At 43.0% G+C, this 72,089-nt stretch overlaps 1 protein-coding gene across 1 annotated transcript; it reads left to right on the top strand.

Moving 5' to 3' along the window:
• The first annotated feature begins 26,225 nt into the window (after nt 1–26,225).
• On the top strand, nt 26,226–57,806 carry IL2RG (interleukin 2 receptor subunit gamma). Its single transcript, XM_075834292.1, has 8 exons — nt 26,226–26,364; nt 28,311–28,410; nt 32,398–32,573; nt 32,698–32,846; nt 35,361–35,523; nt 45,096–45,189; nt 49,989–50,073; nt 57,669–57,806. The coding sequence occupies exons 1-8, from the start codon at nt 26,226–26,228 to the stop codon at nt 57,804–57,806; spliced, it is 1,044 nt and encodes a 347-aa protein (XP_075690407.1).
• Nucleotides 57,807–72,089: the final 14,283 nt, after the last annotated feature.

Consider the following 72,089-nt stretch of genomic DNA (forward strand, 5'->3'; position numbering starts at 1 on the left):
AGTGCTATATTACTTGCGGCTATTCTGGACCAATTAAAAAATTGGTGGTTGTATGATAAAAATAAGCGCTGGGTGGAGTTAGAAGTGCATATACTACACAGTTCAAACTTAAAGGATGTGTTGGGTTCTGTGAGGATGGGGGAACGCATTTTGGGTAAATTATCCCCTACAATTAAAACATCTATTCAGATTTGTAAGGGTGTGTCTGATAATGCCTCTATTCTTCCTCTTAGACGTAGTATGGTTTCCTTAGCTATGGTGCAACGCTGTATACCTAATTCAAACTTCTCAGAATGGACCATAAAGGTATTTGATCATTGGAATTATTATACGATAACAATTTATTGTTACCCTATTCTATAATCTCTTCTAAATATGATCTAAACCCTAAGGATCTTTATAAATATTTTCAGTTGAGACATTTTCTTTCTACTGTTAAGTTTACAGTCAATGCCCCCACTTCTAATTATGAAAAATATTTTTATAACCTAACTTGATAACTAAAGGAATATCTAAAGCCTATGAGGCAATTCATCAGGATGAATCATCTTTGCCTACCCTTAATTTGATACAAAAATGGGAATTGGAGTTGGGAGGTACATATTGTATTGAACAGTGGGAAGCGGCATTTAAAATCTGTTCTAAGTCTTCCCATTGTGTAAATCATCTGGAAGCCTCTCGAAAATTGCTTTATAGATGGTACATGACTCCATACCGCCTATCGAAAATGTTTCCTACTGTGTCCTATATCTGTTGGCGATGCAACACTTCTGTTGGCTCATTATTACATATCTGGTGGAGTTGTGATGTCATCGCTCCGTTTTGGGCAGAGATACAACAAATGTTAACCAGTATAATCGGCTTTCCGATTCCTTGGGGACCAGAAGTAGCACTGCTTTCCTTGAAATTAGAGGATATAGGCATTGAGAATAGTACGGTCATGGCTCATATACTAACTGTAGCAAGAACAAGTATTGCTCAGAGATGGAAAAGCGCTTCTATTCCGACTAAGGTAGAAATCTTGCACAAGGTTCAGTACAATTGTATTATGGAACATTTAATTTTCACAAGATTACATAAGACACAGGAATTTGCTTACAAATGGTCTAAATGGCTTGTTTTTAATGGCTCACAGTTTCCTTTATAGAAAGATCTTATAGAAGCGTATTAGGGTCCTTATGTATATTCTTAATTTAGAGCAGGGACTTTATGTTTGTCTGTATGTTTTATGTTTATTTATTCTTTTCTACATTGGATAGGTGTAAAATAGTAAAATTTAAATTTATGAAAGTTTAACTCTGGTTACATTATCAATTACTGTCATTATGATTATCTCATTATGTACCCAGTACGTTTCTAATGCATGTATGTGTATATTGACTATTAGATTAATTTTAAATCTTTATGCTTTTTGCGATCCCATAAATTTGAAAAAATTAATATTTCAAATGTTAATGTCTTGTTTATTTTTGTATAACTTTGAAAAACTTTAATAAAAATTATGTTGAGATAAAATATGAGAAATTGCTGCTAAAGTTCTAAGCCTTGTAACGTCCTAGAAAAATAAAAGGATATTCAAAAAATGATGCAAACATAAAGTAGACATATGGAAAATGTTAACTAGTTACTATTTTGTGTGGTATTACTATCTGTTTTACAAGCAGATACGTTTAAATTTAGATAAATGCAAATTTTTGCAGATTTTTTCTAAATTGTGGTGTTTTTCAGAAATAAATACCAAAATTATCGACAAAATTTTTTCCCTAACATAAAGTACAACATGTCACGAGAAAACAATCTCAGAATCGCTTGGATAGGTAAAAGCATTCCAACGTTATTACCACATAAAGTTACACGTCAGATTTGAAGTCCTGAAGGCCAAAACAGGCTGGGTCCTGAAGGGGTTAATAAAGAAATGGGACTATAATTGGAGGTAGAGTCCGTCGGTTTCCCTGTCTTGGGTAACGTGACAATAAGAGCTGTAAGCATCTCTTTAGGAAATGATCCAGTTGATATTGCCAGGTTAAACATTGGTAACATGCGGTCCAGCAAGATGGCCTCAAAGGCTTTATAATAGTCATTTGTTAAGCCATCAGGGCCAGGGCTTTGTGAAGGGGAAGGGTCTTGACCACTCTTCCTATTTCCTCCTTGGTTATTGGCAGATTTAAAGTGGCCAGTTGTTCTGGGGAAACAGAGGGTAAGTGTGTTTTAGCTAGAAACGATTCGATCCCCTTCTGAGTAGGTTGGGGAGTTGTACTATCATCTTTTAGGTTATACAGGGATTGGTAATAATCTTTAAATGCATTAGCAATACCCCTAGGCGTGAGTATGGGTTGGGAGGTAATAGGATGTTTAGTAAGTGGTATTCTAGATCTTTGAGCAAGAGATTTGAGTCTTCTGGCGAGTAATGCTCCAGATTTGTTGTCTTGGGAATAATAACGAGTTCACATTATTTTCAGGGCCTTATCATGATTTTGGAGAAGCAGATTTTTTAAATGAAGTCTTGTGTTTGCCAAGGAGGTCGTGATGTGAAATGAATGTTTCTTTTTATTTTGGGCTTCTAAAGTCTGTATCTTGTGAAGGGTATCACGTATATCACATATATCTTTAGCCCTTTGTCTTTTAAGCCGGCTTCCCAGACGGATAAAGCAGGGGCGTAGCTGGGGGGGGGGCAGGCGGGGCATGTGCCCCGGGTGCAACTTAGAGGGGGGCGCCAGCGCCACCTCCTCCTGCACTATAATTGTACCTGTGTCTATAGGACACAGGTACAATTAGAAGCAATGAATGACCGGGTACGTTCCGTGCCCGGCTATTCAGCGCTTTTGTACCATTGAAGCTTCCGTCGCTGAAAGGCGTCGAATGACAGGCAAAGTCATCCTGCCCAGCCAATCAGCGCCTTTCATAGACGCTTCGTTCAACCCCCAGGAGACCTGCGCAGAAGAGAGCAGGTCTCCATAGCTGCCGGACGGCGTGGGAGCGGGATTAAGGTGAGTTTGAATAGTTTTTGCTTTTTTAATTGTAATAAAAAGGTGTGTGGCTGTATCTACAGGGGGGGCTTTATCTACGGGGGGGACTTTATCTATGGGGGGGCTATATACTGGGGTGCGCTATCTATGGAGCACCATATACAGGGGTGGGCTATATCTACAGGAGGGCTATATACAGGGGTGGGCGATCTATGGAGCACTATATACAGGGGTGGGCTATATCTACAGGGGGGCTATATAGACGGATGTATATAGCCCCCCTGTAGATATAGCCCACCCCTGTATATAGTCCCCCTGTAAATATAGCCCACCCCTGTATAAAGTATCCCACAAATAGCTCCCCTATAGTGCTCCACAGAAAGCCCACCCATGTATATAGCCCCCCTGTACATATAGTCCACCCCTGTATATAGTGCTCCATAGTATATATAGTATATACAGGGGTGGGCTATCTGTGGAGCACTATATACAGGGGTGGACTATATGTACAGGGGGGCTATATACAGGGGTGGGCTATCTATGGAGCACCATATTCAGGGGTTGGCTATATCTACAGGGGGGCTAAATACAGGGGCGGGCGATCTATTGAGCACTATATACAGGGGTGGGCTATATCTAGAGGGGGGCTTTATACAGGGGTGGGCTATCTGTGAAACACTATATACAGGGGTGGACTATATGTGGAGCACTATATACAGGGGTGGGCTATATCTACAGGGGGCTATATACAGGGGTGGGCTTTCTGTGGAGCACTATAGGGGGAGCTATTTGTGGGATACTATATACAGGGGTGGGCTATATCTACAGAGGGACTATATACAGGGGTGGGCTATTTCTACAGTGGGGCTATATACAGGGGTGGGCGATCTATGGAGCACTATATACAGGGGTGGGCTATATCTACAGGGGGCTATATACAGGGGTGGACTATATGTGGAGCACTATATACAGGGGTGGGCTATATCTACAGGGGGGCTATATACAGGGGTGGGCTTGCTGTGGAGCACTATAGGGGGAGCTATTTGTGGGATACTATATACAGGGGTGGGTTATATCTACAGAGGGACTATATACAGGGGTGGGCTATTTCTACAGGGGGGCTATATACAGGATTGGGCGATCTATGGAGCACTATATACAGGGGTGGGCTATATACAGGGGTGGACTATATGTGGAGCACTATATACAGGGGTGGGTTATATCTACAGGGGGGCTATATACAGGGGTGGGCTTTCTGTGGAGCACTATAGGGGGAGCTATTTGTGGGATACTATATACAGGGGTGGGCTATATCTACAGAGGGACTATATACAGGGGTGTGCTATTTCTACAGGGGGGCTATATACAGGGGTGGACTATATGTGGAGCACTATATACAGGGCTATACCTAAATGGCGGACACCAAGCAGTTCCCTAGAACGTTCACGGTTACTGGCCCATCACAATGATGTGCGGACACTGTCGGGAACCGAGCCTCAGGCCCAAACTAAGCATGGCGGTAACGGTGAACCCGCTGGATATACAACAAAACCTATAACTAGGAGTCTGACACACGAGAATTGGATTAAGAAATATGAAAGTTTATTGAATCAAATTTAAAATACAAACAAACACATGTATATAAAATTTATAGAGATGTGAACCACAGAAAACAATGGACAGCCAGAACACATATCTCACAGAACAATGCTGTGCAAACAGACTGAGCACACCTGTGTTGAATAACAGGTCATAATGGTGTGCGAACAGCTAATCATGGGTCACTTAGTAGGTGCTGGGAGACAAAATGCAACAAAAGTATATAGATGTTGGTAATTAATCTGCACAGTATGTCTAAGGCAGTGATACATCCCAGTTACAAAAAGAACAAATGCAACAAGTGACCGAAGATAAAAATACATTATAATGAACTGTGCAAGATGTGCACATGTCTCTTACCCATGACAGGATGCAAATGAAACTGACTGGCGTCCACCCCGACGCGCGTTACGGCCCGGAAGCCTTCGTCTGGGAGATATGTGTCAGACTCCTAGTTATAGGTTTTGTTGCACTATATACAGGGGTTGACTATATATTTGGCACTATATACTGGGGTGGGCTATATCTACAGGGGGCTATATACACGGGTGGGTTATCTGTGGAGCACTATATACTGGGGTGGGCTATATCTACAGGGGGCTATATACAGGGGTGGGCTATCTGTTGAGCACTATATACAGGGGTGGGCTATATCTACAGGGGGGCTATATAAAGGGGTGGGCTATCTGTGGAGCACTATATACAGGGGTGGGCGATCTGTGGAGCACTATATACAGGGGTGGGCTATATCTACAGGGGGCTATATACAGGGGTGGACTATATGTGGAGCACTATATACAGGGGTTGACTATATATTGGGCACTATATACTGGGGTGGGCTATATCTACAGGGGGCTATATACACGGGTGGGTTATCTGTGGAGCACTATATACTGGGGTGGGCTATATCTACAGGGGGCTATATACAGGGGTGGGCTATCTGTTGAGCACTATATACAGGGGTGGGCTATATCTACAGGGGGGCTATATAAAGGGGTGGGCTATCTGTGGAGCACTATATACAGGGGTGGGCTATATCTACAGGGGGCTATATACAGGGTTGGGCTATACGTGGAGCACCATATACAGGTCTTTGCTATATCTACAGGGGGCTATATACATGGGTGGGCTATCTGTAGAGCACTATAAGGGGAGCTATTTGTGGGACACTATATACAGGGGTGGGCTATATGGGGGCACTATCTACAGGGGGCTCTATGTGGGGCACTTTCTACAGGGGGCTCAATGGCAGACACTGTCTACAGGGGGAACAGTGTGTATGTGTGGGACACAGTGTATGGTGCTATTATAATTAGAGGTGCAGTGTATGGCGCTATTATATTTAGGGGCATAGTGTGTGGTATAATGATAACTTTATCTTTATTTATAGGTGTAGAAATGTTGGAAAAGTGAGAAGCTGAAGACATCTGAGCGGCAAACTGCAGAAATGGTCTGTGACCGGGAGAAGTCATCATAGAGGTCTGGACCGGATGGAGAAAAAGAGCTAGAATCTGAGACGTCATCGGTGAGTCACTTAATGTAAATGTTCATTCTGCCTCTAATCAGCACTGTAGTCACTGTATGATCTGCAGCGAGATGATGGGTGGTATGATTATGATATGATTTATTTTGTGTGAAACAGCAACTCCCAGCATAGCCTTACCATTGTTCGGGCCATGCTGGGAGCCGTAGTTTTACGCCGTACAAACCTGTACAGCAGGGGTTGCACTAAATTGAGGTGTATTTGTGCTGGTGCTGTATATATGTATTGAGCTTGGTTCTGGGGCTGTATTTATGTACTGAGCTTGGTTCTGGTGCTGTATATATGTACTGAGCTTTGTTCTGGTGTTGTGTATAGAACTATATTGCTTGTAAAATGTACAAATGCTTTTATGCTTGAGTTACATAAAAAGAAATGTGGAAAAGAAATGACACGTCATTGATTGGTAGAGAAAACAAACACGGCGAGGGGGAAGGAGATGTCGGGAAAGAGGTTGGGGGGGGGCGCCAAACTGAATCCTTGCCACGGGTGCTGGAGAACCTAGCTATGCCTCTGGATAAAGGTTCCCCTTATACATGCTTTATGTGCATTCCAAAGTGTAAATGCATTAATATCTGGAGTAGCATTAAATTCAAAATATTCAGAAAGTGATGTTTATAACTCATTAGAGAGTATGGGAAATAATATAGGCATTTGCCCGCCATACATAGTCCGAAATTGTTCTTTTAATGTAACTGTTATAAGGGCATGGTCAGACCATTGTATCGTACCTATATCTGCTGATGACACTCGATCTATCAAACTTTGATCTATCCACAACATGTCTATTCTATCCGGGAGTATGATTTAGTAAAATATTTTTCACTATCATGGAATATGCGCCATATGTCATACAGATTCTCTCTCTGTCTTAACAGGTTAAGAATGCTCCTCCGTGGGGGTGAGGAGGAGATGTCCAGCAATGGGCCACAAATAGCGTTAAAGTCGCCACACATAAGCAGAAGACCTTTCTTAACCCCTTCAGGACTGAGCCTGTTTTGGTCTTGAGGATTAGAGATGAGCGAACCGGGACAACCGAACCCGGTTTCGGTCCGAACTTCCGGTAAAGTTCGGTTCGCAGCGAATCCGAACTTCACCGGGTTCGGCCGAACCCGTTTTGACCGAACCCGGTCAAAAACATTATACAAATCGGGAGCCACTTATCTCTATCAATCACTGATAGAGAAAAGAGGCTGCTGATTAAAAATAAAATAAAAAGCATTTCATACGTACCCGGTCGTTGTCTTGTTGACGAGTCCCTCTTCTTCCTCCAGTCCGACCTTTTCTGACGCGGCAGCCTGTGATTGGCTGCAGAGGCCTCTGCAGCCTGTGATTGGCTGCAGAGGCCGCGGCAGCCTGTGATTGGCTGCAGCGCTCACAAGGCTGCATCGTCATCAAGGAATGTCGGGCCGGATGTCGAGAGGGACGCGTCACCAAGGCAACGGCCAGGAGACCGGACTGGAGGAAGCAGAAAGTTCTCGGTAAGTATGAACGTCTTTTTTTTTACAGGTACTGTGATCGGTAGTCACTGTCCAGGGTACTGAAACAGTTACTGCCGATCAGTTAACTCTTTCAGCACCCTGAACAGTGACTATTTAGTGTATGTGCACACACACTAATTACGTCCGTAAATGACGGACGTATTTCGGCCGCAAGTACCGGACCGAACACAGTGCAGGGAGCCGGGCTCCTAGCATCATACTTATGTACGATGCTAGGAGTCCCTGCCTCTCTGCAGGACAACTGTCCCGTACTGTAATCATGTTTTCAGTACGGGACAGTAGTTCCACGGAGAGGCAGGGACTCCTAGCATCGTACATAAATATGATGCTAGGAGCCCGGCTCCCTGCAGGGTGTTCGGTCCGGTACTTGCGGCCGAAATACGTCCGTCAATTACGGACGTAATTAGTGTGTGTGCACATACCCTTACTGACGTCGCCTAGCAACGCTGCCGTAATGACGGGTGCACACCTGTAGCCACCCATCATTACGGGGCCTCATGCACACGACCATAAAAACACCCGTTATCACGGGTCGTAATTACGACCCGAAATAGCGGGCCCATAGACTTCTGTTAGCCACGGGTACCTTCCCGTTTTCTCACGGGAAGGTGCCCGTGCCGTTAAAAAGATAGAACATGTTCTATTTTTTTATTTTACGGGCCGTGCTCGTAATTACGACTCGTAAGTACGAGCACGGCCGGCCGGCCACGGGCAGCTGGCCGCTTTTGCGAACCGTGCTGTCATTATAATTATAGCAGCACGGCCCGTAAAATAGAACATGTTCTATTTTTTTAACGGCACGGGCACCTTCCCGTGAGAATACGGAAAGGTACCCGTGGGTAACAGAAGTCTATGAGCCCGTTATTGCGGGTCGTAATTACGACCCGCAATAACGGGTGTTTTTACGGTCGTGTGCATGATGGGAGCACGGCTCGGAAAAACGAACGGCTGCCCGTGCTCATCTCCTGAAATAATCTGTGCTGCCTTAAACTCTGTGGACAGGTCAGGATCCTGTTTCTTTTAAATGCTGCTAGGGAACCCGCTCGATCCACTATATAAGGCTACGCTACAGTGCAGCATTTAAAAGAAACAGGATCCTGACCTGTCCACAGAGTTTAAGGCAGCACAGAGTATTTCAGGAGATGAGCGTGCAGATTCAGTGCTGTTGTGAACTCTGCTCTTACCATTACGTAGCTCTCAGTCTGTTATCTCTCCTCCACTCCTGTCCTCAAGAACACCTTCACATGATTGGCAAGTCACCACGTAATGGTAAGAGCAGAGTTCACAGCAGCACAGAGTATTTCAGGAGATGAGCGTGCGGATCTTGTGCGTGGTGGTGACTTGCCAATCATGTGAACGTGTTATAGAGGACAGGAGTGGAGGAGATGTAACAGACTGAGCTACGTAATGGTAAGAACAGAGTTCACAGCAGCACAGAGTATTTCAGGAGAGGAGCGTGCAGATTCAGTGCTGCTGTGAACTCTGCTCTTACCATTACGTAGCTCAGTCTGTTACCTCTCCTCCACTCCTGTCCTCAATAACACCTTCACGTGATTGGCAAGTCACCACCCCGCACAAGATCCGCACGCTCATCTCCTGAAATACTCTGTGCTGCTGTGAACTCTGCTCTTACCATTACGTGGTGACTTGCCAATCATGTGAAGGTGTTCTGGAGGACAGGAGTGGAGGAGAGGTAACAGACTGAGAGCTACGTAATGGTAAGAGCAGAGTTCGCAGCAGCACTGAATCTGCACGCTCATCTCCTGAAATACTCTGTGCTGCCTTAAACTCTATGGACAGGTCAGGATCCTGTTTCTTTTAAATGCTGCACTGTAGCGCAGCCGTATATAGTGGATCGAGCGGGTTCCCCAGCAGCATTTAAAAGAAACCGTGTTTGTGTATGTGTGTGTTTGTGTATATATGTGTGTTTGGGTATGTGACTTTGTCTGTTTTTGTTTTTATATGTGTGTGTGTATATATGGGTATGTTTGTGTATATGTGTTTTGTGTATATGTTTGTGTATATATGGGTGTATTTGTGTATATGTTTGTGTGTAGATGTTTGTGTGTGTTTTTGTATATGTGTATATGTGTGTATATGGGTGTGTGTTTGTGTGTATATATGGGTGTGTTTGTGTATATGTGTTTGTGTATATGTGTGTTTGGGTATGTGTGTTTTTGTTTGTATATGTGTTCGTGTATGTGTGTATAACTGTGTGTGTGTGTGTGTGTGTTTGGATATGTGTGTTTTTGTTTGTATATGTGTGAGTTCGTGTATATGTGTGTGTTTGTCTGTTTATGTGTGTGTGTATATCTTGTTGTGTTTGTGTATATATGTGTGTGTCTGTGTATGGTTGTTTGTTTGTGTGTGCGTGTATATATGTGTGTAGGTGAGTAGAAGTATTGGTATTGTTCACATTGATAACTGTTTTTTTATGTTGTTGCAGATTTTGATGTACCGATTGGACTACATCTACGATTCGTTGGACTACTGCGTAGATCTGCGTTTTTTCAAATTTTAATAAAATGGTTAACGAGGGTTTTGTTGGGGATTTCTTATTTCAATAAAAAAGAATTGTCTTTGTGTTTTTTTTTTCAAACTTTATTAGTGCCTAGATAATGGCAGTTGGCTGATTGACAGCGTCCATTATTAAGGCGGTACTTAGTGTTAGCCGGTGCAGAGGCTAGCACTAACCACCCATTATTACCCCGGTACCCACCACCACCAGGGGTGCCGGGAAGAGCTTGGTACGATCCAGTACCCAACCATCTGTTGTGATGGTCGGGTACTGGGGCGGCCGTAGGCTGGTATTATGAGGCTGGGAAGGGCCAAAATCAGTGGACCTTCCCACCCTTGTAATGCTAGGCTGCTGCTGCTGTGTTGTATCGGGCTGGTTATAAAAATGGGGGGGACCCCCACGTCGTTTTTTTTTGGAATTTAACAAATTTAGCAATAGACGGGTCCCCCACATTTTTAATAACCAGCCATATACAAGGCCGCAGCAGTCTGGCATTACATGGGTGGGAAGGGCCACTGGTTTTGTCCATTCCCAGGCTAATAACACTGTGTTGTATGTGGCTGGTTATGATAAATTGGGTGGAACCCCATGTCTTTTTTAAAAAAAAAATGTAAATAAATAAATAATTTAAAAAAATGACGTGGGGTCCCCCCCCACTTTTATAACCAGCCAGATACAACACAGCAGCAGCAGCCTAGCATTACAAGGGTGGGAAGGTCCACTGTTTTTGGCCCTTCCCAGCCTCATAATACCAGCCTGCGGCCGCCCCAGGGCCCGACCATCACAACAGATGGTCGGGTACTGGATCGTACCTGGCTCTTCCCGGCACCCCTGGTGGTTTTGGGTACCGGGGTAATAATGGTGGTTAGTGTTAGCCTCTGCACCGGCTAACACTAAGCCTCGCATTAGTAATGGATGTTGTCACTCAGACAGCGGCCATTACTAAAGTGGTAATAATAAAATTTGAAAAGAAAAAGACAAAGATATAGATAAAATATTTTATTGAAATAAAGCACCCCCAACACAACCCTCATTAACCATTTTATTGTAGAAAAAAAACCGTCATCGAAGTAGTCCTCGAAACCGACGTAGTCCAAACACCAAACCTGTAAAAAAATAAAATAATGAAATAAAACATGTTGTAGGCTTAGATTCAGTTTAATGTGTGATACTGACTGTTATACCATGTATAGAAGCCTGCCGCGAAGTTGACTTAGATACAGGGCGCCAGCAGACAGTATCATACATGGCCATACATACATATATACATGCAAACTATCATACATACATGCATACACACACACATGAAAACATACATACATACAAACAAACATGCAAAGATACATACATACATATATACAAGCATGCACAAATATACATGCAAACATAAATACATGCAAACATAATTACATACATGCACATATATAAACATACATGCAAACATACATGCAAAAATAAAAACATGCAAACATACATACATGCACATATATACATACATACATGACAACATACATACAAACATACATGACAACATACATACATGCAAACATACATACATGCAAACATACATACACACATGCAAACATATATACATGCAAATATACATACAAACATGCACATGTATACATACATGCCAACATACATGCAAACATACATGCACATATATACATACATACATGACAACATACATACATGCAAATATACATACATACACACATGCACATATATACATACCAACATACATGCACATATATACATACATGACAACATACATACATACATGACAACATACATACATATATATATATATATATATATACACACATGCAAATATACATACATTCATGCAAACATACATGCAAACATACATACAAATATACATACACACATGCACATATATACATACATGACTACATACATACATACATACATGACAACATACATGCAAAAATACATACATGCAAATATATACATGCAAATATACATACAAACATGCACATATATACATACATGCCAACATACATGCAAACATACATGCACAGATATACATACATACATACATGCCAACATACATACATGCCAAAAAATAATAATAATACGTTCATACTTACTTTCCTCCTGTCCGGCCTCCAGCGATGACGTTTCATTCATGTCGCCGCTGCAGCCTGTGATTGGCTGCAGAGGCGGTCACGTGGGATGAAGCGTCATCCTGACGTGCGTGACCGCCACTACAGCCTGTGATTGGCTGCAGCGGCGAAAGGGATGAAACGTCATCGCTGGAGGCCGGACAGGAGGAAAGTAAGTACGAACGTATAATTTTTATTTTTTTATTACATTTAAATGGTATTTTCCGCGCGCCGAGCATGTACTGTGAAGGTTGCTGAAAGAGTTAGTGCAGCCCATTAACTCTATCAGCACCCTGGACAGTAGCATGCTCGGCGCACGTAAGTGACAGGTTCGGTCAGAACTAGTTCGGTCCGAACCGAACTTTTTTGTGAAATTCGGCGAACTAGCCGAACCGAACTTTTGATAAGTTCGCTCATCTCTATTGAGGATGAAGCCGATTTTCTCAAATCTGACATGTGTTACCTTATGTAGTAATAACTTGGGAATGCTTTTACCTATCCAAGTGATTCTGAGATTGTTTTCTCGTGACATATTGTACTTTATGTTAGTAAAAAAATTTGGTTCATAAATTTAATATTTATGTGTGAAAAACACCCAAAATTTGAGAAAATTTGCAAATACATCAAGGGTATAATAAGAGGATATAATAATGGGGTAAATAAATAATAATCCGCAGATATGTGCCCGGTGTCGCAGTGATAAATGGTGCCCAATCTTATACGCTTTTGGACAGTTTGCACATTTTGCATCGCCATATTCTGAGAGCCAGAACTTTTATATTTTTTCTCCGCTGGAGCCGTGTGAGGGCTTATTTGTTGCAGGACAATCTGTAGTTTTCATTGGTACCATTTTGGGGTACATGTGTTTTTTTTTTATCACTCTTTATTCCATTTGTTGGCAAGCAAGGTGACCAAAAACCAGCAATTCTGACAATGGTTTCTATTATTTTTTTTATGGCGTTCACCCGGCGCTATAAATGACAATTTTACTTTATACTGCAGGTGGATACGATTACGGCGATACCAAATCTATATCTTTTTTTATGTTTTGCAGCATTTGCGCAATAAAATCACTTTGTTATAAAATAATTTATTTTTTGTGTCACAATATTCTGAGAGTAATAACTTTTTTATTTTTCAGTCAAAAAAGCTATGTAAGGGCTAGTTTTTTTTTGGAGGTGTGGTGACTAAAAAATAGTGATTCTTGCATTGTTTTTTACTTTTTTTTTTTTGGGGTGTTCACCGTGCAGAAAAAATAACATTATAGTTTTATAGTTTGGGTCGTTACGAACGCGGTGATACCAAATATGTGTACTTTTGTAACGTGTTCATTTTTTTTCCTATAATAAAAGCCTTATTATAGGAAAAAAAAAGCATTTTTGTTTATGTAACTTATAACTTTTATTTTTAAACTTTTAGAAAACATTTTTATTATCGGTGATGGTGCAGGAAGTGGTTGGTATTTTCTCGCCTTTTCCATAAGGCAGTCCTTAGTAGCAAAAAATGCATAACGGGCTAGAACATCTCTGGGGACTGAAGAGTCCGGAAGATTTTTGGGCTTCAGAATCCTATGTGCTCTATCAATACTGAGTTCATATTCAGCACAGGACGGCAGCAGACGTTGGGTAAATTTTTTCAAGTAGGATTTGAGATCTGCGGTAGGGATGTTTTCTGATATTCCTCCAAATTTTATGTTGTTTCTCTGATTCCTATCTTCATAATCTACCATTTTGACCTGCAGCTTGGAGAATTTATCCTCCAGAGAACTATGTGAATCCACCACCGCATTATGAGCTGATGCAACAGAATCCAGTTTGTTTTCCACATAGGACCCTGTCCCCCAGCTCTGAAATAGTGACTTGAAACGGTAAGATGATTTTAGTGAAGTCCGTATCAGGGCCGGCCCTAGGATAGATGGCGCACTGTGCGAAATGATCTTTCGGCGCCCCACCCCATCATTAAAAAAAAATGCCCCATAAAAAAATTATAATGCCCCTTTAGTGCCCCCATACAGTATAATAATAATATTTAATAATATAATATATTACAACCCCTTCAAGGACACAGTATTTTGTCCTCTAATTGTGCCCACAGTATTATGCCCCCTGTAGTACCCCTACACAGTATAATGTCCGCTTAGTGGCCCCCACACAGTATAATGCCCCCTGTAGATTTTGCCATATAGCCTCCCTGTAGACAGTGCCATAATCCCCCACCTCCTTTTTGTAGATCGTGCCATACAGCCCCCACACCTCCCCCTTGTAGACAGTGCCATACAGTCCCCCACCTCCCCCTTGTAGATCGTGCCATACAGTCCCCGCACCTCCCCCTTGTAGACAGTGCCCCCAAACAAAAACTAAAATTGTACTCACCTAAGCCCCGTTCCCATGATGAACTGAGCTGCTCCATGACGGGACCCTAGTACAGAGTTTCCCAACCTTTTCGGACTCGAGGCAGCACTGGAAAAACAAAATTTCCTCAGGGCCCCCCTACCAAAAATTGTTTTGAGAAAGACAGAAAATGGCTTAGAACAAGCACTCCACTCGTAGGGCATGTTCACACACGTTTTTTGTAAGGCAAAAAAAATCTGCCTCAAAATTCCTTCAGCAACTGACAGCGTTGTGTGACTTTTTTTTGTGTTTTTTCTTAAGCTGTTGAAGCGAATGCCAAAGACGCAGGAAAAAAAGCTCCAAACGAGCGCCGCAGGTATCTTTTGCCTCCTATTAATTTCAATTGGAGGTCAGAGGTGGAAACCACTTGAAGACCATCAGCCCCCCACTCACAGAAAAATGACCATCAACCCCCCACTCACAGTAAAATGACCATCAGCCCCCCACTCACAGAAAAATGACCATCAGCCCACCACTCAGTAAAATGACCATCAGACCCCCACTCACAGATTCCCCCTGTAGGTAGCGCCACACAGCCCCTTGTAGGTAGCGCCACACAGCCCCTTGTAGGTAGCACCACACAGCCCCTTGTGGGTAGCGCCAGACAGCCCCCTTGTAGGTAGCGCCACACAGCCCCTTGTAGGTAGCACCACACAGCCCCCTTGTGGGTAGCGCCAGACAGCCCCCTTGTAGGTAGCGCCACACAGCCCCCTTGTAGGTAGCGCCACACAGCCCCCTTGTAGGTAGCGCCACACAGCCCCCTTGTAGATAGCGTCACACAGCCCCCTTGTAGATAGCGCCCCACAGCCCCCTTGTAGATAGCGTCACACAGCCCCCTGTAGAGTGTGCCACACAGCCACCTGTAGGGAGGGCCACACAGCCCCCTGTAGGGATGGCCGCACAGCCCCCTGTAGGGAGTGCCGCACAGCCCCCTGTAGGGAGTGCCGCACAGCCCCCTGGTAAGAAGTGTCACAAAGACCCCTGGTAGGGAGTGCCACACAGCCCACAGCCCCCTGGTAGGGAGTGCCACACAGCCCCCTGGTTGGTAGTGCCCACAGCCCCCTGGTTGGTAGTGCCCCACAGCCCCCTGGTTGGTAGTGCCACACAGCCCACTGGTTGGTAGTGCCACACAGCCCACAGCCCCCTGGTTGGTAGAGCCACACAGCCCACAGCCCCCTGGTTGGTAGAGCCACACAGCCCACAGTCCCCTGGTAGGTAGTGCCACACGGCCCCCTGGTAGGTAGTGCCACACAGCCCCCTAGTAGGTAGTGCCACACAGCCCACTGGTTGGTAGTGCCACACAGCCCACTGGTTGGTAGTGCCACACAGCCCACAGCCCCCTGTTTGGTAGTGCCACACAGCCCACAGCCCCCTGGTAGGTAGTGCCACACAGCCCACAGCCCCCTGGAAGGTAGTGCCACACAGCCCCTAGTAGGTAGTGCCACACAGCCCACTGGTTGGTAGTGCCACACAGCCCAGAGCCCCCTGGTTGATAGTGCCACACAGCCCACAGCCCCCTTGTAGGTAGTGCAAGGACTACGAAATGACCGATAGCTGGCGGGCAATAGACATTCAAAAAAGGACAACTGTGCAGGAGCACACAGAATACCCAGCTTTCCCAGCTATCAAATAAATGTGTGGAAATAAACTAAGTTATAACTTTTATTTAGTCTGAGTAAAGGATTAATCCTTTTAGCTAGATTAAATAAAAGTTATATCTTAGTTTATTTCCACACTTTTTTTTTGATACCCGGGAAAGCTGGGTATTTTGTGTGCTCCTGCACAGTTGTTCTTTGTAGGTAGTGCCACACAACCCCCCTGTAGATAACAACCCCCCCCCTCCTTCCAGTAAAGATAGCGCCACCGTAGCTCCCTGAAGGAGCGGAATTCCAGTGTTGCCGGGGATTCCTGTCCTGGAGCGCTGCTTGATGCCTCTGTCCATATATGGACAGTGACATCAGGGAAAACTCCTGAAGCGGAATCTCCGGTCACAGCGTTGCATACGCTATGACCGTCGATTCCACTCCAGGAGAAGCTCCTGACGTCTGTGTCCATGACATCATTGGCTTCTCCTGGAGTGGAATTCCCGATCATAGAGTCTGCAATGCTGTGACCGGGGATTCCGCTTCAGGAGTTTTCCCTGATGTCACTGTCCATATATGGACAGAGGCATCAAGCAGCGCTCCAGGACCGGAATCCCCGGCCACACGGGGATTCCGCTCCTTCAGGGAGCTACGGTGGCGCTATCCTGGAAGGGGGGGTTTGATATCTACAGGGGGGCACTATAGCAGAGCAAGGGAGGTATCTCCCTGCTCTGCTGTCTATTAGCGCCGCTGTAGCTGAAGGGAGCTACAGTGGCGCTAGTAGACAGCAGAACAGGGAGATATCTCCCTGCTCTGCTATAGTGCCGTCGCTACCATTATAGCAGCCACAGCAGCTGCTAGCGGCGCCACCGCCCTCATGCCCACTGTCACCGCTAGCAGCCGCTATGGCTGCTACAGCGGTAGCGATGGCCACTAAGTGAAGAAGCGCCCGGGTGCGACTGCAGTTAGTGTGTGTATCCCCGCTGGTAGTTGCAACGGCGCGGGGATACACACACCCGCTGGCGCCCCCCTTGCTGTGTGGCGGCTGGCGCCCTGTGCGACCGCACTGGTCGAACATAGCTAAGGCCGGCCATGGTCCTTATGGAGGGAGTTGCACAGTGCAAGAATCATGGCCTTAAGAGTAGATTCAGACACCATCTTGTCAGACGTGGAGAAAGTATCCGATATGTCCGGAGATAAAGTGTTCTCTGCCAAATCAATAGTTGCGGAAAGTCTCTGACGCTGCTTCACTGGGCTAGAGACTGGTGATTGAGGGACGCTAGGAGTAGAGGCAGGTGACATAATACCATTTCCTATTGGGCAGAGGCACACCAGCGGAGGATGTCGGGGTGGGTGAGTTCCAATCTCCGTTCAGGGAGAATTGGCTAATTTGCAATGTAGCAGGGGTGTCAGCCGGCATACCTGTAAGGCCGTTCGTACTCCACTGGGGTGAAGAAGGGCTTTCCCACTCGTTTGCAGCCTGTGCTGGAGAGTCGGCGGCGCCATCTTTGGTCCCGCCGTCAGAGAAGAAAAACCGTTTCAGGGGTCTTCCGGACCCAGATTTCTGGGCTTTTTTCCTGCCCATCTCATCAGACAGCATTCCCCTAATCAGGAAGATAGTTTAGCCGCTGACAGTCGCTTTAAAGTAGCTGAGTTAGCTCCAATGCACCAGTGCTCAGAGCTTATGCAGCCATCCGGTCTGCAGTCCAAGCCACGCCCCCTACATGTAGTTGTTTGATCACTTTTTATTCATCATCATCTTTGGCAAGGAGGGTGACCAAAAACCAGCAATTCTGTTATGTTTTTTTTTTTACACAGTTCACCGTGGGCTATAAATGACCATTTTACTTTATTCTGCAGGTCGATACGATTACGGCGAAACCAAATGTATATTGTTTTTTTTACGTTTTGCAGCGTTTGCGCAATAAAATTACATTTTTTTAAATTTCATTTATTTCTTGTGTCGCCATATTCTGAGAGCCATAACTTTTTTATTTTTCAGTCACAAAAGCTATAGGAGGGCTTGTTTTTTGCGGGACTAGTTGTAGTTTTTAGTATTTGGTACCGTTTTGGGATACATGCGACTTTTTGATCATGTTTTATTCCATGTTTTGGGAGGGGCGGTGATAAAAAAATAGCGATTCTGGCATTGTTTTTTACTTATCTTTTTTGCGGTGTTCACCGTGTGGGAAAAATAACATTACAGTTTTATAGTTGGGGTCGTTATGAACGCAGCGATACCAAATATGTGTACCTTTTTTAACGTGCTAATTTTTTTCCTATAATAAAGGACTTATTAAAGGAAAAAAGTCAGTGTTTGTTTTTATTAACTTGAAACTTTTATTTTTACACTTTTATTAAACTTTTTTTTTTTTGTCCCACTTGGGGACTTGAGGACCTGCACCTCTGATCTTTACTCTAATGCAGTGCACTACCGACGTAGTGTAATGCATTAGAGCTGTCAGTCATTCACTGACAGCAAGCCTATTAGGTCCCATCTGTGGGCGGGGCCTAATAGGCTATCGTATGTGGCAGACCAAAGAGGCTATTATTAGGCCTCCGGTTGCCATATCAACGATCGGCATCATCACGATAACATCATGTAGATGCCGATCTCTAGAAACTACTAAGATGCCGCGATCGCTTTTGATCGCGGAATCTAAGGTGTTAATGGCAGGAAACGGAGCCAGCTCCGTTCCCTGCCATTATAGCACGGTGTCAGCTGTAACATATAGCTGACACCGGCGGCTGATATCGCAGGCTCAGCTTCTGAGCCTGCGCCATCTTTCTTTAGTGATCGGAAGCCTTTAGGCCCCGCCTTTGGGCGGGACCAGCAGGCTTCCGTAATTGGCAGACAGGAAGCCATTGTTAGGCCTCCGGTCTGCCAGAACAGCCAATCGGAACCCCGCAATTTGCATTGCGGGGTTCCGATCTGCTAGGAAACACCATAGATGCGGCGCTCGCTTCTGAACGCTGCGTCTAAGGGGTTAATCGGCCGGATCTGCAACAAAATGTACCCAAACGCTGTGTTGCGTTAAGTCCTTAACGACAATGACGTACCCATACGTTGGATGTCGTTTTGGGGTTAAAATACAGTATTTTATATTTATGTTTTGATTCTTTATGGACCTTTTTCAGAATCCATAGTTGTAAAAGGGCGTATGTTGCTGTCAGCAAAGTGTTTCAGTAATGCTCTATAGAAGCAAGTGATGTAATTGCTTCAACAATCAACATATCCAGAAACAAATAAAAACAATGTGCAAACTCTCAACAAGTCCAAAGTAATGTCATAAAGCAAGTCACATGAGATGAGAAATCATCAAATTGTGTCATATATAAAATTATGATATACTGGAATAAATGTGATATGTAAAATTTGCACTATATAATATAAATAACTGTGCGAGAAATAAAACAAAAACTCTGTTTAAGATAATAGTGTCGTTTTCTCTATGAATAAGGTTACATGCACACGACCGTTGTTTTTGTCAGTGTGCTATCTGTTTTTTTTTAACAGATAGCACGCTGACCCATTTATTTCTATGGCCCCATGCACACTACTGTGTTTTACATGGATCCGTGTGGGGGCCGTGTGGGGGCCGTGGGACCGGGCCACAAAATTCAGAGCAAGTCCTATCGCTGTCCGTGTTTGCAGCTAGGTCCCGCCCATTCAAGTCAAACTTAAGGAACATACGAAACAGATGCGGAGGACACACTGATGAAACATGGACCACCAAAAAACGGACAACTGATTCCTTGTTTACGGGCCGCAACATACAAACAGTCTTGTGCATGTAGCCTTAGTGTGTTAACAGGTTAAGGAAATGTATTTAAGTAATCTTTTTATTATGTTGGTGGAAAATCATGAATCCTGAGCCTATATCTCACAAGTGAGTTCCTGCACAGTTGGGTATGTTCACATGTGGCAGATCTGACTTAAAGAAGACTCCAGTGGAAACACAACTTTCCATGTCTGCATTCCCCACCTGACTGTATACCACACTCTACACTTCTTTTATGTATACTGTACTTACTTTTTGAACTGCTGCCTTGTTTGTGCTTTAAAAAAGCCTCCATCTTGAGTCTTAGATTTCCCCAGCTTTCTCTTCCTTTCTGCTTTGCTATCAATCCCATGATGCTTCAGCACAGCATCACATGACTGGCTAAAGACCATACCATTTCTGCATGCTGGGGGACACTGTGATTATCATTCTCTCCATATTCTCCTAAATATGCTGGGAAACCATAAGTATACAGACAGGGAGGCTGCACTATATTGTTCTTCATTATACCTGTGTGACAGAAACCTGTCTAAGTATCAGGGGTAGCTGACAGGCCCACCGCAGGCCATACGCAGCCACCACTGTTGGGCTGGAGTACATGGGACCACCTTTCATCTATACAAGACATGGGGAGATTTATTAAAACAGGTGTAAATGAAAAGAGGAATAGTTCTTGATAGCCCCAACTCCAACGAATCCACTGCTTTTCCACAAGAATAATGTACATGCTCATTATTCAAGAGGATTTTTTTGTATACAGTGCCCCACATATAGCCCCCCCCCAGTAGATGGTGCCCCACATATAGCCCCCCTGTTTATGGTGTCCCACATATGGCCCCCCTGTAGATAGTGACTCACATATAGCCTCTCCTGTAGATTGTGGCCCACATATAGCTCCCCTGTATATAGTGCCCCACATACAGCTCTCCCGCCCCCCATAGATAATGCCGCTCACACTTTTAAGTAGAAAAAAAGACCAAAAAAAACACAACTTTACATACTCACCTCAATCCCGTTCCCACGTCATCCTATATCAATGCAGGCCTGCTCTTTTCTGAGCAGGTCTGCTGGGGCTGAACGACGGCGCTGATTGGCAGGGCAGAATGACTAGCCCCGTCAATCAGCACCTTTCAACAACAGAAGCGGTGCGATGACGTCATCGCGCCGCTAGCATTGTTGAAAGGCGCTGATTGGCGGAGCAAGTCTTTCTGCCCTGCCAATCAGCGTCATTGTAAGGCAGGTACAATTAGTGCATGAGGGGGTGGCGGCAGCTGGTTTCAGTGGCGCCGCCGCCCCAGGGCCAATTCTAGGTTTTCTGTTGCCTGAGGCGAAAATTGAAATGGCACCCCCCAGATCTTGATTGGCATCCCCCTGACTGTTCTACATTACTACCAGCCTTCTCCTTTGCATTGTACTCCCCTGGCATGCGCGGTGCAGTGATGAAGCCGGGCAAAGTACAACTCGCTGAACGGTGCGTGTTCATGGAGTACAAGGCAATGGTGCATCCAAGAAAGTTGGAGGAGACTGGTAGTAATGTATAACAGCCAAGGGGGATGTCAACCAAGCATGGAAAGGTGGATTTGCAGTTAGGACTGTGTGACTCTACAGGATAGCGGCACCGACCCATGACACTTTATATAGTAATTAACATATAGCATGCTCTATTTTAAAAGTTGATTTGAAAGATTTTGCTGCATCTGAAACAAACATACAGGGGAATGTTTGGAAATATTGTCAGATCATGTATTACTGCATGGTGGCGGTTCAAGGGGTTAAAACTACCAGACAGGTTCTGATTAAACATACAATGAATTGCAACAATGCCATCTGCTCTATACCAGAACCAAGCTTATTACATATATACAACACCAGAACCAAGCTCAGTACATATATATACAGCACCAGAACCAAGCTCATTACATATATACAGTACCAGAACTAAGCTCAGTACATATATACAACACCATAACAAAGCTCATACATATATACAGCACCAGGACCAAGCTCAGTACAAATACATTTCAGTACGGAGATCATTTGCAAAGTCAGGTTAGCAGCTTCCAGTATGGCCTGAACAATGGTAATGATATACTGGGCGTTGCTTATACCCCAAAAAATAGTACCCTCCATCATCTGTACAGATTATACAGTAATAATTAGGCTTCATTCAGACCTGTATCGGGGCTCCGTTCATGGGTTCCGCCAGACCTTTCCATCAGGGAAACCCACGAACGGAAACAAAACAGAAACCATAGCTTTCCGTTACCATAACCATTGATTTCAATGGTAACGCTTCTGTTGCTAATGGTTTCCGTTTGTCTCCGTTTTGCAAGGTTTCAGTTTTTTGGGCGGAATCAATAGAGTAGTCGACTGTATCCACCTGTAATCTATCACATTTAAGTAACTTAGATGTGATCTATTATAGGTGGAACATGCGTGTCAGAGACACACAGGACACGCTGACACTGAACCCGTCAGTCTCACGCACCTGACGTGTTCAGGATTCAGTGTAAGATACAGCTGCTCTGTATACAGGATACAGAGCAGCTGTATCTCAAAAAGTAAAAAGATTTTTTAATAAAAACGAATTATAAAGTTGCACAAAACACACTGACTGACATTATATATATATATATATATATATATATATATATATATATATATATATAAATCCACTTCAAAGGGGTACACAGCCATTAATGCAAACAATCAGATCTTTACTAAAAACCATCGTCCAGTACAACATGCTGTTTTACCAAAAGTCAGTGCAGTTTTCAAACGATTGTTATTGTTTGCAAAAAACTGCATGGACATTAACAATCATTTGAAAACTGCGCTGACGCGTGGGAATGCAGCATGTTGACGTGGTTTGCAGCTGTATCGTTGTAAGACAGCAGCTACTATATGTATATACTGTACGGGTATGATCCCACAGGACGGATACGTTGTGTAAAAGCATACAGCGTATACGCCCTGTGCACCGCAGGGAATTCTGGCTGAAAAACCGCAGCAAATTGGGGTGCAGTTTTTCGGCCAGGAATGGCCGCTGCGGAAAACTGAGCAGAAAAAATGGATACTTACCATGGCGACGCTGCAGCCCTGGGATGATGTTTCATCCCATGTGACTGCTGCAGCCTGCGATTGCAGCAGTCACATGGATGAAACGTCATCCCAGGAGGCCAGCCTGGACAAAAAAAAAATCTGAATTCTGGGTAAGTATAAGATTACAATTTTTCCTGAGTTGCGATTTTTTGCATCGGAATCGCTGCATTTCCGCTGCAAAAAAACACAATATATGCTATTTTTTTTGCGGGTTTTACCTCCCATTGAATTAAATGGGGAAAACCCGACTCAAGTAAGCAGCGTTTATGCAAATACGATTGACATGCTTACAAAAACGGACCGCAGGTAAATTTCTGAGCTTTTTTTCCCACTCATCGCAATCCACACATTGCGTAAAATTTCTGACAAGAAGTTTACCTGCAGTGTGTATTTTTTGTACTGCAGCATGTCAATTCCTGCTGCGGAAAGTGGACTGAATTGCTGTGTTTTTCAGAGGAGATGTCACCATCCCCCAACATTGAGAAAAACGCAGCAAAATCCGCTCCATTTTCTGAAGCAATTCCAATACGTGTGGAGAAGCCCTTGTGCTGCAGATTTAGGGCTTGTCCACACACAACGGAATTGCTGCAGAAAATGTATGCAGCAATTCCGTTTGAAATTGAAAGGCTTTCCGCTGTGGCAAAAACACACCATTTCCTGCGGTGTTTGCAACAGAAAATGGTGCGTAAATTGCTGCGCTTTTCTCAATGTTGGGAGATGGAGACGTCTCCTATGAAAAACGCAGCAATTCTTCACACTTTCCGTAGCGGGAATTGACATGCTGGAGGTCTGTAAATCGTAAATTTTACGCAGCGTGTGGGTGAGATTTGTTAAATGTCCCCCACTATGCTGCAACTGTATTCTGCTGCGTTTTTTCCGGCCGGAAAAAATGCAGCAATTCAAAAGCGTGTGGACGAGCCCTTACCACAACTAAATCCATTGGTAAAATCTGCAGTATTTAAACTACGAGTGAAATATATACAGCTATAGCGCTCTCCATATATATATATATATATATATATATATATATATATATATATATATACACACACACACACATACACGTACACATCAAACACACTATATACACACACACACTATATATACACACATGTACACTACACATACACTATATACACACACATGTACACTACACATACACTATATACACACACACATGTACACATCACATACACTATATACACACACATGTACATATCACATACACTATATATACACACACACACACACACACACACACACACATGTACACATCACATACACTATATATACACACACACACACACACACACACATGTACACATCACATACACTATATATACATCACACACTATATATATATATACCCATGTACACATTACAGACACACAAATATGCACATTAAATGCACACATTATACACATATAAAGTACACATTGTAAACACACATGCACTTACTTTTATGTAGGCTAATTGTGAAGGGAGTTCAGCAGTTGATGGGGGGGGGGATTCTTCACTCCAGCACTTCAGCTCACAGCCCGACACAGAGCCCTCCAACAGTCTCCCCTCCCTCACGTCCCGACCGGTAACGCCAGTAGCAGGAGGAGGAGGAGAGGTTGTGTGAAGAGCAGGGAAGGGGGTCCAGAGGGGGAGATTTTACAAAGGGAGATATACTAATAGCAGCTCAGACCACGGCTGCTATTGCAGTCGGACGGCAGTTCTTAGCTGCTGTGCCGGCGGCCGCCCCCTTACAAATGCTATACCCTGCCACCCGAGCCAATATAATGTATCTGATATTACATTTGCTTGTTTCAAATCCTCATTACTCAAGAAGGGTTTTACCAGTTAGCAGTACCAGGGAAAATCAGTTTTTTCCTCAAACTTCTCAAATTACCATTTACCACTGGACCCTTTGAATCCGGATTGGAACCCAGGCTGCAGCAATATTTTAAAACACGCTTTCAAGGATGTTGTGCTCCTAGCACAACCAACCAGGTCAGCAGAAGTGATCACCTATCTGTGGCCCTTTTAGTATATCATTTGATGCACTATGTGCGCTTTGGGTTGTTTTTTCTCCTCTACTGTTTAGTGTTTACTGCTGCCCTAGCCGACACTGATCGTTTGGACGGCCAGCAGGCGGTCCACTGCTCTTCGGCCCGTCTGGCATTTGCCATATTGCCAGACGGCCAATTCAGCCCTGGTAACTGATGATATAAGTTTTTGTTCCCACCTGTGCAAAACTAGTGTGGTACAGGAACTGCTGAAGCCTGAGATGGGTGACACAGAGATCTCCAAAGAATCAAATAGAGAAAAACGCGCTACTGAGCCTGATTCACACTGCTGCTAAGTCACCATCCCAGTGTGATGTATAGAGATACAAGCAGCAAGAAAAATAACAGGAGACAGTCTGACACATGGAATACCATAATGTAGCACATGGGAAAGTTTCGTTTAGGCCAGAGTGTCCCTTTAAATCCATTCCGTACATCTGAATGGGGTTGTTTCTGCAGCATCTGCATGGATTACTGCAAACCCTATTCAAATGAATGCGACAAATGCTAACATTTTATGTAATAAACCTACCGCATGTGAACTTATGCTTAAATATGTTGTGGGATATAACCTCACTTGTTCCTACAAAACAAAATGTAAAGGAAAACTATTTTACTAAATTAAGAACATACAATATTTTGTTAGATCAACCTTCAATTGTTTTATTACACACTTGCCGTATATTAGTAAACCCTAAGAGCAGGTACATGTAACATACATATAACTACATGCAAATTAGAAAATAGTAAAAGTCGAAAATTTTAACTTAAACATATTATGTGATGATTTACATAGCACAAAAACTTAAATAACAGGAAATGTGTCTAGGGGGTTTTCATGTGGCAGGAAGAAGGAGAATAAGGAAACTGAAACGAATAGAGATGTAAAGATTGAATGATAAAAAGAGCCATTTTGACACATAGACATACACGCAAATTTTTTACTAACTACATAGGACTAACGGAGTTGAAAACGGTCTGTTTTTCTTTTCTTTTTTTTTCTTTATTCTTAGAGCTCTACACATGAACTAAAAGTCTCTCATAAAGAAAGGACATATAAGACAAGATGTCTTCAGACAGCACGGCTGTGAAGAAGCTCTACCCTATATTTGTCCGGACAAATTCAGTAAGATTGGGACTGTCTCTTGTATTTATCATCTTTCTATCAGCCTTGAGTCATGGTGTCAAAGGCATCGATAAACCAGGTAAATATGTTTAAGAATAAAGTTAAAGTTCTATCTACAATTTCAAGTATTCGTTCATTTTAGGTGCTTCATCATAACATATAATAGTGGTTTCAATGTTTGTAGAATTTGTTACATTTTACAACCATACATAAAAAGAGTGTAGAATTTTTAACACATGGCAGATAAACTTGTCATAAAAGACTGGTGAGTGGTGATCCATCAGCTAGGACCTCCACTGATCCTGAGAACTGACCCTAAGTTAATCAAAACACAATAGAATTGTATTAGTGGAAAATATCTCTTTAATACGTCATCTGATGAAACATACCACAAGTTGTTTTTTCACGAATTTCGTATCAATCAGTGCCAAAAAAACCTGTATAAAATCAGAGGCTCACGCATTTACCGTAGGGGGCCATAGATTCCCATGGGTGCCGTATTAGAGATCTGTACAACATGGATACATAATACAGTTGTATGCACTAAGTCTCAGTCGGCTTTGGTCCAGGTAATTCTCTCCTCATCCTACCCCAGACACACAGACAAGATCGAGTTGAGTCTTACAGGATAAAGACAGACATAATGAAGTCATAAAATGTGGCTAAACAAAAGATCTCATAAAATCATTTTTATACAATTACTTTAGGTTTTTTTTCATATCTGTAATTACAGTAGTAATAATTATTATTACTATATCATTATGTAATTAGGGTCAATCCTTGTGACAGTAGCAGTATGTCATTCTTTTCAGTATAGACCATATAAAGGTAAAAGCAAAACTGAACCAGGAATGGAATTATTGTTTCCCATGTTTTACTCTTTGTATATTGCCCCTTTTCCGTTTTTGCTGTTTAAAAGTTTCAAGAAACGAATGTAGTACTAAATAATTAATATGCTGCCAGCTTTGTCCTTGGCAACATAACTGTCACTAATATTAGATTACTTAGAAAAATATCTATTGTTATTGTTAGATCACGCAAAAATAGACAACCACTAACCTGTTTTATAATTGGCCAAGAAACTGAAAGGAAAATTATTTACATATTCATATTTTTATTAACTCATTAATATTGGAATGATCTTGACACTTAATGACAATACCTTTTAGTCATTTTATACATGTGCTAGTAAGTGGCTATACATAGCATGCTTAAAAAAGGTGCTGTGAGGGGACTGAAACGTAGCTATCTTCCACATGGATGAATAAACCACTTCTTATATTTTGACATCACATATCTGGAGTGCTGCGATTTATTCGTTGTTGCATATACAGTACGCAACGATTGGTGGAGATCCCTCTGCTCCTTCGGTCTGCGCTCTTTGTGGCTCAGCGCAGACAGGTGCAATGATGTCACTGCTTGCACCTGTTTGCGACGAGCCCCTCACGGCAGGCGGTATATAGTGAGCGGTGGAGCAGGGAGCTCACTGCTCCCTGCCCCACCAATGGATTCAACTGTATCTGCGTCCTGAGGACGCAGATATAGTTGAAACCGGGACATGCCCAGCCTGCCCCTGGGCCCCCCCTGTCAATGGGCCCAGGCCACTGTCCCCCCTGCCCCTGCTATCTACGCCTCTGGTCTGCTGTGTTCTTTCAGCGTTCTTATTAGCCAAATGGCACCATTTTTTTTCTGCCGTTTTGGCTACTAGGATTATGGACATATGTCAATGTATTCCTATGGACTGCTACTGTCAGAGGACTTTTGTTATTACTATTGTTTCTCTACAAAAGGTTTATGCGTAGCACTAGCTCTAAATGTATATTGGCTGTTTAACAACACTGGTAAAAACGACAATCACAATAAAGTTATATTCTTTTGGCAAAGAAAAGTTTTTTTACATTAGAAGTAATAACAAGTTTTAAATGTTATTGCCTTGTAATATTTGGAACCATATTAATACACTTCTCACCATTCTTTATATTGCATTGCAATTGTGTAGCAAAAATCTCACCCCTTTTTTGTTAGGTGATGCCGAGCTGAATTGTACTGTAAACAAGGATAAAGTCTTAACTTGCTTTTGGAATGAGCAGAAAGACCTGAATAACAACTATACTTTATATTACTGGTAAGTGAAACCCCAAGTAAACATACATTTATTTTCTATAAGCCATTTATTTATTAAAAAAAATAAAAAAGTAGACATAAAGCTTAAAAGCTATGTAAACCTTTGAAAGGCAATTTTTTATACAGTTACAAAGAGAATTATTTGGAGAGTGAAACAATCTTCATGATTTGGGCTCTGCATGCCAACACATTGGATTTGAAATGAAACAACTGAGATGCAATTAAAGTGTAGACTTTCAGGTTTAATTCAAGGGGTTGAACAAAAATATCCTGTGAAACGTTTAGGAATTGCAACCATTTTTCTACACAGCCTCCTCATTTCAGGGGCTCAAAAGTAATTGGACATATTAACTTTACCATACATAAAATGTTGTTTTTTAATACTTTGTAGAGAATCCTTTGCAAGCAATGACTGCCTGAAGTCTGAAACCCTTTGGCATCACCAAACGCTGGGCTTCCTCCTTTGTAGTGCTTTGCCAGGCCTTTACTGCTGCTGTCTTCAGTTGTTGCTTGTTTGTGGCTCTTTCTACCTTAAGTTTTGTCTTAAGCAAGTGAAGTCCATGCTCGATCGGGTTGAGATCTGATGATTGACTTGGCCATTGCAGAATATTCCACTTCTTTGCCTTAAAAAACTCTGGGATTGCTTTCGCAGTATGTTTTGGGTCATTGTCCACCTATACTGTGAAGCGATGTCCACTCAACCTTGCTGCATTTGGTTGAATCTGAGCAGAAAGTATATCCCTGAACACTTCAGAATTCATCCGGCTGCTTCTGTCTTCAGTAACATCATCAATAAACACTGCCTTTGGCAGACATGCATGCCCATGCCATCGCACTGCCTCCACCATGTTTTACAGAGGATGTGGTGTGCTTTGGATCATGAGCCGTTCCAAGCCTTCTCCATACTTTCTTCCTCCCATCATTCTGGTACAGGTTGATCTTGGTTTCATCTGTCCAAAGAATGCTGTTCCTGAACTGGGCTGGCTTCTTTACATGTTGTTTGGCAAAGTCTAATCTGGTCTTTCTATATTTGAGGCTGATTAAGGGTTTGCACCCTCTGTGTTTGCTCTCATGAAGTCTTCTCTTTACGGTAGTCTTAGATACTAATACACCTACTTCCAGGAGAGTTATTCTTCACTTGGGTAGATGTTGTGAAGGGGTTTTTCTTCATCATGGACAAGATTCTGCGATCATCCACCACTGTTGTCTTCCGTTGACGTCCAGGCCTTTTGGAGTTCACGAGGTCACCAGTGCGCTCTTTTTTTCAAGAATGTACCAAACTGTTGATTTGGCCACTTGTGCTATCTCTCTGATGGATTTCTTAATTTTTTTCAGCTTAACGATGGTCTGTTTCACTTGCATTAAGAGCTCCTTTGACCTCATGTTGTGGGTTCACAGCAACAGCTTCCAAATGCAAATGCCACACCTGGAATCAACTCCAGACATTTTACCTGCTTATTTGATGATGGATTAACGAGGGAATAGCCCATGCAGCCCATTAAATAGCTTTTGAGATAATTGTCGAATTACCTTTGGTCCCTTGAAAAATAGGCAGCTACATATTAAAGAGCTGTAATTCCTAATTCCTTCCTCAAATTAGGATGTGAGTACCCTCAAATTAAAGTGGAGAGTCTGCACTTTAAGACCATATTGATTATATAATCTGTATAATCAATATATTTTGGTAAACAGCTAAAATGCCAAAACTTGTGTCACTGTCCAAATTATTCTGGACCTGACGGTATATATATATATATATATAAAGATGTATCAGTGTGTTTGGTGCAACTTTACAAATACCTTTTATTAAAAATGTGTTTTACTTTTATAGATACAGCTCCTCTGTATTCTCTATATAGAGCAGCTGTATCTAGCGCTATTCCCTGAATCCATCAGTCCGTCAGGACGAAAAACCACACTAAATTGTGGTGCAGTTCTTCTACCTGAATGTTCGCTGCAGAAAACTGCACGTAAAAAAAATAGTTTCATACTTACCCATAGTTATGGCGACGCGTCCCTCTGATGTCCTGCAGACTGGCCTTCTGGGATGATGTATCCTCCCATGTGACCGTTGCAGGCTGCAGCAGTCAGATGGGATGAAATGTCATCCCAGGAGGCCGGCCTGGATGGAGAATAGAAATCTAGGTAAGTATAAGCTTTTTTTTTTCTGAGTTGCAGTTTTTGCGGCTGAATTGCTGCTTTTCCGCCGCAAATATCACAACATCTGCTATTTGTTGCAGGTTTTACCTCCACATTGAATTCAATTGGGAAAACCCACAACAAAAAAGCAGCGATTACACAAATACAATTGACATGCTGCGGTTTGTTTTATAGTACGGGTCATTGCATTTGCAGCAATACCAAGTATGTGTAATTTTTAATACATATATTTTTTTTCGTATTAAATTATTTTGTAGAGGAAAAAAGTGTTTTTTTGGGGTTTTTTTTTTTACTTTGGATTTTTCAGGGCCATTAAAATGTCTTAAAGAGCATCTCTCCATTCTGGAACATGAAGGGGGTCCAGAGCGTGAGAACCCCTCTCTATGATGTCCACATGCCCTAATAGAACATATGGACAATGGTTGTGCTCTTCAGACAACCCCTTTATTAATTCATTTTATAAATCTGATTTCTAAAGCAAAAATATTTTTTTTTTAACACTTTTTAATGGCAGTCAGAACAATCATCCCAATGTATTGCCACTGTACATGAGTTCCAATGCTTTGGGTATGGATCAGTTATTTTTGATTTATTAACCCCTTTCTGCCCGATTCAGTTAATTTCAATTTAGTCCTCGCCATTTTAGGTGCCACTGCTCGCTCCTGCCCAAAATGCCATAAACTGGTTTGGGCTTTTATTTTGACAGTCCAACCCTATACTTTGCTAGTGAACTGAAGTATAATTTCATTGTCTTGAGAGCGATCATCTAATACTAAAATGTGGGCTTTGCTCATGTAGCGCTATAGCGGTGTCATACGTTAGACAATGTCCGTATATCTGGCATCATCTACACAGGAGAATTAGGGGATACAGTTTTGGGGTAAATAATATTGATTGTACCAACTAGAACAGAATATGAAAATAATGAGAAGTGTATTTTTTCCAGTTTCTGCCCATTTTCCCCTATATAAGACTTCTTAATAATAAAAAAAATAGATATAGCAGATCCAATTTGGAAAAATTAAAAAGCCTTATGTGCTCTGAAAAAAAATAAAAACAATTGGGTAGACTAAGAAAAATAAATAAAGAATGAAGATTAGAATGCAGCAATCCAAAATGTGATGTTTTGCTATGGGCAGCACGGCCCAAAACACAAATGATTTGCTGCATTGTTGTAGGACTGGTTTACGGTCTTATATACATCACTATAGGGGCATGGAGAATCTAAGTTATGAGGAAAGATTAAAAGAACTAAACCTATTTAGCCTTGAGAAAAGACGACTAAGGGGGGACATGATTAACTTATATAAATATATGAATGGCGCATACAAAAAATATGGTGAAATCCTGTTCAATGTAAAACCCCCTCAAAAAACAAGGGGGCACTCCCTCCGTCTGGAGAAAAAAAGGTTCAACCTGCAGAGGCGACAAGCCTTCTTTACTGTGAGAACTGTGAATCTATGGAATAGCCTACCGCAGGAGCTGGTCACAGCAGGGACAGTAGATGGCTTTAAAAAAGGCTTAGATAATTTCCTAGAACAAAAAAATATTAACTGCTATGTGTAGAAAACATTTTTTACTTCCCCTTTCCCATCCCTTGGTTGAACTTGATGGACATGTGTCTTTTTTCAACCGTACAAACTATGTAACTATGTAAATAGACATCTCTCCTTCATCTCTTCTTTCTTTCTTTCTTTCTTTCTTTCTTTCTTTCTTTCTTTCTTTCTTTCTTTCTTTCTTTCTTTCTTTCTTTCTTTCTTTCTTTCAACTCTCCTGCTATTAATATCTAAAAATAAAAATAAGTTGTTTCGTGTTATAAATATTTTAGGTACAGTGACCAGGAATCCACAGCTGTTCAGTGTCCACATTACGTGGTTGCCAACCATAAAATTATTGGATGTCGAATTTCAGCAGTTGAGACCTTCAGAACCTTCACTGTGAAGTTGAACCCCATTAACCAGAGACTTCCAACTCTAAGAAAGTTTGACAAGTTGCAGGACTGGGGTAATATATATATGTATACATATTTGACGTCATTTTTCATCAGTTAATAGGTCTATATAAATACAATATAACTACCTTCTTCTAATGAAACATTTCATTACTTGTTTTGTATCGTACTTTGCAGTAAAGATGGATCCTCCTTCAAATCTTCATGTAGAAAATACTAGCAGTTTGGAGTTGCTTCTAACATGGGAGCAATCATATGGCTCTTTTCAATCATACTGTATGGCTTATCAAGTGCAGTATCGGAATATGGCCAGTGACAAATGGACGGTAACAGTCTCCACATTACTTATAAAATCGTAAAAAACTCGGTTCTGTTTCCGAACATGCAATATACACAGTCGAGTCACATTATTATGACCATCTCTAACTTTTGACATCGGTAGCGCGTAGCCCATGAAGGAAGTGATGTGTCGTGGGCTGACTTGGTGGGTATAGGCTGTTAAACACATATCACTCGTTGTTGCCATGGGTAAAAGGGGCAATTTTTTGAGTTTCAAAAAGGGATAATTGTTGGCTTTCGGGCCAAGGGTGGCAGTATTTCTCAAACAGCCCAGTTTGTGAACTGTTCGCGTGCTGCTGTGGTGAAAGTGTATAGTGAGTGGACAAATGGCACAATTGGCCATAACCAACGGGGAAACTGCAGAGCACCACGTGCCATTGATGTGAGAAGTGAACATCGGCTACGAAGGTGTGCGAGAACCGAACAACATGCTACAGTGGAGCAGCTCACCGTGAAAATCAACCAGGGAGCTACCAGTTCAGCGAATCCTACTGTGTATGGGGCTCTGAAGAAGACGGATGGTCACTGCTCCTATGCTAACAAAGGTGCATCGGAAAAAAAGACTTCAATTTGCACGGCTTTATCGGAATTGGACCATGATTGGCAGAGGGTTGCCTTCTCCAATGAGTCACGTTTTCTGCTTCATCGAATGGATGGACATTGGCGTGTCAGGTGAGAAACATCAGAGAACAAATACCCCGCAACCATTGCTGGAAGAACACAAGCTGGTGGCAGCAGCGTTATGGTCTGGGGAATTTTTTCATGGCATTCTCTAGGCTCACTCATCCATGTGGAAGGCACTCTGAACCAATTTGGGTATGAATCCATCGTTGTAGATCACATCCACGCATGCTGTTTGTCATCCCTGGGGCAGATGGAATCTTCCAGCAAGGCAATGCGACATGTCCCACGGCTAGAAATGTCCGAGAGTGGTTGGAACAGCACGACCAAGTCTTCCATGTATTAACCCTCACCCCCTAATTCTCCAGACTTGAACACAATTGAAAATCTGTGGGACCACCTCGTTCATCTTGTTAGCTCTAAGGATCCTCCCCATGCACCCTCCAGGAAATGTGGCATGCACTGCAGTCAGTATGGCTCCGGATACCTGAGACAACCTACTAGCACCTTATTGAGTCACTCCCAGCCCGTCTAGCAGTTGTCTGTGCTGCACACAGCGGCTACTCTGGATATTAGCTCATAATAATGTGACTTGACTGTGTATATCTTTCTACCTGATATTTATGGATTTTTTCTGTTCTTGTTCTATTGACCTGTTTTATGTATATGTATATGGAATACAATCAAAACCCATTGGTTCTGAATGAGAGGAAAAATATGCAGAAAGGGGCCTAGGCTAACCCCTAAAAACTATCCCATAACATTATCTCACCTCCACCAAACTTTACAGTTGGCACAATGCAGTCAGGCAGGTAATGTTCTCCTCTCATACGTCAAACCCAAACTCTTCTATCAGACTGCCAGATAGGGAAGTGTGATTCTTCATTCCACAGAACACATTTCCATGGCTCCAGAGTCGCTAGGCATTGTGCTTGGTGATGTAAGACTTGCATGCAGCTGCTTGGCCATAGAAACTCATGCCATGGAGCTCCCGACACACAGTTTTTGTGCGGATGTTAATACTAGAGGAGGTTTGGAACTCTGCAGTTATTGAGTCAGCAGAGTGTTGGCGACTTTTATGCAATATTCGCCTCAGCACTCGGCGACCCTGCTCTGTAACTGTATGTGGTCTGCCACTTCATAGCTGAGTTGCTGTGGTTCCTAAACACTTCTACTTTGCAATAATACCACTCACAACTTATTGTGGAATATCTAGACGGAAAGAAATTTCACAAACTGACTTGTTTCAGCGGTGACATCCTATTACAGTAACACGCTGGGATTCATTGAGCTCTTTAAAACGACACATTCTTTCACAAATGTTATTAAAGGCAGACCGCATGGCTAGGTGCTGGATTTTATACAAATGTAAAAATAGGACTGAATTAGGGCCTGTTCATATGAACATTGCCCTTTCATTGAGGGGTTTCGTCTGAGGTTTCCGTCAGGCTAACCCCTCAACGGAAAGGCAAACGGAAACCTTAGCTTCAGTTTCTTTCATCATTGATCTCAATGGTGACGGAAACATTGTTAATGGTTTCCGTTTGTCACCGTAGTGACAGGGTTCCGTTGTTTTGACGAAATCAATAGCGCAGTACTGAACTAATTTTGAGGTTCCTGTCTAAAAAAGAAAAGTTATTGTGCTTGTCTACTTACATACATGGCATACATAAATTCTGAAGTCTGATATAGAAGCTAGAAATAACGGAACTGCGGCGCATGCAAATTTTCCAGATATAAGCTCGCCCTTACCCTGCCATATTTTAGACTGGTGTCACATCCACAACTATACCTGGTCACAGTTCTTAGAAGACAGTATCTACTGAACTAATATGTTTTGTGACCTTACCTATAGAAAAACCTCCAGTTTTGTTTTAAAGGTGAAGGATGCCTCTTCCACTTCATTCACCCTGCCAAGTTATGACCCTAGACAGACATATACATTACATGTGAGGAGCCAAATAAATATAAATTGCGGCAACTCCAAATTTTGGAGTGACTGGAGTCAAGCAGTTACCTGGGGAAGGAATATCACAGTTACTGGTAAGTGAAAGATGAGGGAATGGTAAGCTTTTCTATTAATAATATAGTACACAGGCCCCTTATACCTATCTCGTATTGCTAATTCTGCTTTGAAGTGCTGTACTGTTCTTAGATAATAACATTCCCAATGGCAAATTCCCTAAATAACAAAATCGCTGTATTTTGGGGAGCTGATTGATAAAGTGCTTAGGTCACTCTTCTTTCAAAACACTTTCAATGTACAGATGCACCTTGAAGCGGTTGTCTCACGATTAAATGTTACATTTATCCACGAGATAACACAAAACATGACAAAGGGCCTGTTCACATCAGAGTTGCCCTTCCGTTGAGAGTTTCCATCGGAGGTTTCCATCAGGTTAACCCCTCAGCGGAAAGGCAAACGGAGACCTTAGCTTCTGTTTTCCTCACCATTGATCTCAATGGTGACGGAACCGTTGTGAATGGTTTCCGTTGGTCACCTTTGTGACAGGGTTCCGTTATTTTGACGGAATCAATAGCGTAGTCGACTGCTCTATTGGTTCCGTCAAAACAACGGAACCATGTCACAACGGCGACCAACGGAAACCATTAACAATGTTTCCATCACCATTGAGATCAAAGCTTTCCGTTGAGGGGTTAACCCGACAGAAACCTCCGACGGTACCCCTCAACGGAAGGGCAACGCTGATGTGAACAGACCCATACTTTGTATTGGAATCATTAAAAAATGCTTCTGTGTCTATATATTGCTGTTACATACTTATTATGGTGACCCCTGGTGCTTTTTTTTAATTTCCTCTCAGAACATCCACCTAATGGGCTCTACTGCTAATGAGAAGAAGCCACTTCTAGTGTGCTAATTCTTATTGGTTAACGTTGGGTGCTCTGTTTTTCTGATACAGGGTTCAAAATCCTCCGCATAGTCATTGATTTAAAACAAAACATTCTGACTACCTGCAGTGGCCACTAGAGAGAGCATGGGAGCTTTCTGTGTATTATTATGCAGCCCAGTAATAAGACCGTATACAGTAAGCTTCCATGCTCGCCAGTATGTCATGTTTTAAGTCTATGTGGGAATGTAACAACGTTGCAAATGGCTCAAATGTTGCAAAATTTGGGACTTTTAGGCTACTTCTTAATGCCAGTAAATCTACGCCGGCTCCTGACTAGCGTAGATTTCATTCAGTAGCGCATGGAAAGCCCAAGATACCACAAATTTTTAAGAAAGCATTTGCCTCTTATTAAAGAGGCTCTGTCACCAGTTTAATACTTCCCCATCTCCTACCTAATCTAATAAACGCTTTGATACTGATAACTCCTGTTTTGTTTTTAAATGTTTATTATCTACAAAGTTCTGATGATTTAACCCCTTCCCGACATTTGTCATAAGTATACGTCATGGAAAGCCAGTGCTTCCTGCAAAATGTTGTATACTTACGACAAATGGATGGCACCGGCCCAGAGGCTGAGCCGGTGCCATCATCCCCCGATGTCAGCTGTATCTTACAGCTGACAACCTGCTGTAATGGCGGGGACCGAATTTAGCTTCGATCCCCGCCATTAACCTCTTAAATGCAGTGGTCAAAAGCGATTGCTGCATTTAAAGAGGCTCTGCCACCACATTATAAGTGTCCTATTTTGAAAAACGGTCATTTTTGAGCAAGTTATGAGCAATTTTAGATTTCTGCTAATTAGTTTCTTAATGCCCAACTGGGCGTTTTTTAACTTTTGAGCAAGTGGGCATTGTAAAGAGAAGTGTATGACCCTGACCAATCAGCATCATACACTTCTCTCCATTCATGTCCATTTGTACTCAGCACAGCGTGATCTCGCGAGATCACGGTGTGCTGTCACATACACCCACATTAACTTTACTGAAGTGTCTTGAGAGTGTATAGACATTGACTCAAGCCAGGACGCGATGTCTATTCACAGTCCCGACACTTCGGTAAAGTTTCTGTGGGACTTAATCACAGCACAGTGTGATCTTGCGAGATCACGCTGTGTTGTCATTCATGTAAATCCCACACAAACTTTACCGAAGTGTCGAGAGTGTGAATAGACATCGCGTACTGGCTGGAGGCAATGTCTATCAATGTCTAAAAAAAGTTTAAAAAAAAGTTGTAAAAGATGTAATAAACGTTTCAAGTAATAAAATAAAACACAATCGCCCTTTTTCCCTTATCAAGTCCTTTATTACTGAAAAAAAGAAATAAACTATACATATTTGGTATCGCCGCAACCGTAACGGCCTAATCTATAAAAATATTATGTTATTTATTCCATGCGGTGAACAACATAAAAAACCTGTAAAAAATAATGCCAGAATTTCTGTTTTTCGGTCACTTTGCCCCACAAAAATTGAAATAAAAAGTCATCAAAACTTCACATGTACACAAAAATGTTACCCATAAAAACTATAGCCTGTCTTAAAAAAAACAAGCCCTAAAAGTATTTTAATGTATTTTAATGTGCAAAATATTGTAAAACATACCTAATTTATAGCACTTTTTTATCGCCGGAATCGTACTAACCCGCAGAATAAAGTTAACATGTAATTTATAACGCATAGTGAACGCTGTATAGAAAAAACTAAAAAAACTATGCCAGAATTACTGTTTTTTGGTCACTATGCCTCCCAAAAAATAGGATAAAAAATGATCAAAAGGTTGCACGTCCCCCAAAATGGTACCAATAATAACTACAGCTCATCCTGCAAAAAAACAGCCCTCACACCACTACGTCTATCAAAAAATAAAATTAGTTAGGGCTCCAATAAGTCAGGAAATAAAAATATGTGGTTGTGCAGGCCTGAGGGGAACATTTCTTCTGTTTCAAGAGGCCATATTTACTTGGCCCTAAAATTACGGAACCAGGAAGGGGAGGACCCAAACATATCTGCTGGAAGCGAGGGTGCCCGTATTATACCAGGACAACACTTCCCAGCAAAATTCCCCAAACTGCAAAGGTGCGGAGTGTGGACCAAAAGGGGGATAAGACAGGACACCATTTACCAGTGCAACACTGGCCTGTGCAGAAAGGATTGCTTCACAGCGTAACACACATCTATGGATTATTTTATTGTTTACCCCATTATTATACCACCTGACTATGCCCCTGATGTACTCTGCCCAGCTTACATATGCCCCCACATTATAAACTGAAATACCAGTAAAACTCCAAACAAAACTGCTACCAAGCAAAATCTACGCTTCAAAAGCCAAATGGCGCTCCCTCCCCTCTGAGCCCAACAGCGTGCCCAAACAGCAGTTTACTTCCACATATATGGCACAGCCATACCCAGGAGAATCCTTTTAACAATTTTTGGGGTGTGTGTCTCCAGTGGTATAAGCTGGGCATGACATATTTGCCACTGAATTGGCATATCTTGGAAAAATTTAAATTTTTACTTTGCACCATCCGCAGTGCATTCATTTATTTACACCCCTTAATAAATACCTTGAGGGGTGTAGTTTCTGAAATGGGGTCACTTCTCATGGGTTTCTTTTTATTATTTCACATCAGAGCCTCTGCAATTGTGAACAGTGGCGTAACTACCGCCGTAGCAGCGGTAGCGACTGCGACGGGGCCCGCGGCATAAGGGGGCCCGTGTCACCCGCCGGCACGGGCCCCCACCATGGCCGCAGGCTCCGCTAGCAGCCGCTATGGCTGCTACAGCGGGACGCCACTGAACAGGTATCTCCCCGCTCTGCCATTAAACAAAAGACATATATCCCCTATCCACAGGACAGGGGATACATGTGTGATCGCTGGCAGCGATAGGGAGAACGGGGGACTGAAAGTCCCCTGAAGTTCTCCATCACAAACCTCGGACTTCCGGGGTCTGTGTCGGCAGCTCCGTAGAAATGAATGGAGCGCCGGTCTCGCTTGTGCGTATACGTGACCAGTGCTCCTTTCATTTTTATTGAGTTGCCGACACAGACGCCGGAAGTCAGAGGTTAGTCATGGAGAACTTCAGGGGACTTTCAGTCCCCCATTCTCCCTATCAATGTCAGCGATCACACATGTATCCCATATCCTGTGGATAGGGGATGCATGTTATTTGTAGGACACACTATAGGTCGCATTTTGGGGGGGGGGGCTGTATGGCGTTCCCTACAGGGTGGGCGCTGTATGGCGTTCTCTACAGGGGGGGGCGCTGTATGGCGTTCCCTGCAGGGGGGGGCGCTGTATGTCGTTCCCTGCAGGGGGGGCGCTGTATGGCGTTCCCTGCTGGGGGGGCGCTGTATGGCATTCCCTGCTGGGGGGGCGCTGTATGGCGTTCCCTACAGGGGGGGGCTGTATGGAGTTCCCTACAGGGGGGGGCGATATATGGCGTTCCCTACAGGGGGGGCTGTATGGCGTTCCCTACAGGGGAGGGCTGTATGGCGTTCCCTACAGGGGGGGCTGTATGGCGTTCCCTACAGGGGGGGCTGTATGGCGTTCCCTACAGGGGGGGGCTGTATGGCGTTCCCTACAGGGGGGGCTGTATGGCGTTCTCTACAGTGGGGGCTGTAGTGGGGGCTGTAGATAACGCCATACAGTCCCCCTGTAGATAACGCCATACAGTCCCCTGTAGATAACGCCATACAGCCCCCCTGTAGATAACGCCACACAGCCCCCCCTGTAGTTAACGCCACACAGTCCCCCCTGTAGATAACGCCATACAGTCCCCCCTGTAGATAACGCCATACAGACCCCCCTGTAGATAACGCCATACAGCCCCCCCTGTAGATAACGCCATACAGCCCCCTCTGTAGATAACGCCATACAGCCCCCCCTGTAGATAACGCCATACAGCCCCCTCTGTAGATAGCGCCATACAGCTCCCTCTGTAGATAGCGCCATACAGCCCCCCTGTAGATAACGCCACACAGCCCCCTGTAGATAACGCCACACAGCCACCCTGTAGATAACGCCACACAGCCCCCCCTGTAGGGAACGCCATACAGTCCCCTTCTGTAGATAACGCCATACAGCCCCCCCCCTGTAGATAACGCCATACAGTCCCCCTCTGTAGATAACGCCATACAGTCTACAGGGGGGGCTGTATGGCGTTATCTACAGGGGGCGCTGTATGGCGTTATCTACAGGGGGACTGTATGGCGTTATGTACAGGCCGGGCTGTAAAAAAGGCACTATCTACAAGGGGGGGGGTTGTGTGACACCCAGGGGAGGGGGGCCCCAGTCAAAAGTTTGCTATGGGGCCCAGTCTTTCCTAGTTACGCCCCTGATTGTGAACCAATACTTACGCCAAATTAGGCCTCAATTTCTCATGGTACTCTTTCACTCCTGAGCCCTGTCAAATGTCCAGGCAAAAGATTAGTGCCCCATATAGGGTAATTCTAAAACCGGGAAACACAGCATAATAATTAGAGAGCTGTCTTGTTATGGGGGCACAAGCTGGGCACCACATATTGGCATATCTATGGAAAAAAATCCATTTTCACTCTGCAACATCGAGTGCACACTAATTTCTGCAAAATACCTGCGGGGTTAACATGCTCACTACACCCCTAGGTGAATACCTTGAGGGGTGTAGTTTCCAAAATGGGGTCACTTCTGGGGGATTTCCACCATTTTGGTCCCACAGGGGCTTTGCTACATAGCTACCAGAAACCAATCCAGCAAACTCTGCACTCCAAAAGCAAAATAGTGCTCCTTCCCTTCTGGGCCCTGCCGTGTGCCCAAAAAGCAGTTTATGACCACATATAGGGCATTACCGTAGTCGGGAGAAATTGCTTTACAAATTTTGGGGTTCTTTTCCGCCTTTTATTTTTTGAGAAATCTATGAAACACCTGTGGGGTCAAAATTCTCACTGCACCCCTAGATTAATTCCTCAAGGGGTGTAGTATCCCAAATGGAGTCCCTTTTGGGTAGTTTCCACTGTACTGGTACCTTAGGGGCTTTGCAAATGCGACATGGTGTCAAGAAACCAATCCAGCAAAATCTGTACTCCAAAAGCCAAATGGCGCTCCTTCTCTTCTGATCCTTGCCGTGTGCGCAAACAGCAGTTTATGACCACATATGGGGCATTTCCGTGCTACAGAAAAGTTGCTTTACAAATGTTGGAGTTCTTTTTTTCCTTTATTTGTTGAGAAAATGAAAAATTTTTAGCTAAAGCTACGTCTCATTGAAGAAAAAGGATTGTTTTTATTTTCACTGCCCAATTCTAATAAAATCTATGAAACACCTGTGGGGTCAAAATGCTCACTACACCCCCAGATGAATTCCTCAAAGGGTGTAGTTTCCTAAATGGAGTCACTTTTTGGGCGTTTTCACTGTTTTGGTCCCTCTGGGGCTATGCAAATGCGACATGGCCTCCGCAAACCATTCCTGCTAAATTTGAGCTCCAAAAGCCAAATGGCGCTCTTTCCCTTCTAAGCACTGCCGTGTGTCCAAACAGCCGTTTATGACCGCATGTGGGGTATTGTTTTACTAGGGAGAAATTGCTTTACAAATGTTTTTGTGCTTTTTGTCCTTTAGTCCTTGTGGAAATGAGAAAAAAAATAGCTAAACCTACATTTTCTTTGAAAGAATGTCGATTTTAATTTTCACGGCCCAATTCCAATAATTTCTGCAATAAACCTGTAGGGACAAAATGCTCACTATACCCCTAGATAATTTCCTTGAGGTGTGTAGTTTCCCAAATGGGTTCATTATTTGGGGATTTCCACTGTTTTGGCACCACAAGAGCCCTTCAAACCTGACATGGTGCCTAAAATATAGTCTAATTCAGGGGTCTCAAACTCAGCCGGGTAAGTGGGCCGCAAATAGAAAAAATGGGAAGTTGACGGGCCGCATTACTTTCAAATTTGATACAATACAAAATTATTGTTAATCAATCAGTTATTTGAACTACTATAACACTATATTACTATAATAATAATACTACATTACTATAATAATAATAACGCTAAGTTTAAGATTTGAGATATTTCTCCACGTGCTTATTTCAACAATCCAGCTTTCCAGTTTAAGTGTCGCTAAATGCAGTCCAGAGGCTCAGTTAGCACACATGTCAAGATTGGGCAGCCCCTTTTTAGATAGTGCCACAGTGCCCTCGGTGGATGCTGCCGCAGTGCCCTCTGTGGATGCTGCTGCAGTGCCCTATGTGGATGCTGCCGCTGTGCCCTCTGTAGATGCTGCCACTGTGCCCTCTGTAGATGCTGCCGCTGTGCCCTCTGTAGATGCTGCCACAGTGCCCTCTGTAGATTCTGCCACAGTGCCCTCTGTAGATGCTGCCACAGTGCCCTCTGTAGATGCTGCCACAGAGTCCTCTGTAGATGCTGCCACAGTGTCCTCTGTAGATGCTGCCACAGTGCCCTCTGTAGATAATGCAACACACCCCTAGATAAGGCCACAGTGCCCTCTGTAGATAAGGCCACAGTGCCCTCTGTAGATAATGCCACAGTGCCCTCTGCAGATGATGCAACACACCCCTAGATAATGCCACAGTGTCCTCTGCAGATACTGCCTCACACCCACTTGTAGATAATGCCACAGTGCCCTCTGTAGATGCTGCCACAGTGCCCTCTGTAGATAATGCCACAGTGCCCTCTGTAGATAATGCAACACACCCCTAGATAATGCCACAGTGCCCTCTGTAGATGCTGCCACAGTGCCCTCTGTAGATGCTGCCACAGTGCCCTCTGCAGATGCTGCCACAGTGACCTCTGCAGATGCTGCCACAGTGACCTCTGTAGATGCTGCCACAGTGCCCTCTGTAGATGCTGCCACAGTGCCCTCTGTAGATGCTGCCACAGTGCCCTCTGTAGATGCTGCCACAGTGCCCTCTGTAGATGCTGCCACAGTGCCCTCCGTAGATGCTGCCACAGTGCCCTTCGCAGATGCTGCCACAGTGCCCTCCGCAGATGCTGCCACAGTGATGTCAGGGGCTTGCTCAGAGCTGGAGTCCCGGAGCAGAGCCGCTTCTAGCACTCTGCCTGGGATTCCAGCTCTGCTCCTGACATCACTGTCCACATATGGACAGAGATGTCAGGGGCAACCCCAGAGCTGGAGTCCCAGGCAGAGCGCTAGTAGGCTCTTCCTGAGACTCCAGCTGTGCTCCTGACATCACTGGGACTCCTGCTCTGGGGAAGCCCCTGACATCATTGTCGATGTATGGACAGCGATGTCAGAGACTTCCCCAGAGTCCCAGAGCAGAGCCTATACTAGCGCTCTGCCCGGGACTCCGCTCTGGGGAAGACCCTGACACACTGTCCATATATGGACAGCGATGTCAGGGAATTCCACTGAGTCCCGGAGCAGAGCCCATACTAGCGCTCTGCCCGGGACTCCACTCTTGGGAAGACCCTGACACACTGTCCATATATGGGCAGCGATGTCAGGGAATTCCACAGAGTCCCGGAGCAGAGCCGATACTAGCGCTCTGCCCGGGACTCTGCTTTGGGGAAGACCCTGACACACTGTCCATATGTTGGAAGCGATGTCAGGGAATTCCAGAGTCTCGGAGCAGAGCCGATACTAGCGGCTCTGTGTCCCGCGGGCCGCAGATGACAGCCCCAGGGGCCTCATGCGCCCCGCGGGCCGTGTGCTTGAGACCCCTGGTCTAATTCAAAGGAGACCTAAAATCAACTAGGTGATCCTTTGATTCTGAGGCCTGTGCTTCAGCGCAGTAGCACACTAGGGCCACATGTGGGATATTTCCTAAAACTGCAGAACCTGGGCAATAAATATTGAGTTGCGTTTCTCTGGTAAAACTTTGTGTTACAAAAAAAATAGATAAAAAATTAATTTCTGCAAAAAAAAAAAATTTCATTTGTAAATTTAATTTCTACTTTGGTTTACTTCCCGTGAAACATCAAAAGGGTTAAGAAACTTTCTAAATGCTGTTTTAAATACTTTGAGGGGTCAGGTTTTTAAAATGGGGTGACTTATTGGTGGTTTCTAATATATAAGGCCCTAAATTCCTTTTCACAACTGAACTGGTCCCTGAACAAATAGCCTTTTGAAATTTTCTTGAAAATGTGAGAAATTGCTGTTAAAGTTCTAAGCCCTGTAACGTCCTTGGTCATTCTCCCGTCGTTCCGGTGAAGGAACTGCGGGAGTAAGTGACGTCATAGCGTTGTCTCGTGAAATCACGCTGTGCTGTGACTAAAGCGGGGCAAGAATGAAGAGAAGTGTATGACGCTAATTGGTCAGCATCATACACTTTTCTACACTACGCCCACTTGGTCAAACAAAAAAAACGCCCGGTGGGGCTTTTACAACAGATTTGCATAAATGTTTAAACCATCAGAACATTTTTCAAAAAAAACAAAACAGTAGTTATCAGCATCAAAGCGTTTATTAGATTAGGTAGGAGATAGGGAAGTATTAAACTGGTGACAGAGCCTCTTTAAATTTGTTGCATCTTTTTATTAAGACTTGTGCAGTCTTACTACATCTCTCCTTACGTCTGAGCAAGAAATTTTGAGCTCTGTAACAGAAAAACGGAGCTCCGACCGCTACACATATATTTTAGGAAACAAATTTGCACAACATTTTGGACCTAAACATGACATGATGGAAGATGGAGATTTGCCCGCTTTGATGAGCTTTCATACTGGTGCCTTATTTTTCTTTTCAGAAGAACAACCCACAACATTTATAAAAGCAATTGTTATCCTCGTTGTGACGTTTCTGTTGCTGGTAGTTGTGGTTCTTGTGATTAGGACAGATAGGTAAGTCACATTTACCTTGGTTGTGTCTAAGTGTATATACACATCCATCTCATACAAAAAATGTACACACTTCAATTACATCATAAAATAACAAATTCAAATATAATATACAGAAAAATTCACAGTGAATAATATAATCATATCAGAATGTATAATTTTATATGGATTTATTACATTACACCATAAAGTGCAAAATATATATTTCCATCTATGTACAATCCATAATAATATCATAACAATCACATGTAGATTATGCTGGAGGTCTATGGGATGGGCAGATACAGATGACGCCCATGCTCCTTTTGTTTCACTCCCTAGGGTCCACGGGGGCGGGCGATGATAACTCTACATTTTTGCCTCCGCTGATACATATAGTGTAGATGGTGGCCAATAGATGTTTGTTACAGAACTGACTGAAACCGGAAACACCAACATTAGAACAGTTGTTGCAGCAGCTGAAAACATATTTATACTCAGATAGAATTAAGACAGAAAGGCACAAAGACAAAAAAACTAAGTTTGTTTTTCAAAAAATGGAAACAATTTATTGTCGCATAATTTTCTAGAAAGGAAATAGACGAACGGATGGCAGGGTCACAATATACATCGTGGTATCTCACTAAAGATTTGAAAGATAACCTGGGACAACTTGAATATGTAGATAGAAGAGTATAAATAAAGTCACAACATTTTAAGATAAAGATTGAAATGAGAAGAAAATGTATTCGACAGATAAATGCCACAATTGTTAAGTTGTTACTTTGTTTATACTGTAAATACAGTCATTATATTGTTATTTCTGTAACACTATGTTTTATATGGATGCATGTCCTCAAACTGGTATTCTTTTACTGAATATCTAGTTATATGTATGGAAAATGACACTGATTTATATGTAATGTATGCATTCATTACCTGCTGTGTGATAAGGTGTTTAATAAAAAATACACTTAAAAAAACAAACCTAAAACAATCACATATGTATTCAATTCCGTAATTAAAATAATTAACGGAAACGGGCATGAGGCAATCCCTAACCAAGACGGCTCTGTGACGTGAGTAAGTGATGTGTTCTTAGGAATGCCCCCCACATTGACATATGTCTGCCAGATAGGATAATAGTGGTTTCAGAGTATAGGATAAGAGCGACTGTGCGCTACATATGTCTCTATTGGTCATCAGCAACATGTGATATGCTCTACCGAGTAGTGATGAGTTGTGGCAAACATATGAACATGTCTAGGTTGAGTGCCAAACTCCAATATACCTTATATTAATTACGGAATTGGATACATATGTGATTGTTCTGATATTATTATGGATTGTACATAGATGAAAATATATATTTTGCACTTTATGGGATAACATAATAAATCTGTATAAGATTATACATTCTGATATTATGCACTTTATGGGGTAATGTAATAAATCTGTATAAGATTATTCATTCTGATATTATGCACTTTGCATTTTTGTATATAATATACTAATTATTATTTAATAATGTAATTGAAGTACCGTATTTTTCGGACTATAGGACACACTGGACCATAAGACACACCCATAATTTGTAGCGTAAGAGAGGGGAAAACAAAGTTTTGCCTTTAACTGTAAATTTCTTGGGTAATATTCAGACAATTGGGTACCATAGTACCCCAATACAATATCAGCCACAGAAATACAAGATATTGGCAGCTATAGTGCTCTAACCTTCCTCTGAACTCACCAGACATCAGAGGTGTGGAGAGGCAGGGGTTAATAGTGATGACTCTGTGCTGCTGCTCTGTTCATAGGAGGAGGCGTGGCTAGGAGGTCCTTGAAGATCAGTACCTGCACAGATTTACTGTACAGTGTGTACAAATGTCTGGGTTACCTGCTCACTGAACAGTGAGATGACAGAAGTGTAAGATGTGACTGTTCAGTGAGCAGGTAACAGAGATTTTTGACACACAGCACAGGACATGCAGATTCCATTACACTGCACTGCAAGGACCTTTAAAGCTCTGAGCTCAGTTTCCTGCTTCTTCATACACTTTTAGTTGTCTGCCTTCAGGGTATAGGATGCAGCACAAGATTTGAACACATTTTCTAAGAAAAAAACTGCGTTCTATAGTCCGAAAAATACGGTATGTAATTTTTTTTGTATGAGATGGGTGTGTATATATACTTAGACACAACCCTTACACTTTGCTTTAAAATGACTTTATGGTAGAGTCGAAAGCTTGCCTGTCCACTATGGGTGAATAAAACTTAATATTTGGATTAAGACAATTTTTGGAGTGCCGCTCTCTCTTTGCAACATGTGTATATATTGCGGCTCTCAAAATATCCAGTGAAAATTGTGGTTTATTAACCAATGTTAAGGCAACGTTTCATCCCAAGTCAGGGCCATTTTAAAGCCTTGAAAAAGGCCCTGATAAAGGCTGAAATGTTACCTTAAAGGAACAGTGTCACCAAAATTATTTTTTTTATATCAGTTTTATGTTAGGGTTTTATTAAAAACGTTTATATTTATTTGTGTGTTTGTGTGTTACTTTTTTCTATTTTTACACTTTTTCTTCCCTATGGGGGCTGCCATTTTTTTTTCCATTTCTGTATGTGTCGATTAACGACACATACAGACATGGAATACGGCAGCTCCAGTCCCATAGGGACTGCGAACGGGGCCCGTTCCATCCACTATGGTGTACGCCGTGTGTGTGGGAACGGCGCATGCGCCGCTCCCACACAGTCCGATTTGAAATGCGTGCCGTCCGGCGCCATTTTCCTGTGGACCGGAAGTCGCGGCCGGGCAGTAAGATTACTACTTCCGGTCGCGGCTTCCGGACTTGTGCACATGGAGCAGCGGCAGCAGACGGAGCGGACGGACCGGAGGGAGCGGCGGCGACTGGAGCAGGTAAGTGATTTCTATGTATGTTCGTGTTTCAGTGTGTTTTACTAGTGTATGTAAACCTTCTACACTGTGTTAGCTCAAAAAATGGCGACTCACAGTGTAGGAGGTTAGACCGTTCAAACCCCTCGTTTCTCCCGGCACTAGCCAGGATAAAGGAGGGGGGGATTCTGAGAGCTCACTAGAGCGAGGGATTTTTTCCCAATTTTGCAGCATAAAGCAATGTGGTTGCTTTACCACATGCAATGCTGCAATTTTGGGAATTGCTCCATCTAGTGACCAGTGCTGGGAAATATTATAAATTGAATCCAATTTATAATATTTCCTGACTCGTGAAAAAAAATAAAAAAAATTAGAACAATGTTTAATCACCTACACACTAATTGTTTAACTAAAAAAAAAAAACATGTTTTGTTGGCAACACATTCCCTTTAAAGGAGTTTTCCGGAGTACGAAAATTGATGGCCTATCCTCCGGATACGCCAACACACTTATAGCAGCGGTTTACAGTGAATGGAAGAAGTCAGTAATACTGTGAACAGCAGCTACAAGTGTGTCGACGTTTGACAGTATTGAGCAGTAAAGGTGCATGAGCACCGCAACCCCTTCAAAAGAGCTGATCGGCACGGGTGATCCTGAGGGTAGGTTACTAATTTACTCTCTCTGTAAACCCCTTTAACATGGTGAATAAACCACTATTTTCACCGGATATTTGGAGTGCTGCGATTTCCTTTGGACTTATTACATCTGATCCTTGATCAGCATCTTATCGTTGGCACCAACCTCGCACTTTTTCCTTTTGGTGCTCCGTTCCATTACTTGAGAAGAAATCGATCCACTAACCTTTCATGTCATCCACTTTGTTTGCCTTTGTTCATTATCGCTCTTTCCCTATCTGTAAAAATATGAATGAGATGTTATAATATAAAATATTTACATCAGTAAAATGTGAGCATTTACTTATATTTTCTAATAATTGATTATAATACATAATAAATCAGTACAAAAAGGGATTTGGTCTTGTAGGATGGGACCTGACAACAGTAAGCCTACCCTCAAATCAGTAAGTAAATCGGGGCACTGAGGAACCCAGCTAAAAAAATTTGGGTAGTCCAAAAAATAAATAAATAATGTAATATAGCTTTAATTTATCATTATATACCATTGGCTATCTTTTTCCCAAAAAATACATGTGCTGAGACAATCCATTTAACCCTGCTGTATTAATCTCTCAGCTAAAAAAAAAAAAAAAAATCTGAAGGATTAACATTAAAGCCTGGTACGTAGCTATAGGGAGTACAGAAGTTGGAGTCACACCCAGACTGCATGTTGCAAGTTTTCTAAAAATAAATAAAAAAAATAGGCAAACATGTTGGGTTCATGTTAGTATATATTATTTCAGCCCTTCGGAATAGCAAAACTGATGCATTTTATGCATGGAGGATTGAATGAGTTTGGCTGTGTTCACATCAGAGTTGCTTTCCGTTGAGGGGTTCCGTTAGACTTTCCGTCAGCAGAACCCTTCAATGGAAAGGCAAACAGAAACCTTAGCTTCTGTTTGCATCACCATTGATCTCAATCGTGACGGATACTTTGCTATAATGGTTTCCTTTTGTCACTGTTGTGAAAGGGTTCCGTTTTTTTTATGGAATCAATAGCGCAGTCGACTTGAGGGGTCCCCACAAACGGAAAGCTCTGATGGAATCCCACAACGGAGTGCAATACTGATATGAACAGGCCCCTACATTGTGTGTAAGGTCCCTGTTAAACTTGCTAGCATACCATCTCATTTTCCATCTTTGTATTGAATTATGCATTTCTTAGTATTTTGCCATACATAAATTTTCTTGTTTTTCAAGCAGTGTCTTTTCAATGTTGTTTTGGCCTAATTTTAGATTTTTATTTATAGGGTTTGGGTGATTCTTGTTCCTCAAATTCCAAATCCTGGGAAAAAGTTTGAAGAACTTTTCACCATCCACGATAGGAACTTCCAGGTAACACTTTTATATGAAATTATAGTCAGTTTCTTTGTATTATAAGATATCAGTAGTTAAACATTTATTTTACAGCAAATTATTAAGATAAAGGTATTTGAGCTTTAATTTCCCTTTCTTTGTAGCATATTGAAGTTATTCATGATAAAGAGGAAACCTTATTTAGACTTTTTATTACTCCAATGTATCTAAAATGCAATATAAAATGTGGCAACTTTATTCCCTTTAGGACAGAGCCTTTTTTGGCCTTCAGGATCGCAGAATTTATCTTCGTTATTGTATCGGCGCATTCTGAGAGTCATAATTCTTTAATTTTTCTGTCAACATTTCTGTATAAGGCCTTATTTTTGTGATATGAGTTGTATTTTTCAATGGCACCATTTTAGGGTACATCTAACCTATCAATTAACTTTTATTAATTCTTTCTGCTGGATGGAAAAAAACAGCAATTCCACCATTGTTTTTTTGTGGTTTAAATTTTGTGCTGTTCACCACGTGAGATAAATAATATGGTACCTTTATTCTATGGATCATTACTGTAACGGTGCTTCCCCTCCAGTTTAACTTCTAATAATGATTTGTTGTCATTTTGTTGACATTCTGTTTTCCTTTTTCCTCTGTATTCTATGTGAGTGTCTGACTTATCATCTTCATGTTTGTATGTATTGCCCGACACTGTCGTCAGCTCCTGTGTCTTCTCTTTAGTTTTGATGTCACTGTAACATAGGCTAGGGCAGTATTGTGCCCTGCTTGAGGTTTTATAGTCAACCAAATTTTTTGTATTTTCAAGTCGATACAAGAAACTGTCATCAGCATCTTATCCATAGAATAACAATACAAAAAGAAAGTTACATCAGAAATCAAAGTACAATCCAAAATGTCAAATTGCCATCTGAGAGAGTAATAATAACAATGAAATGTACATAAGCTCCCAAGAGAGTAAAATGAAAGACAAAAGGAAAAGGACAAACTAAGAAGAGACGCACAGGACAATACAAGACGAGGACTACGACACAAAGAGGGAAAACAAGTGTGAGAAAAGTACATACAGGGGGGTAGGGGAATTAACACCTCAGGATAAGGCTAACCAAGAACTGTATTCAAGGGAATCCTGAAATCGAGACCAATGTAGCCAATGAAACTCAGCTTGGTATGAATGGACCGACTCTGCAGCCACCATAAGTTCCCTTCTCATGATATAGTTTAAAGTATCAGCCCATTGAATCATAGTTGCTGGGGTTTGTGACTTCCAAAGTCTAGGTATAACCAGCCTAACAGCCATAACAAAATGTCTAAGAATACCTTCCTTAATGAGCTAAGATGACCCAGGAAATAAGGAAAGGAGGGCAATCTCTGGTGAAGCAACAACATGTGTAGATAATAACTTGATCTAGAGAGTAAAAACCGCCATCGAAAGAGGGCTAGTTTGCTTGGGGCTTAAAATGTCACCCGTCACTAGGTCATATGAGTTGAACTGGTTTACTGAGATGAATAGCGCTGTCTCTCTGATTACTGTGCTGTTTTTTGTTTTGTTTTCTTGGACCCCACCGTTCCAGAGATATGGCCCACTGTTTTATTGGCTTCCTATATGCTTATTTCAGTAAGTTAGCCAACAGGGTTAACTACCCTCAAGCTGCCTCGTGCTAATTGGTCAGCATTAGAGGCAGGGAAGTTAGCTCCACCCTGTTGGCTAACTACAGCAAATTAGAAGAATGGGAAGCCAATAAAACAGTGCACCATATCTCTGGAATGATGTGGTCCAGTAAAAAAACAAAAAACAGTGCTGGAATCAGGGAGATAGCTCTATTCAGGTCAGTTAATTAGTTCAATCTATATGACCTAGTGACAGGTCTTCTATCTCCATCTCTGGCAGACTGGCCAGAGACGGAGCTCTCTGGAATGTGCTGGAGAAAAGAATGGAAAGAGGCAGACTGACTGGTTCTGGAACTCTCTGAAATGTGAGGGGGACCTCACATGGACCTTTCTCCACCTCTTGTTCAGGGACACTCCAGGAGATGCTGAACTGGTAAGCAGAAGGGTGGTTACCCACTCATAGGCTGATCAGCCAGAGGACATTTTATAATAGGACAGAGCACATGTGGGGTTGGGTATGTGTTGTGTCTTGGAAGGAGCTATGATCTGCTGCTGTGGCCCTATCCTGGGGGTCACGGTAAAGACGATGGTGGTCTTCTGCTATGGAAGAAAGTGTGATCGCCTTCTGATCAGGGAGCTATGTTGAGGCCATCTCCCAGGATAAATTTCCTATTGGGTTGTCTGGCTGCTGTGTGAAGCACCCTCAAACTGTCCACCGTCACAGGTACGATTAAGGCGATACCAAATATGTATCTTTTTTTTGTGTGTTACTACTTTGCACAATAAAAGCACATTTCATAGAAAAAATATTCCAAGTGCCATAACTTTTTACATTTTCCAATAATTTACTATTTTGGGCTACATATTATTTATTGATTAACTTTTATTATTTTTTGGGGGATAAAAAAAAGCATTTATGCCGTTGATGTTTGCATATTTGTTTTACGCTGTTCACTGTATGGTTTAAATAACATGTTAATTTTATTATAAGGATCAGTATGTTTCCGGCGATACTATATATGTGTATTGGTTTTTATGGGGAAAAAACACCTATTTTTTTTTTAATAAACTTTATAAAACTTAATTTAATTTATTTTTTAATCCCACTCGGGGACTTCACAATGCGCTAATTTTTTCGCTCTTGTGCCCACGCCATTCATTGGACATAACTATACAACCCATTTGTGGGAAGGCACCACTAAAATGGACGTACAGTTACAGGAAGGAGTTATAAATGACTCTTGATTAATAATATTGTTTTGTGTATACAGCTCCAAAGCATCTCCATGGTTGAATCATACAAACATGGTACACCATATGGCCAAAAGTATGTGAATCTTATCATCAATCATAACCTATATGAGCTTGTTGGACATCCCATTCATAACACATTCAAAAATATGCAGTTGTTCCCTCTTTTGCAGCTATAACAGTCTCCACTCTTCTGGGAAGGCTTTTCCACATAATTTGTAGTGTTTTTCTGTGGGAATTTGATCCCATTCAGCCAAAAGAGCATTTGTGAGGTCAGACACTGATGTTGTTTGAGAAGGTCTGGCTCACAATCGGTGTTCCAATTCATCCCAAAGGTGTTTGATGGGGCTGAGGTCAGGGCTCTGTGCAGGTCACTCGAGTTCCCCCACACCAAACTCATAAACAATGTCTTTATGGTCCTTGCTTTGAGCACACGGCACAGTCCTGCTAGAACAGGAAAGGGTCTTCCCCAAACTATTGCCACAAAGCTAGAAGCATACAATTGTCTAAAATATCTTTGTATGCTGTAGCATTAACATTACCCTTCACTGGAAATAAGGGGCCTAGCCCAAACCCTGAATACAGCCCCAGATCATTATCCTGCCTCCACCAAATTTTACAGTAGGCACTATTCATTCCAGTAGGTATCCTTCTCCCGGCATCCACCAAACCCAGATTATTTCATCAGACTGCCAGATAGTGAAATGTGAGTCATTACTCCAGGGAACACATTTCCACTGGTCTAGTGGCGACATGCTTTATGTAGCGTCCATGGCCGCGGGCCGTCGGATTTACTCACCTCCCGACGCACGCAGCCATGGATCCGTGAGCGCTGCTCCCCATCTCCTTCCTAGGAGACGCCAGCGCTCACTTCCGCTTCGGTCTGCTGTGTCCCGTAGAGTGCGCACGCACGCTCGTGCCCGGCCTTAAAGGGCCAGCGCGCACACAAAGGAAATCGTCATCATCATCAACTGCCACGATTTCCTGGTCTATAAGAAGGCCCCAGGCCTTCTGATCCTTGCCTGAGCGTTGTTAGTCTTCACAGTCTGTCATGCAAATGGTCCCTTAGTGTTTACCGTTCCAGTTGTTACCCATGCCTTGTTTCCTGTTCCTGTTTCCCGTGCTGTACCTATTGTATCAAGTCGTGCCACGTCCTGTGTCATCTGCCACGTCCAGAGGAATCCTCCACGTCCTGTGTCATCTGCCAAATCCAGAGGAATCTGCCACGTCCTGTGTCTTCTGTCACGTCCGGAGGAATCTGCGACATCTGGTGCAACCTGCGGCACCTGTGTCATCCGCCACGTTTGGCGTTATCTGCTGCACCCATCTCCATCTGTGCCAGAACTGCAGCCACTGTCTGGACTATCCAGGTACCCTTGTGTGGGACATTGTATTTTTTGGGGTTTCCTGTTGTTTGGCTAGCTGCCTCTCTGCTACGGCGGTACGGCCTAGTGGGTCCACTAACCCGCAGCGTGACACTTTACTTCACTTGACCCAATGTTTGGCATTGCGTATAGTGATCTTAGGCTTGTGAGCAGATGATTGACCATGGAAACCCAAGTCATATAGCTCCCCACACAGTTCTTTTGCTTCCCAGGGCATTTTGGAACTCTGTATTAAATGGTGCAACAGAGGATATTTGATTCGTATGAGCCGAGGGCTTTCACTTGTCAGCCGTTCTCTCTGTGAAATTTCGTTGTCTACTGCTTGGTGGCTCTGCAGGAGGTCTGTGGGGAATCATATACAGGGGGTCTGTGTGACGTCCTATACAGGGGGTCTGTGTGCCATCATCTACAAGGGGTCTGTGTGCCATCATCTACAGAGTGTCTGTGAAACAATCATGACAATGACCTTCCTTTGGGTGTTTTCAGGGGGTTGTGACAAAAAAAGCCTGACAAATGAATTTCATCAGTTTTTTTATCGGCCATGAAAACCGGATGCAAACTGGATGTCAAACGGCCATTAAGAACGGACAGACGACTGGAAATGGATGTCAATTTGGAGAAACACTGATGCAAAATGGCCATGAAAAACTGACTGTTTTTAATGGACATTTTTTTTCACTGTCATGTGAATGTAGCCTAAGAGCTCTATGCACAAAATGGTAGAATATGTTTTATAAGACTATTTGCAAAATTGCTTCATTATTTATTTTAGATGCATTGGATTAATAGGAAAAAATAGTAGAAGTTACATCATTGCTAGTATGTTCTTTTGTAGCCACGGACATAGCTGAAATGTCCTGGCTACAGAAGAATCCAACCCAATTTTTTTCAAATGTGTTAGATTTTTTTTGTGCCAAAATATCACATGTTCTTTTGTTGCAAATGTAAACATATCTTAACAATTTAATGGTGACCAATGATAATCATTTTTAAATGTGTGTTTTTTCATAAATTTCACTCATTTTAACATAATTGTTTTTACTTTTTTTTTTTGTTCACTAATGGGTATTTTAAGCACCAAGTGTAAAGGATCTGCCAGGCACAGCTTCGGGGTTAACGCCCATAGATAATCAGTCTGCACCTGCTTCTATGTCTGTGAGACTGACTCTATCTTCCACCACTCAGGGTGGCAGGCTTAGGAGTGGGAGAACCTATCACAGCCTGGCCAGACGGAGCCAGCTCCCGCCCTCTGTCTATTTATACCTGCCTTTCCTGTTCCTCCTTTGCTTGTGATTCTTCTCGTTTGGTTTCTTGGCCCTGCTGCAGCTTCTTGTACTATTGTACCTTGCTTCATATTGACCCCGGCTTGCTGACTACTCTCCTGCTCTGCGTTTGGTACCTCGTACACTCCTGGTTTGACTCGGCTTGTTTACTACTCTTCTGCTCTGCGTTTGGCACCTCGTTTTCTCCTGGTTTGACTCGGCTTGTTCACTTCTCTTGTTGCTCACGGTGTTGCCGTGGGCAACTGCCCCTTTCTCCCCCTAGCTCTGTGTACCCTTGTCTGTTTGTCTGTCGTGCACTTATTGAGCGTAGGGACCGTCGCCCAGTTGTACCCCGTCGCCTAGGGCGGGTCGTTGCAAGTAGGCAGGGACTGAGTGGCGGGTAGATTAGGGCTCACTTGTCTGTCTCCCCACCCCCGTCATTACACCAAGATTGACCTAAAAGCCAAAGGCTGGGTGCACATTGTGTATTTTTTCATACATTTTCAAATGCTGCCACAAAAACGCATGCGTTTTTTAACTACCCAAACATTTTAAAAAGTGTTTGAGATGTAAGTCTATAACTACTCAATTTAAAGCCAGATCACAGTTGAAATGCTTGTGTCTTTTCAGATTAGTTTTTTGTAGCGTTTGAAAAAAAACAAAACAACAAAAAACACAATGTGAACCCAGCGCAAGTTCAGCGGCACTCTTGTCCACAGGCTACCTAGTATTGCAGCTGATCCCCATTGAAGTGAATGGGGTTGAGCTGCAATTCCAGAATTAGACCCTATTAATTCAGCTGTTTTAGCACTACGGCCCCATTACTGTTTTTCCCTGCACATCGGCGCTTCTGACCACCTACTGTGCAGAAAACTGCATCACCGCTCCACTCAAGTGAATGGAACCGTGCTGCAGTTCCCTGCACAGCCCTTGACCGTGAACACCGCTGTGCAGGAAAAACTTAGAAGGGGATGCAGCACTAAATCAGTGATGCGACCCCATACATCACAGGATCAGTGGGGGTCCCGGCAGTCGGTTCCACACGGATCACAAAGTAATGGCATTTCCTAGCGATATGCCATCACTTTGTGGGTTTTGCCTCTGCATTCTATTGGTTATATAACTTTTTAATTTTTGCATTAATGCATCTGTATGAGGCCTTTATTTTGGAGGGGGTTGTGAGTTTAACCTTCTACTGACTATTTTGGGTATGTGTTAACGTTTACATTCTATGAACCACGATTGTGCCATAGGTTTTTTTATGCTGTTCACAACTGACCTAAAATAATCTTATATATTTCTAATACGGATTGTTATGGTTATGGGGATATTAAAAATCGAGGTGATTTTTTTTGTGGCGGTTAAGTGTGTTTACTAGCTTTTTGTGTTTTTACTTTCTTTTTTAGTCGTATAATGGTACTAATTTTGATGTACTGGCATACCTCTGTATACCAGTATTTTATACGAGTGCATGGTGTGCCCTAAAATTGGTTTACAGAGAACAGACCTGCCCTGGAGATTGCTTTGCATTAAAGAGGCTATCCAGGATTAGTAAAACATGGCTGCTTCCTTCCAAACATTGCCACACCTCTCCACATGTTGTGTGTTGTATTCACTTCAATGGAGCTAAGCTGCAATACTGTACATAACCCATGAAAAGGAGTGGCGCTGTTCTGGGAAGGAAGCAGCTATATTTTTCTAATCTAGGAAAACCCCTATAACTCAGCCAGACACCTACTTAAGTTCTCTATCACTAATGGCCCTGATACCCACCCAGCCACTCACACACTCAGACACCCACCCCACCAACCACTATGTCCCTCAACCTGACAACCACGCACGTTCTTAGTCAGTTATAACAATAACATGTTTTGCGGGTTGAAATGTGGAATGTTCTATGGGAAAAGGAACATTTGTTAAGTATACATTATTTGGCCCTGCTAGAGCATGATACACTGCAGCACAGCCCATGTCCTACACATTAGATTCTGTTTGTGAAGCCCAGCACAGGGAAGCACAATGTGTATGACTATTTATAATTAGAAATGTAAAATGTGTGATAATTTTCAATATTGGTTGAGTTTAATAATATTTTTCGTTTTAGAAATGGCTTGGGATATCAAAAGAAGCTGTGGAGAACTTGAAGACCAATTATACTGAGTCAATTTGCATTGTCACTGAAGATCCTCAATGTACTTTGTCAGATGGAAAGACTTCTACAACCAACTCACCTACAAAGTGACTCCTACTTAAAGGCTATGTAAACCTTTGAAAGTGATTTTTAAAAAAAAATAAAAATGTCAGTCAGGCCTCATTTACACGAGCGTGTGCGTTTTGCGCGCGCAAAAAATGGTGCGTTTTGCGCGCGCAAAAGGCACTTGGCAGCTCCGTGTGTCATCCGTGTATGATGCGCGGCTGCGTGATTTTCGCGTAGCCGCCATCATAGAGATGAGGCTAGTCGACGCCCGTCACTGTCCAAGGTGCTGAAAGAGCTAACTGATCGGCAGTAACTCTTTCAGCACCCTCGACAGTGAATGCCGAACACAATATACACCAACCTGTGAATAAAAAAAGACTTTCATACTTACCAAGAACTTCCTGCTTCCCCCAGTCCGGTCTCCCGGCCGTTGCCTTGGTGACGCGTCCCTCTCTTGTCATCCGGCCCCACCTCCCAGGATGACGCCGCAGTCCATGAGACCGCTGCAGCCTGTGATTGGCTGCAGCCTGTGCTTGGCCTGTGATTGGCTGCAGCTGTCACTTGGACTGAACTGTCATCCCGGGAGGTCGGACCGGAGTTATCGGTAAGTCAGAACGTCTTTTTTTTTTTACAGGTTCATGGATTTTCGGAGCGGAAGTCACTGTCCATGGTGCTGAACCAGTTTAACGCTTTCAGCACCGTGGACAGTGACTGTCTCCTGACGTCGCGTACCCGAACATTTTTTACCGGTTTCGGTCAAAACGAGTTTGGCCGAACCCGGTGAAGTTCGGTGCGCTCATCTCGAATTTGACACTCCGTTTGGATGTTTGTAAACAGAAAAGCACGTGGTGCTTTTCTGTTTACATTCAGGAGTTTGACAGCTCTTGCGCGAATCACGCAGTTCGCACGGAAGTGCTTCCGTGCGGCATGCGTGGTTTTCACGCACCCATTGACTTCAATGGGTGCGTGAGTGCGCGAAAAACGCACGATTATAGAACATGTCGTGAGTTTTTTTCTGCGCACACGCGCTGAGCGCAATTCACGCATCGTCTAAACTGCCCCATTGACTAATATAGGTGCGTACGACATGCGTGCAAAGCACGCGCGTCGCACGCGCGTATATTACGTTCGTGTAAATGAGGCCTCAGTGTGTTTGGTGCAACTTTCAAATTAGTTTTTTATTAAAAAATTTTTTTTTGCTTTTGAGATACAGCTGCTCTGTATCCTGTATACAGAGCAGCTGTATCTTTCGCTAAGACCTGATTCTTTCAGTCCTGCAGATCCCAGCTGCTCTGTATATAAGAAGTAAAAATAATTTTTAATAAAAACAAATTTGAAAGTTGCACCAAATACACGGATACACATTTTTTTAAATTTTTTTTTAAATCACTTTCAAAGGTTTATATAGCTTTTAAGCAAATCAGTGGTGGGCACAAAACTATCTACACACTCTCGTTAAAATTACCCAACTGATCAACAGCAATTTACACCATGGCTTTATTTTGTACTGATACTCATCTACCCTCAGAGATATACAAGCTTGTGATATGTAATAATGTAATTTCCATTTGCTGGAATTTGAAAGGAATTGTTAGGATAAGAATTTATTAATATGCTAAATTTGTATGACACTTCCATACCAAAGTAGTTGAATCTGGAGGGTCACATGTACTATATGTACAAATGGTTCTGCATCGCCTAACAAGACCTAAAGTAAGACCTAAAGTAAGCATTTAAACAGGAATTAACATTTTCTTATTCACTCATAGCTAACATCTGACTGCTGCATTTTTGTACATGAAAAGCATTAAAAAAAAAATGCTTGACCTCATATGACGACACGCGGGGTTCATGTGCATGGAAATAGGTTTGGAAACAAAGCTGTTGGTTGCACAATCATCCATCCAATATCTAATTTATGTGTATGGGCAGCTGTAGGCCCAGGTATAGACCTTATAAGTACACACTTGCCCTGACTGCTGGACATTGTGGAGACGCTGTAGGTGAAATAAATTTAGTCTTGCCACTCTCTTGTAGGTTAGAATCGCCCCCACATGTAATTGGAGTGATTACAACAGTATAATTAAATGAGAGAATTGCTATTGCCGTGATTTCTGCAAAGTAGTTTCAATGAGTGCTGTCATTTGACTGTTCTTTGTTGTCAATGCTTGGTGTAGCTAACATGGTTTGAATTCATTACATGAGTGCTTTCACACCAGAAAACCTTTAAAACCCTCCTCCAACATGGGTGGCAAAAAGGCTGCAGCATGACATAATTGCTGTTGTGTGACTGAAGTTAATTCCCTTTGGTTTCCCAGTCTTTATTGTCCTGTAGTCTGCATGCTGTACTGAATATGGGCTGAAAGTCATACCTCCCAACTTTCAAGTATTGCAAAGAGGGATAACTCCTGTGGAGGCAATTTATTTTAGGTTAAGCCTTATCCTTTAACCCTGCCCAATCAACCATCTATACATACCAAGTTCAGCCAACACAGTATAATATCCCCAAAGTGCCTCCCAACAGTATAATGCGACCATCGTACCCCTAAACTCAGTATTTTGCCCCCATAGTGCCTCTCCACACAGTATAATGCCCCCATAGTGGCCCGCACACTGTATAAAGCCCCCATAGTGTCTCCCTACAGTATAATACCCCCAAAGTGCCTCCCCACAGTATAATGCGTCCATTGTACCCCCAAACACAGTATAATGCCCCATAGTTCCTCCCCACAGTATAATGCCCCATAGTGCCTCCCCACACTATAATGCCCCCACTGTGCCCACCACAGTATAATGCCCCCATAGCACCCCTCACACAGTATAATTCCCCCATAGTGTCTCCCCAGAGCATAATGCCCTCATATTGCAAACCCACAGTTTAATGCCCCAAGAGTGGCTAATAAAAATGTGAAAAATATATGCTCACTGTGAGTGGCGGAGATGACCTTGCAGGTTTCTTGCATTCTTTGCTCTGTGTGGCTCAGCGCAGAAAGGCGCGATTACATCACTTCATCGCACCTATCTGCGCCAAGCTGTTTACGGCTGGTGTTACATAGTGAATGGTGGAGGAGGGAGCTGATGGCTTCCTGCTCCACCATTGATTTTATGTGTATCTGCGACCTGAAGATGTAGATACAGTTGAAACTGGGACATGCCGGCAGTAGCCGCGTATACTGCCCAGAATTAGGGGACTTTCCTGAAAGAACCGGGACAGTTGGGAAGCATGTAAACTTTGTTTACAAATACTAGGAATAAACTCAGGGAATTAGTTTTCCTTTGGAGACATAAATGCCAACATTCCTATAGATTTTACTGATCAAACATATGCCGAAAGAGCTTCTAGCTTACATTTGCCCAGTATCCGTTGGAATCCTGCAGTCCCAACTGTATTGAAAAGAGCAGTCCATTATGCTTATCAATACAACTGTATAAAAAGATGAGAATTTTTTTATAAATAGCATATATGATACTGTATAGGCATACATCTGGGCATACTTTCAGTGGGACAATTTTAAACAGTCCCACCAAAAGTAATCGGCAAACGCGGTGTGAATTCCCTTAGGCCACTTTCACAAGAATAGTGGCTCACGCAGTTCAACTGAACTGAAAATAAATAGCACCCTATGGTGATCCAAGTTCAGTTCAGTTTGACCTCGGGAGGTCTGGTTACTGCTGTCATAATACGAATGTTGAGATGCGCCTATATTATGGCCGTGTGAGATAGGCCTAAGGCATCTGTATGAATACAAGAGAAAAAAACGGTGACATGCTTCTTTTCATGCCGTATGTACAGAGGATAGCTCCATACATACGGCACGCAATGGAGTCTGTATGGCAGCACACGGAGGCAATAGGTCTCCTCATTGGTGGCATTGGGATCTTTTTACCCTGTGCACGTCCAAACCATATATTTTGAGATTGTGATTATTCAATAAATTGCTTGCCGATAGGAAATTGTCCATGTCATGATGTTCAAATAAAACAAGAACAGGTGTGCAGCATTTAAATGATGAATCTTTTTAAACTTTCTTTCCTGCACTTTTAGGCACAGGCAAAGCGTGAACACTGCGGATTTTCCGAACGTATTCATTGCGGAAAATCCGCAGCGTTTTACAGTAGCAGCAGTGTGGGTGAGATTTCAACAAATCTCGTCCCCACACTGCAAAAAAATGCCGCCTAATAAAACGCACATAAATTCACTTGCGGTGCGGTTTCGTCAACAGTCCATTAATGCTGCGTATTCGCAGCTCTTCCGTTGCCAGTTTTCCCATTGAATTCAATGGGGTGCTTAAACCAGCAACAAAGCAGTGTGTGTTGCTATATTTGCAGCGGAATCACAGCGATTATGCCGCAAAAATGCAAGTAAGAAAAAAATAATAAAGTTATACTCACCCAGAGTTCCCTGCTTCTACACCAGTCCAGACTCCCTGAATGACGTTGCAGACCATGTGACCAAGTTGGGGACATTCCTCCAGGGAGGACTTTTGTGCGCCTGGCTGATCGTGGAAGAATCTTCCACTGGGGACACTCCTCTAGACTGGCAGGTCACGCGGGGGTCCGTAAGACCCGGAATCAGATTGCTCATCATTTCATGGTGGCCCACGCTGCCCAAGGACATTATGGACTTAATTTCTTCCTGTTCTGTATGTGCAGCCAACAAGGCCGCTCACTCCAGACCTGATGGACTGCTCCAGCCATTGCCTGTGCCCAATGCTCCCTGGCAGCATATAGCTATGGAATTTATTACGGACATTCCTCTCTCTGCTGAATGCAGTGCTGTCTGGGTGGTGGTGGGTCAATTTTCGAAGATGGCCCACTTAGTTCCTCTGACCGGTCTTCCTTCTGCTCCTCAGCTGGCCAAGCTGCTTATCCAACACATCTTTCGCCTGCACGGCTTGCCGCAGCATATTGTGTCTGATGGGGGGGTTCAGTTTACCTTGAAGTTCTGGAAAGCCCTCTGCAGACTCCTCGGTGTGAAGTTGGACTTTTCATCAGCCTACCATCCTCAGTCCAATGGTCAGGTCGAGAGTATCAATTGGATCTTGGAGAACTACCTATGCCACTTAATTTCCAAGCAGCATGATGACTGGGTGCAGTTGCTCCCATGGGCTGAATTCTCCTACAATAATCACACCAGCGAGTCTACAAGGAATACACCGTTCTTCATTGTTTACAGCCAGCACCCAAGAAGTCCTCTCCCGGTGCCCGATACTTCCGAGGTTCCAGCGGCTGACTCCGCTTTTAGAGACTTCCTACTGATCTGGCAGCAGACTCGATCCTCAATCCTAATGGCAGTCGACCGCATGAAACGGAAGGCTGACACAAGGAGAAGGGAACCTCCTCAATTTCTTCCTGACACGAGGGTCTGGCTGTCTTCCAGGAATATCCGACTAAGGGTGTCATCATGCAAATTTGCTCCCAGGTTCCTCGGACCCTTCGAGATCCTACAGCAGATCAACCCTCTCACCTATAAGCTTCAGCTGCCTCCTACCCTCAAGATCCCCAACTCCTTCCATGTCCCCCTCCTGAAGCCGGTGATTCTGAGCCGCTACACCAAGACTCCTAGCCCTGTGTTTGCCTCCTGCGGCCCTTCAGACCCCTTTGAGGTTAAGGAGATCCTGGACACCAAAAAAGTGAGAGGAAAGACCTTTTATTTGGTGGATTGGAGGGGATTTGGTCCTGAAGAAAGGTCTTTGGAGCCAGAGAAGAAACTCAATGCTCCTACTCTTCTGAAGAAGTTTCTCTCTCGCTCTGGTCGCAAGAAGAGGGGGGATACTGTAATGTCCGTGGCTGAGGGCTGTCATCTCCAATCCCCTCCTGACAGCCGCAGCCACGAGTCGCCAAGGCGATACGGCCCAGTGGGTCCACAGACTCTTCGTGACACTGATGCATCTCTTTCCACTTCTGTGTTTGGCTAAAAAAGCTGCGCCAAAAACTGCATTTTTACAATACAGAGTCCAACAGACTATGGTGCCCTGCATAAAATAATTAAATAAAATAAAAAAGTTAAAAAAAATATTGGTGCTCTTTTCTCTTAATTCATATTACACAGGAGCATTCATGCACTTAGTTTTTGAACACAACATTTTGCTTTTCTAGCTTGTTCAAAGAGTCCGTACAGTCAGGGCCACCATCCAATACTACTGGTAATGCCGTTGGGGGCCTGGCCACATGGCTGAAAAAAAGGGACCCACCCAACTTGCGGATTTTTTGTGTCATATAAATAAAGATTATTATTATTTCTATTGTGATGGATGGTCAAATTGCTTATGTTCTCTGTATTAAATTACACTATGAATTATCAAGCAGGATGCCGGATTATGAAGATATGTATTCTCCATTCAGTTATGATCTCTTTCTGTTACTGCTTGAATCACAAGGGAATAAGTTATTACTTTGTGTTCTTCTTCATGGCCTTCAATACTGGTAGATAGGAGTCTGGCAAAACGCCTAGACCTAAAATAATCATTATATTTCCAATTAATTCTTTATCTCAGTATTTCATACACATATGTGAAATCATCGCATGGCCTTGTGGAGACCTCCTACATTTTTTATTGTTTGTAGGCCAGGATTTGCAGATGTTAGAAAGATCACGTGACCTCAGTGGGAAGGTCCCTGTGACGTATTTTCAGTCTACGTGTAAAATGTTATGATTGGTTGTTCCATGAGAGGTAACACCCTGGTTAGAGGGGACGCCCTGAGGGTATATTAACCTATGTATCTTGATAATAAATGAGAATATTGATTGAGACGACAGATTGCTATTGTCTTTATTGATCTCCCGGTGCACTGCTGATACTTCAATTACCATATTTGAATACCACCTGACAAAGCAGAGGGAGCCCATTAGAGCACCCATCCCAAAAGGTGCTACCTGGAAGGGGTTTCTTCGACAGTTATGGTGCCGAAACCCGGGACCTCCTAATGAGAATTTTGTGCAAAGTCCACTAATCTGGAAGGACCTGGGGAGTCACTGAAACCAAAACCGCGCGGTAAGTAACAGACTTTATGTTACACCATTTGTTTCAGCCACTCTGTTAAGTCCCTGGAAACGTACTTTGTATATGTAAGTCTCTACAAAGGGGTCCCGTAATAATCAGGTCCTTTGTCAGGATGGTAGTGTGGTTAAATGGATTTACATGGGGGTGTATGTGACAAGTGTGATAAATGTGTGTGTAGTGTGATGTTGAATACATCTGTGAGAAGACATACATATCAAATTGTTGAAACTGTATGGCTCCCAGCCCAGAAGTAATATCCACTTCATAGAAGACGATATACACTCAGTGCAAGGAGGAGCAATTGTGTCTATATTGAATTTGCACTCAATACCATTACCCAGTGCAATAGGGAAAACTTTGAATACTGTATTAGAAAATCATTTATATTTTCCTAAATTCATTGCCAGACAGTGATATTGTGTGTAAGGGTCCATAAACCAGTTGTATGCATTGCCAGACTGGTATAAGGTGGGAATCAGTACAGACTGATTTCTAGCACATGATAATCCGGCATATACACTTTGATGTAAAATAACATCCAAGTAATTAAGTCTGTAGTAGTATAACATCAGACCGCTGGATTGAATACCGTTGTAATATAACATCCTGTATTCATTGAATGACTCTGACACTTACCCCAGGTGCCACCTGTGTCGTAGTAATATAACTACCCAGACTAATTACAGTAAAGAACATCGGTATTGGCTCAGACACAGAGCCCCTAAAGAAATCATCACCAACATAGATAACAGGCCCCTAAACTACAACCCACAGAGAGAACGGCTGAGGGGGGAGGATTACATATATGTTACCAAATATAATTTGCATGTGAAACCATTGCAAAGTGCTAGAGGAAAGAGTTTGGGATATATGCTACATCACAGGCTGTATGAACTGCAAGTGTTCTGCATAAGTGAAAGAGACGAAGGGTTTGTAGAAGTTTGAAATGAATGTGACCAACTCTTGCTTGAATCAATGGAAGTTCATGAATGTAGATTGTGTTGAAGGATTTGCTCTTGCAATTTGTGGATTGGCAGCATTTTGTCTGTTCTTGATGTTCAAAATAGTGAGGGATCAGAGAAAAGGATATCCCACTGCTAGAATAGTCTGAAGGAACGACTTTTGATATTGATAGTCTTTCTGAAACTGTAAGATAGATTGTCTGAGATATCTGTCAACAGACTAAGGCCTGTCTGTTTGGAGCTGGGGAGTTTTCCGGAGACTACCCTACGCCCTCTGACCATGGGGTCAGGAAATAGTAAGACAAAAATGCGGGACAGCCCTGAGACGTGGGTCTCTGCCATCAAAATAGTAGAAAGAGCAAAAGGATCTGAGGCTGTGAAGGATTGTAAAAGAATGTTTAAAATGATGGGAGTTGGGTCCTATGGCACATTAGCAGAATGTGATTGGAAAAGATTTATGACAAATTGTGTTGGATGGTTGAAAGACAATAACATGGTGGAAAAAGCCCAAATGTGGTATGAGGTAGCACAGAGAGTGAGTAACACAGAACATAAGAGTATGGAAGCAAATCATGGAATAATGTATGATTTATATGACCCTTTAAGTGAAAAGCTCCTCACTAATGTGTTAACCCCTTTACAACTGCCAAACAGCCCCACAGCAGCAACTGCGCCATCTCCTTATCCTGAAAATAGCAAGAAAAGCAGCTGCTGGACATGTCCACACTGTGGGCAGCAGAACCCCATCACTGCAGGATATTGTGTCAGTTGTGGTACGCAGCGCCCCACTAGATTGTTTCCGTTAGTATCAAGTATCCATACACACAGGGGACCAAAACCAGTAGATGTAGACGGGCAACCAGTACCTGGGGCAGTAGGGGAAATCCAGTCACATGAAGCCACTGTGTATCGCCCCTGGAGCCCGGCTGATTTACTAGCTGTATGTAACACACTCCCAGACCCACGTAAAACACCAAGCGCTTTCCATAGAAAGCTGCGAGCAGTACATCTAGCTTACCGTGCTACATGGTCAGATATGGAGAGCCTGGTAGAAACAAAGGGAGGGGAAGTGCTCAAAAATCAAATTCAAGCTGCTATTACAAATCCCGTACCAGCAAATAAAACCAATGAGCAATCAGGACTAGAATACCTGAACGCTATGCAGCCCTGGGTAGATGCTACTCAACAGGATCGAACTGATAGTTTTATGTCATTTTCCCAAGATGTTAAACAGTCAGTCCCTGATTATGCCACAACTTTACAGCAGCAGTGGTTAGATCACGGGTATGAAGAAGGTGATGCAAAAGACTTGCGCCTACTAAAAATAACTTTTATGTCCGGTCTTAAGCCGGCAGTACAAGAAGCTGTTAAAAGATCCCGCCCCGACTGGCGTACATGCCAGTTTAATGATTTAGTGAGCATTGCAAAAGGTGCAGAGTTAGATTTAGCTCCTAAAAGAACTCGTCTCGCCCCGATGCAACAAAGGGGGGGCTATGGAGGAAGAGGCAGGGAACAAAAAGACACTTTGAGAATCCAGAGAAGGGATCTTAGCCAGATTACATGCTGGAACTGTGATAAGAAGGGTCATTATTCAGCCCGATGTCCCTCCCGTCCAGTTGAGCCTCCCAATTCTTTGATTGCTGCATAGGAAACTGGCAACCCTGATGTCTCCCTCTGCCCAGTGCTCCCCCCGACAGGTCCATCATTGATGGTGCCTGTTACTTTACCCACAGGGGAAAATACCTCTTTTCTAGTAGACACAGGGGCAGCCAGAACTGTATTACAAACCAAATATGTACCGGCAGAGTTGTTATCACCAGACTATATAGATTGTGAAGGGGTGGAGGGAACATCATTTCAGTTACAGTTAACAAAACCAATGCGACTGAATATACATGACACACAATCAATTGTCTCCCGTGTGTTAGTGTCACCACACACTCCCTACAATTTATTGGGGACAGATGTACTCAGTGCCCTGGGAGCAGCATTGGACTTTTCTTCTGGCACACCTACATTAACCTCTGCCATTCCAGAGTCCCTGCTATGCAAACTCCTTAGTATGGCAAGTATGCCGGACACTGAAAAAGCCCCCAGTACCCCTCCCCTTTGGTTGGCAGACATCCCAGAAAAACTATGGGCACAAGATAAGATGGATGTAGGAGTTTTAAATGTGCCGCCTGTACAAGTAAATTTAAAACCAGACATGCAGAACCGTCCTGTATGTATAAAGCAATATCCTCTGAGTCCACAGCAAGACGCTGCTATAGAAAAGGATATTAACTCCTTACTGGAAAACAATCTCATAGTGCCCATAATCTCGCCTTTCAACACTCCTCTTTACCCAGTAAAGAAAAAGACACTGCCCGGTCAACCTGTACAGTACCGGATGGTACATGACCTGCGGGCTGTGAATGCTGTGACAATAATTAATACACCACAAGTGCCTAACCCACATACCCTGCTCAACCAGGTCCCCGGCACTGCAGTCTATTTCACCGTTATAGACTTAGCCAATGCTTTCTTCTCCATCCCGCTGGATAAAGAGTGCCAGCAGTATTTTGCATTTACACATAGGGGAAGACAGTATGCTTGGGTAGTGCTGCCACAGGGTGCCGCAAACTCCCCTGATATCTTCTCACGTACTATGAAAGATATTCTGGACACCTGGCAGCCCCCCAATCAGTCCTCAGTTCTACTACAATATGTAGATGATTTGTTACTTTGTAGTGAGAGTCTGGAGAACAGTGAAACAGATTCTAAATCACTATTAATGTTCCTAGAAGAAGTTGGCTGTAAAGCGAGCAAGCACAAGCTGCAATTATGTGCCAAAACAGTTGTTTTCCTTGGCCACTGTATTTCCCAAGGTATGAAACACTTAACCCCTGACAGGCTGGAAATCATACAGAAACACCCAGTCCCTAGAAACCCTAAACAATTGAGGACTTTCCTGGGTTTAATAGGGTACTGCAGAGCCTGGATCAGGGATGCCTCTGCTATGATGCAACCATTATATGACTGTCTCACCTCTGACCCATTTGTACTGTCACCTGAGGCAATTGACAATTTTCACTCCCTGAAACTGTCACTGACTACAAGGCCAGCACTGGGACTTCCTGACTACAATAAGCCATTTACTCTGTTCTGCCATGAACAGGCAGGCCATGCCTCTGGAGTATTAGCCCAAGATCATGGAGGCAAGATGCGACCACTTGCCTATTACTCCCTTGCTCTGGATCCCATTGTACTAGGATCCCCGACATGCATACGCGCTGTCTCAGCAGCAGCAGCTTTAGTTGATAAAGCAACAGACATTGTACTTCAACATGACATTATTGTGCAAGTCCCACACGCAGTGCAAGAAATGATGAACACAGTCAAGACAAAACACTTATCAGTTGCAAGACTTACTAAAATTGAACTTACCCTTCTGTCCCCTAATGTGACTATCAAACGTTGTGTTGTTCTGAATCCAGCTACACTCCTGCCCCTAGATTCTGAACAAAAGGAGGGAGGAGTGGGGGGATAGGGACATGGACACCCCCTTATTTTTCAACTATCCACTGATGATGAACTATTTAATTTTGAACATGAACATGACTGTCAAAGCCTAGTGGATATGGAATCAAACGGCATAAACAGTATATTTGATGTTGCTCTGATTAACCCTGATGCTGAGTATTTTGTAGATGGATCTCGATATTGGAGCGAAGACAAAGGACATTTCCTCACCGGGTATGCAGTGGTCCACAATGGTAAGGCCGTCATACAACAGTCCCTACCCTCCAGCAGCTCAGCTCAGGAGGCAGAACTAAAAGCACTCGCTGAGGCGTGTAAATTGGGTAAGGGACAGCGTGTCAACATATACACTGACTCCAGATATGCCTTTGGAGTTGCACATGACTTTGGGACAATATGGAGAGCCAGAGGGTTCTTGACCTCGGCAGGTAAACCTATAAAGAATGCAAAAGCAGTAGAAGAACTTTTAGAATCACTGCACATGCCAGACCAAGCAGCTATAGTCAAAGTACAGGCACACACTAATAACAGTGATCTCCTATCAAAAGGGAATGAGGCTGCGGATGCAGCGGCAAAGGACGCTGCTGCTCTCCCTCTGATGATTGTGAAGCCTGTTTTACAACCCATCACAGAGACCCTGTTGCGTGCTTTCCAGGACCAAGCACCCCCTCAAGAGCAAGCAGAATGGGAGGAGAGAGGTGCAGCAATAGGTCTAGGACAGTTGAGGCATCTTAATTCTAAGGTTTGCCTACCAAGAGCACTGTATCCAATGATGTGTGCCCTAGCCCATGGGAAAACACACTGTTCAAAGGGAGCTATGAGCCAGCTAGTGTTACAGACATGGCATGCTCCTGGTTTTCAAAATGCAGCAGCCAAATATACAGAGGGCTGCATGACATGTGCACAACACAACCCTGGTAAAACCACCAAAACACCAGCTAAACACACTCCTAAGTCCTACTACCCCTTTCAGCGATTACAGGTGGACTACATACAACTACCTAAGGTGGGAATTTATCAATATGTACTTGTTTGCACTGATTTATTTTCAGGATGGCCAGAAGCTTTTCCAGTGGCTAAAGCAAATGCAGATACCACAGCAAAGAAACTGATAGCTGAGGTAGTGTGCCGCTATGGAGTACCAGAGACAATTGAAAGTGACAGAGGTACTCACTTTACCCAAGAACTATTGAGGAACATATTAAAAAGCCTTGGGATAGAACAAGCATTTCACACTCCCTATCACCCACAAAGCAGTGGTAAGGTAGAAAGACTAAATGGAACTTTGAAATTAAAAATCCAGAAGGCCATGAATGAAACTTCTTTACCGTGGACACAATGTCTACCCCTGGCTTTATACTCTGTAAGAACCACACCAAGAGGGAAGGATAAACTTTCTCCCTATGAAATATTGTTTGGAAATATGCCAAAGACTGGACTGTATTTTCCTCAGCAGTTACAAAAGCATTATGACAATATGACCACGTACTTGGCTGCCCTACACAAACAACTGGAGAGGACACACAAACTAATCCTTTCTTCTATTCCAGATCCAAACTTTCTTTCAGGTACCCACTCACTACAACCTGGAGACTGGGTGGTAACAAAGATACACAACAGGAGCAGTCTGGAGCCAAGGTACAGCCAACCAGTAGAAGTACAGCTGGTCACCGCCACATCAGTGAAGCTCCAAGGACGAGCCAATTGGATACATGCAAGCCATTGCAAAAAGGTTATCAGCCCAGATGACGTCGCCTCGAACGATGATGTTGCCCTTGGCAGGGTTGGTGTTGATGTTGCCCCTCGTGGGGACGATGACTCAAGTTCTCAAGGAGGAAGTGGACAATAAATTCATAAAGCATCATCAAATTATAACAGCATTAACAAACTTATCTGATTGTTGGATATGTACACACAGTCCCATAAGCTCAAAATCCATGCCATACATGGCTGTGCCCCTTAGTGAGAAAGAACTTCTTAACACTACATGTTGGGATCCCTCAAAGGTAAAGGATAACACAAAAAGGTATACATGGTCTAATACCAGTGTGCCCTTACCCATAGCAGGATGGATGGAGGATCCCTGGTGGCAGGTAAATCTAACCCTGATACCTGGTAAGGCACTGATTCTCACACAAAAGGAAAATGGAAAATGGGTCTCTAAAAATGTCACTAAAACACTGACACTAGGTGAGATCCCCATAAAAGGTATAAAGATAAGCTTCAATAAAACCCAACAGACCTCAGATGTATTTAAACCAAGTCTGGTAGAACGGTACATACATAATGGTAGTTGGGAATATGGCCATTTCTTCCCTTCAGGAAGTAAGACTGATTGTAAACGTTATCCAGGGTATATGCAAGAGACAGACTTACAAGGGAATGAAACCATGTATTGTGGATGCACAGGAGTATACCATGGGTCTTTGGGAACAAATTGTCCTTGGTGTGTATTACAACAGTCTTTTCCCCTAGTTCATTTTGCTCACATGTTAACCCTAGGAAGTATGCAATGGTTTGACCTTCCCCATGATATATATATAGTGTGCGGACACAATGCATATAAATGGATCCCGCAGACTACCACAGGTACCTGTACCCTAGCTAGGTTACAGTCTGCTACCTGGACATGGGACAAGGATGCACTTCCTTATGATAAAGTACCAAAACATATGCTGTACAAAAGGGAGGGAAAGCAAAAAGCCCACCCATTGGTACACTTACCTTGGCACACCAAGTTAGGATATGCTCTATCCATCTTTGGAGGACCAATTAGAAATGCACATAACATAGAAAAACTAGCAGAGTTGTTTGACAATATTACCGAATTAATATTTGATGCT

This window comes from Rhinoderma darwinii, chromosome 8 (genome assembly GCF_050947455.1).
Source record: "Rhinoderma darwinii isolate aRhiDar2 chromosome 8, aRhiDar2.hap1, whole genome shotgun sequence".
Lineage (NCBI taxonomy): Eukaryota > Metazoa > Chordata > Amphibia > Anura > Rhinodermatidae > Rhinoderma > Rhinoderma darwinii.

Excerpts from the sequence above, each read along its gene's own strand:
- IL2RG (XM_075834292.1), top strand. The coding sequence starts at position 26,226 with ATGTCTTCAGACAGCACGGCTGTGAAGAAGCTCTACCCTATATTTGTC. Across the intron at positions 28,411-32,397 it reads AACTATACTTTATATTACTG|GTACAGTGACCAGGAATCCA; the intron begins GTAAGTGAAACC and ends TAAATATTTTAG. Across the intron at positions 35,524-45,095 it reads AAGGAATATCACAGTTACTG|AAGAACAACCCACAACATTT; the intron begins GTAAGTGAAAGA and ends TTTTCTTTTCAG.